The 60,557-nt window shown below is 36.2% G+C and overlaps 2 protein-coding genes across 2 annotated transcripts; one reads left to right on the top strand and one right to left on the bottom strand.

Moving 5' to 3' along the window:
• Positions 1–10,991: 10,991 nt before the first annotated feature.
• LOC131603892 (protein CASP-like) lies at positions 10,992–25,951 on the top strand. Its single transcript, XM_058876345.1, has 20 exons — positions 10,992–11,158; positions 11,207–11,324; positions 12,471–12,581; positions 12,823–13,001; positions 13,707–13,856; positions 13,965–14,053; positions 14,201–14,310; positions 14,490–14,584; positions 15,128–15,183; positions 16,416–16,581; positions 17,590–17,682; positions 17,780–17,908; positions 23,394–23,513; positions 23,643–23,729; positions 24,084–24,194; positions 24,322–24,465; positions 24,581–24,682; positions 25,363–25,442; positions 25,567–25,659; positions 25,739–25,951. Exons 2-20 carry the CDS (start codon positions 11,249–11,251, stop codon positions 25,803–25,805), a joined length of 2,058 nt encoding a protein of 685 aa, XP_058732328.1. The 5' UTR covers positions 10,992–11,158; positions 11,207–11,248; the 3' UTR covers positions 25,806–25,951.
• A 10,732-nt stretch (positions 25,952–36,683) lies between these two features.
• Positions 36,684–53,991, bottom strand: LOC131603893 (DENN domain and WD repeat-containing protein SCD1-like). The gene is made up of 31 exons (XM_058876346.1): positions 53,478–53,991; positions 53,222–53,315; positions 51,624–51,825; positions 50,391–50,532; positions 50,205–50,305; positions 49,624–49,687; positions 49,147–49,260; positions 48,229–48,449; positions 45,451–45,505; positions 45,279–45,362; positions 44,440–44,635; positions 44,217–44,346; positions 43,401–43,443; positions 43,273–43,317; positions 43,063–43,138; positions 42,865–42,938; positions 42,737–42,787; positions 41,665–41,822; positions 41,513–41,560; positions 40,710–40,767; positions 40,514–40,597; positions 39,935–40,196; positions 39,640–39,839; positions 39,495–39,559; positions 39,277–39,400; positions 39,005–39,186; positions 38,831–38,902; positions 38,395–38,555; positions 38,223–38,264; positions 37,640–37,848; positions 36,684–37,064 (listed from the first exon to the last, which is right to left on the bottom strand). Exons 1-31 carry the CDS (start codon positions 53,649–53,651, stop codon positions 36,969–36,971), a joined length of 3,627 nt encoding a protein of 1,208 aa, XP_058732329.1. The 5' UTR covers positions 53,652–53,991; the 3' UTR covers positions 36,684–36,968.
• Positions 53,992–60,557: the final 6,566 nt, after the last annotated feature.

The following is a 60,557-nucleotide window of genomic DNA, read 5'->3' on the forward strand; positions in this document are numbered from 1 at the left end:
AGATATGTTTCTCTTTCTATGTTGATTTAAAATAAATAATAAGAATCATAGAAAGAGAAACAAATCAATGTCTATTAAAATCAACAAATCTAAATTTAATGATTGTGATTCATTGTTCTCATTTCTCATAATAACCAAGCGTTCTCACTTGAGTCGTCTCCATATATAAATATATATATATATATATATATATATATATATATATATATATATATATATATATATATATATATATATATATATATATATATATATATATATATATATATTGGTTCAAGTGGTAATGGTCTTGAACTTCTTAAGTAAGTGGTCAGCGGTTCGATTTATGTCTCTAGCGTATGAAAATAATTCGGTTGAAAAAGAAAAACTCATTTTATGCGCCTCTTACAAATTCTTCGACGAAAATTAGTCATTGTTTTCGGCGTGAAAACTTCATACATATATTATAGTAATACAAAAAAAGAAAAAAAATCTTGCTCTCTAAAACGAAATTAGTAGTATTGATTTTATAGACTCTATTGACTATTGTTTGATTTTGTTTCATAATGTTATAGATATTAGTCCAAACTCCACTTCATGATGATATATTGATGATCTTGATCATAGTATATACGACATATACAAGGTGTTGTGATTAGTGTCGTTTCATATATGTACTCTTATGAATCATGCTTTGCAACTCTTGATTATTTACTTGAAAAATTATATTATTACTGTTAATTCTTGTTCCAAAAATCTCAAATTGTCTATGCTAAATTTACAATAGTTATTATATTTATTATAAATATGATTATGTATACATGTGTATTGTGTAGCTAATTTAATTATTTCTAAACAAAACTTGTTTTTAGGGAATTTGATTTGCTATTTTAATTCTTGTGCCATCCTTTGTGACAATATCATCAAATCTTCACCTACCATGTTTTTTTACTCCCACATATATATAAAAGTTTGATCTAATTTAATTATTCTAAATATTTTATGGAACACCGTATACACATTAAATAAGTTCAAGACATTTAATTCATTATTAATTATAATATTGGAAGAAATACAATTAGTAAAGTGATGAAAAGTGGGGCTTAGGGGCCCTTTTGTATAAAAAAAAAAAAGATATGAAAAGTGTTGCGATAGATATAAGAGATAGATGTTCTAACTAGTAAGAAATAATCTTTGATCTTTTCTTGGTGGGGCACAGTATATATAATTTTTAACGTTGTTCTATCTTTTATTTTTTTATTAAATAGTTTAGTGGTTAGAATTTCACTCTTAAGATGAATAAATAAAGTGTTCAGAGTTAGAACTTCAGCTCCTGCATATATATAATGCGATGTTCTGTCTTTTATATCTAATGTCGTAGTCGATGACATTTCTTCGGTATCTTTTTCTCGTGGATTTAGTTTCTTTATTTCGGGTGATTAGGCCTTTTTTTACAAGTCGGTTCATTAGGCATTGTTATAGACACAAAAAAAGTATAAAATAATTAACATGAAATAATAGTTTGGAGCTGTATAGTAAAAAATGTCAATTTTTTAAATTTGTTTATATATATATATATATATATATATATATATATATATATATATATATATATATATATATATATATATATATATATATATATATATATATATATAGGGCATATCATATGAGAATGTCATATTTATATGAGAATGTGAGAATGAATCTGAACCATTGAATTTTAAAATAAATGGTGGAGATTATGATTGAATCTTTTTTTCTCTCTCTCCTACTTCATTTATTTTAATAATGGAGGAGAGAGAAAAAAAGATTCACTTATAATCTCCACCATTTATATATATATATATATATATATATATATATATATATATATATATATATATATATATATATATAGGGGACGACTCAGGTGAGAACACTTGGTTATTATGAGAAATGAGAACAATGAATCACGACCATTAAATTTTGATTTTTTGATTTTAATGGACTGAATTGATTTCTCTTTTTATATTGATTTAAAATAAATATTAAGGATCTTAGAAAGAGAAATCAATCCAGTCCATTAAAATCAAAAAATCAAAATTTAATGGTCGTGATTCATTGTTCTCATTTCTCATAATAATCAAGTGTTCTCACCTGAGTCGTCCCCTATATATATATATATATATATATATATATATATATATATATATATATATATATATATGAGGAGGGATCAAATTACACCCGAAGAGTTACACCACGAGTTACACTCGTTCAAAAACTACATCTCGAATTAATATTTTTTAAATTCAACCGTTGGATTGAAACATAATATCATATAGATCATACCTATAAAGTTTGAGCTTAATCTATAATGATTTACTATGTCATTGAATCACATCAAAATTAACGCTATATGAAAGCTCATTTTAACGTTAATATTTGGATATCTTGATGATATAGTAAATCATTATAGATTAAGCTCAAACTTTATAGGTATGATCTATATGATATTATGTTTCAATCCAACGGTTGAATTTAAAAAATATTAATTCGAGATGTAGTTTTTGAACGAGTGTAACTCGTGGTGTAACTCTTCGGGTGTAATTTGATCCCTCCTCTATATATATATATATATATATATATATATATATATATATATATATATATATATATATATATATATATATATATATATATATATATATATATATATATATATATATATATATATATATATATATACACACGCCATATTAAACTTTCAATTTTCAAATGCTTAATAGATCCATATAGTATTTGAAGAATTTTTAATTGATTCTGCTGTGAGACTAATTTGTTAAAAGTTTTTTTTCCCTTTTAAAAGAATGTGTTATATGAGAATCAAAATGAGGCCCACACAATATTTTCACAATTTTAAATTAGATTTTTATAAGATTATTTTTTAACTGTTTAGTCACAATTAAAGTTGTGGCCCTTTTGTCCACAAATCCTATCTCAACTGGTAAAAATGTCAAAATTATTAGATTGGAGTTGGACGTCATGATCGAGGTTCAAACCCCGGCCTTTCACTTGATGTGTGCGTGAATTTCTAATGACTTATCATTTTATCTATCTAAAAAAAAAGTTGCGACCCTTTTAGAATAATGTATTTGGGTATTTATATTTTTGTTGATTGTACACCTTTTTTTTTGTTGATCACTGTATTTATTCATATACATGTGTTAGTGATTAGGATTCGAAAGTATATATCATAATTTAAGTGCTCTCTTTAAATTCTGTCTTCATCCCGATTATCTGATCAGAGTGCGCAGCGGAAGCGTGGCTGATGCCTTAAGTAGGAAAAGTGTATCGGCATATTCTGCTCAGATGGCTAGTCAACAAGAGTTTCGATGTTTCTTTTTGGAGGGTAGCCGTCACCACTTCGTGCGGGCCTAGTGGAATTGGCCATGACGAGGAGGTGGATACCTTAAGGGTTTAATTCAAGTGTGTGAGATAAATTAGATTCGGAAATGAGATTATTAAGGATGAATCGCGTGATGATTGAGGGTAGGAGGCCAATTATCACATTGATAAGTGACAATCTATACGTAGTTCAGGAGATAGTAAGTATAGATGTCGATGTGAGACGAAACTATAGGTAATCATTGGTTGGATAACAATGAATTTGGAGAGATGTTTAGGTAAGAACGAGGTGTTCATCCTTAGAAAGTGAGTTGCATATCACTGATAGGTGATACTAGATGTGTATAGTATGGAAATACCTAGAGAATTGTAGCAGTGTAAGTCAAAACTGTTAATTTGTGACAGGTAGATCCCCTAAGATTTTCTCAAGATGTTAGATTTATCTAGACTTATTGAGTAGTTTGAAGGGAGATATGTAGAGTTGTTACTCTTACCTTTAGTTTCGAGGACAAAACTTCTTTTTGGAGGGTAGTAATGTAAGACCCGTAATTTCACGGTACTTGTGGTGTGAGAAAAGTAAGCAAGGGCTACGCGTTTTAGGGTTTTTGTTGTGTTGGTTTTATGTAAAATATTATAAATACGGCTTTTTGCTGAGTTTGAGCCTGTTTCGCGCTCGTGTGCCGAAAAGGCACAAACCTTGTTTTTGTAATCCTCTTTTGTGTATAAGAAGGCTTCTGTGAAGTCAGTTTTCTGAGTTTTGGTTTTTTCTGGTTTTTGGAAAAACGAGTAGGAATTTTACCCGCAGATAGGAATTTTTACGGCTTCCGATTTCCGTGAAAATTTAGTTGGGAGTTTTATATATCGGCGCGAGTTAGAATATGCTATTAGAATATTTTTAGAGGGTCAGGTTGAGAATTTCAGTCGGAGAAAAAGTGTTAGCGATACTTTTTGAAAACGATTTTTGACGGACGTTTGTTCCGCAGTTTTTCTTTTTGGCAAATTGTGTTCATCGCGAAGCGCGAGAGCTGAGCATGAGAGTATATTCCAGAAGTTGTAGAAATATCTTAAGAGGTATGGGTTTTGTTTGATCCAAGGGCTAGGGTTTTGCCTTAGAACCTTTTTACTTTTGATCCAAGGGTGGATAGCAAGCAAGATAACTTGTATAGTAAGGAGGTGTAACTTGTGGACTTAGGAAAATCACAATTCATTCACTCTTTTCTTCTTCATTACCGTGCCATTCCCTTTCTTCCCCAAACTTCACAAAAAATTTCCATTCTTCGCCATTTTAGTTGATTTCAAGCTTGGAAGGTCTAATAGGAATTCAAGAGAATCATTTTCTAAGGTAACTAAACTCCTTCCTTTCTTTTACTAGCCAAAACTCTTGAAGTTTTGGGAGTTTGTAGTTTATGTCCTTGGGAGGGTTTTGGTAGAAAATGTTTATTGAATGCCTTAGTTCCATGGAAGTTGTCCATGAGTGAGTAGCTATCATGTTTAAGCCTTGTTATTTTCATTTCCTTGAGTTTCATGAATTTTGCTTGTTAGGGTTTTTGAGGAAAAAAATATATTGATCAAGAACATGAATTGTTGGTTTGTGTTTGTGAAAATGATGTTCGTTTTGAGTTTTTGAGCAAATTGGATTTGTGTTGTATGGTTTTGTTTTGAAAAATGATGGAAAATATATTTTGGTGTTCTTGAGAGTTTTGGAAAACTCTTAGGGTTTTTGTGAAAAACCTATGTGGTGGTAACTTGTTTTTGAAGTAAACAAGTGAGTATGAAAAGTGTTGTATTTTGTTTTGAAAAGAATGTTTTGGGGTTTTATGTGAAAAGAAAAGATTTGCAAAGTTTTGAAGAAAAATGACATTCTTGGATTCAAAATGATTTAGTGTGAGTGCTTGATCAATTTGAAAAATTAGAAATGGTTTAAGTGTTTTAAACTATGTTTGATTTTGAAAAACAATGGTTTTGGAATAATTCCAATTCTGGCAGAAAACTGGAAGGGCATTTTCGTCCATTTTAAATGTTATATTTTGTCATAGAAACTTGACCGTTCTGTCCGTCTTTTCGAGACGAAGATTTCGGCGGCGTATGGCTCGTCTCGATCGGATGAAAATTGAATGAGTTATGACTATTTTGGTTTGAAAGAAAACTTTTGTGTGTGTGAGATTTTAGTTGATTATAGAACCATGGGGATCCCTTTCATAGAACCATGGGGATAATTTTTGTAGTGGGAGTTTTGTTTCATAGAACCATGGAGATAATTTTTGTAGTGGGAGTTTTGTTTCATAGAACCATGGGGGTAATTTTTGTAGTAGGGGTTTTCTTTCATATAACCATGGGGGTAATTTTTGGTAGTAGGGGTTTTATTCATAGACCCGTGGGGGTATTTTGTTTAGTTAGAAGGGGTTCTTAGCTACTTTGTCACTTCTAATGATTTTGATAGTGACATTAATCTGAGTTTCGTTTCGATATTTTAGGAAACGTGCGTAGTAGTGTGGAACGAGTTTTTGTTGGGGAAGCTTGCCGAGGTAAGGGCACCCATATTTAAATTCAGTCTTTTCACTGAATTATGACATGCTTGGATATTTGTTGTGATGTATATTTGGAGTGATTGGCATGTCTGTTTTATGTATTCTCATGATGAGAAAAGTGTTTTAAAATACATGTGTTATTTACATATGAATGTGAGAATATATGTATGCTTGGTGATTTGGTGCATATACTTGAATGTATGTGAATGTTTGCATGAGCAGGTGACATTTATGTCAGTTGAGACTGCACGAGGTTTGTCGGGTGTGAGACAACCCTATATATGTTGAAATTGAATATTTTGCTCATGCATATCATAGTCGTGTACGTCAGTTGAGACGATCACGGGGTGTTTGCCGAGTGTGAGGCTTCACCTAATCCTACAAGATTTTACTGAGTTGGTGTTTGTCGGGTGTGAGACTTCACCTACCCTGCGGGGCTTAGTAGGGGGTGTGACCTACGACTCTCTGCTGTAGGGTTAAATTCCAGAATTCATGCATGTGGAAAAGTCCCGATTAGGGTGACCACACTTATATAGTCTGCATTTTAGGCTATGTGCGCATCATTTATAATGCTTGTTGATTTGCAATTGCTAAGTGTTTAAATTGCTTTTCATGTTTTGTACTTGGTGATATGTGGTAATTGTAAAATCTCTCGCACCGGTTATATATATACATACTTGTATTTTTGTGGTGACCCTTGCAATGATACATGAACGGGCTCCTCCCCCCCAGACGTTGGTTATCCGTCTGATACCGTAGGCCATGAGGATGGCGGTGGTTGTTCGGGCCCTCAGAGTTAGAGTGGAGCTTGAGTTTTAGTTAGTCTATGCGTCGGTGTGGTTTGTGCACCGTGCTTTTTGGTTAGGCATAGATTCTAGTTCTTTTGGAATTGTGTACTTTTGAGTACGCATATTTTGGACTGTAAATTATTCAGGTGTACAATTGCTTATGTGAAGCCCTATGATATATAGTAGTTCTTTTGTGCATTTAATACCGGCTCATCAAATCTTTACGCGCACTCTGATTGTTTTAAAACTTTGTTTTGTTTTGAAAAATAATAATAATGCCCCCTTTGTGCTTTAAGAAAAACGGGGTGTTACACAAGTCAACCTTTCATATTTGTTTGTCCTTGTTCTCTTGGATCCTGTGTACTTCTCAGAGTCTGATCTATTCCTTTAGATCAGAGTTTATTCTCCACAAGACGATCTTCAATCAGAGTGCTTCAAACTTTGTCTTCTTCAGAGTCTATCTTCAGAAGCCAGTCTTCAGAGGCAAGTCTTCAGATGTTTGACTTCCGTTGACTCTGAACATCTGATCAGAACTTTGACTTTTCTGATCCAGAGTTGACTTTCTCATAGCTTTGTCTTGATGCAGGATTTATCTTCAGATATAGATTTTAACTATTTACCTGCACACTCAGAGTACACATTAGTAATACCAATTGTTTCTTAATACTTTGTTATCATCAAAACTTAAAGAGAGATTAACAAAATCAATGTTGTTCCAACAATCTCCCCCTTTTTGATGATGACAAACATAAGTATTAAAAACAATTGTTGTTGAATTAAATATTAAATTAGCTTTAGGGACAGAGGTTTATAAGCTCCCCCTGAATCTAATAACTATAGAGAGAGGTTTGAAAGCTTCCCCTAAGTCTTATAACCCATAAGGAAAGGTTTGTAAGCTTTCCCTCAGAATCTTAATATTTAATTTACTTCTGTTAGATCAGAAATCAACTCAGAAGTAGATGAATTAAATAATCAGTTCAGCTTAAGGGTTTGAGGTTTGTAAGCTCCCCCTGAATCTAACAGTTATAAAGAGAGGTTTGTCACTTTAAACCTTTTCAAATTATTTAATTTGCTTCTGTTATAATCAGAGTTAAATTACAATAAAAACGAAGCATAACAGAGCATATGGTTCTTTTTAATCAATTGTTTTAGCTGCACAGGACTGTAATGCTTTGCAGCTTTTACTCTCCCCTTTTGGCATTATCAATTTTTTTTTTGAAAATAAACATGAAGAATCAAACAGAAATTCATTGATGAAACAGAAAAATTTTTCATTAAAAATATTTCAGAGTACAAAGTACAAACAAAAATGGTGCAAAACAACAAAGAAAGAAGTCCTAGGGTTTGGATTGGAGGAGGGAGAGGATAGTCTTCAGGTCAGACTTGGCATCTTGCATTTCAACACTCATCTTGTTCTGATTGGCCAAGAATTCATTCTGATTGTGGATTACTGTCAGCATCTGGGATTGCATTCTGAATAAGATCCCTGAAAAGAAAACATTGTGAAGTTTTATGGCCCAAAAAATTGTGGTATTTACAATAGCCTTTCTTCTTCCGTTGCTCTAACAGAGGAATTTTAACATTCGGAGGCAAAACCATTTGGCCATCTTTCACAAGCAAATCAAATATCTCGTCACATTTAGTTACATCGAATGTGTATGTTTTCTTAGGAAACTTATCGTTCTTTTCAGTTTCACTGGGATTCTTCCCGTTCGATGGAGTGATCATTTTGCAGGTATAAGGGCCTACTTCTTTTAATTCGGCTAGATATACTTCGCACCCTTCGAAACCATACTGGTCCTCGAGGGCCTCTAGGTCTTCTTCGTCTACTTCGACGTAAGTAACCCTTTCCTTTTTATAATTTTTATTCGCCCTAGCCTTTTCAGCTTTTATCCTTTCGACCTGACGAACTCTATAAGCCAATTGGACCATATCTCGTAGATATTGAGTGTCCAACTTCTTCCTGATAGAATAATCTAAACCACCAGCGGCCATTTCGACTAATTCGTGTTCAGGTACCACGGTAAAGCATCTGGCTTTTAGTAAACGGAACCTGTTCAGATAATTGTCTATGGGTTCAGTAAACTTTCTTTTAATGCTGGCTAACTCCTTGAGACTTATCTTGGTTTGACCCATATAGAATTTCTCATGGAACAATCTCTCTAAATGAGACCAAGTGTCTATAGAATTTTGTGGTAGTGTTGTGAACCATGTGAAAGCGTTTTTAGTTAAAGAACTGGGGAAATACTTCATTCTTAGATCCTCATTGTTCGCTAAATCTCCTGCTTCCGTCATATACCTGGCTATGTGCTCTGTGGTAGATTCACTAGTATCCTCTGAAAATTTAGTAAACTTAGGGACTTTGTGACCCCTAGGTAATTCAGTTTGTAGCACGTAATCTGATAAAAGGGATGTGTAATTTGGCCTTCGAAGTCTAGTATTTAGACCATTTTGGGCCATGATCCTTTCAATCAATGTAGTTAAATTTGTTTCCATATGATTAACCTGTCTCACTCCGTGAACCACTTCGTCTGCATTTTGGTTTCTATTAACCATCATTACCCTCCTAGGCTGTTCTTCAGGGATTTCCTGTTGAACTGGTCGTTGTGCTACTCCTATCCTTGGGGGTTCTGTTTCAGGTGGTGGACCTGGTGGTCGAACTTGGTTTATGGCTGGTTCACCTTCCTGAATGACTAATTGGTTTGTCCTTCGACGTGCCGAGGTCTCAAGAGCGCCTAAAAAGTTTGCTATTTGACCCATCTGTGCTGACAATTGTTGACATGTTTCAGAGTTATCTTGATTGGTTTTATTAATATTTTTTATTAAAGGGGAAAAAATGGCATTCATTTCTCTGGCTAGCAACCCTATCATATCTTGATTACTAGCGTACATCTGTTGTCGAAACGCTGCCTGACTATTTGTTGTTAGTGTGGGTAAGATATTCTGACTAGGAATACTTTGTCCTATATTGTTCAGTTTCATACCAGAACCAGAATTTTGAAATGGGGAAAAGGCTGACGTATGGGGTGTTGTGTAAACAGGTATACTACTATTTAAACCCGCCATGTAAGAATATGGCATCCCATAAGGTGGATCTCTCCACTGTCTCTGATTTCCAAACAGAGGGGGTGTTCCCTGAATACCAAATGGTGGTATCTGGCCTTCTTGTGTATTTGATAGAGGAACTACCATAGCGTCCACGAATGTCGAATTATTTCCTTGGACCGTTCCTGCAGACACGGGTATTGGGCCAATTACGGTCACTGAGTGCGTTGGCGCAGACACGACCTAGGATTGGGTATTGGGATCTGTAGTATTTGTTGCATTAGCATTGTTACTCCCTGACCCCTGTGGAGGATCTTGTTGTCCTCTATTAGTGTTGTTCACCATTATTTTAGTATATTTCCTCTTAGGTATTGGTTGGTTATTGTCGAAAATTTTACCACTCCTAAGGTTCATACAACATAGATGGCAATGAAAACACTAGATTTCCAAACTAATTGAAACGAATAAAACTTGATAAACACACTATGACACCGTACCACTGGGTGTGCCAATTTGTTCACCAGTGATTTCTGATAAACAACCGCTAGTCTTCCAAAGTGTTTAAACAATCTGGTTACTCGCAGATAAACTAGATTGATCCTAGGACATTGTCGAATAGTGTTTCAGTGTTTTGATTCATATTCAATAATCTCATTAGTTTGTAAATATATATATGACTTTCGAATGTAAATTGCAAACGAATGTAAATTGCAGTAAGTAAATGACTTTAAAACGCAATAAAGTAAATGTAAAGACAATATTACTTCAAAATGTAACTTTGCATTGAACAAAATAACATGAAATGTAAATATGATGTTCTTCACACATACATTGTTTCAGCAAAGACTCTTTTCTCTCGCGCCGGTACTTCGAGTGTTTTTGTGAATATGTGTATAATGATTCGAACATGCTAAACTAAACAATAACACTCCTATTTATACTATTCTGACCCTAACGGTCTCTACATAGATTTCTGCCACGTTCTTTGTATCAAACGTTCACTTCACTTCAGATGCTCCCACGTGTCCGCTAGGCAAAACCGCTCTTTTCGAATTTCAAATCTTCCCGCTTTAGCAGTTCGACTTTACCATCGCTTTCGTCGAAGGATACTTAGTAAAATTATAAAATTTACTCTTTGTTAAGTAGCAACTCTTCCGAAGGAACAAACCTCATAATAAAAAAAATTAAGCCTATATTTCTTTATACTTCCAATTTTTTCTTGGGATTTCATTCTTCATACGTATTTATGTGAGACAAATAAAGAAGTATTTTTAAAAAGAATTGAAGAAGAAATAAAGTAAGGAAAACAAGGGCGTATAAGTAAAATGAGAGATGCATATATGAAATCCCGGAAATTCTCCCGTGGATCCATTTCTTAACAGAGATACACACACCCGAGGCAGCGTTGCCTCCACAACACACGGTTGTTTTCACTTCGTTCGGTGAAAGAAAAGCTCGTATCGATCAACACTTGAGTTTCTTGAACAAACTTGATTTCGATATTCATCGGTGACAAAAATGGAGTCTCCGCCAAGTGGATCGGAGAGAGACAACACAAATTCTCCGATCTCCGTCGTCTCCGCCTTCTGGAAAGGTCTGATTCATTTCATCTCTCTCTGTAGAATCTACCAATTTCAATAGCATGATGTAATTTATTTTCTAGTGTTATTGTTTTGCTTTGGTTTAGCTTGGACAACGAAGAATTCAAGTTTCTAATACTCAATTGCACTGTATCTAGTTTTTCCATTTTTACTTTTTATACTTTATCTCAAACGAAGGTTTAGTTAAAATTGGATCTCTAAGCATCGTGATCGAGCTTAAATGCACCAAATGCAGTAGAAATTGTTCTTCTTATTTGGGAGAAATCCACATTATGTAGATCTTGGTAAATTTTTGAAGAAATAGAGGGAAAATGGGTGAATCAGTTCTACGCCGTGTTTAGAACACTTCAACTTGGAACCGAGGAGAGTTCCATTGGATTGAATTGAATGGAGTTAATTATCCTGTAAAAAATACTATGGATATCATAACATGAATGAATCGGAGTGGAGTGTAGTGGAATGGAGTGGAGCAGAATGAAGATACCATTCTATCGTTTGGAAATTTTAGGATGGAAGAAGGCAAATTCTTCATTCCGCCCAAATTGGAGCAGAAGAAAGGTGGTGGTAAGTGATGGAATGGAAACCACACCACTCCATTCTGCTCCGCTCTATCCGATTTTTAAATGAACCAAACAATGGAATTTCATTCCCTTCCATACCGCTCCGTTCCAACCAATTCTATCAATCCAAACAAAGTCTAAATAACAGGACTTGTTTTTTTATTTATTTATAAAATAGGTATACATGATTTGACTTTTGAGTTAATTGAAATATTGAATTCTGATTGAAACACTATTCATACAAGAATAACTTCCTTTGTTGAATGCTTGAGTGATTTCCGTTTCATGTTTTTTAATCAGAGATAGTGTTAGAAAGGCAGCAGTAGGTACCGATTATTGGGCTACATAATTTAGACGAATATTTTTCTTTGATGTCACTTTATTATCTACAACAAATGCTGTTCTTTTTTAGAATTTAAAACCATAGTAAATGCAAAAATGCTATGTCAAATTTTTGTTTATCATATTATTTTTTAGCCTAATTTGGTAAATGCTATAAGTACTTGAATAAGTTTTCTGTACTATGAAAGTCAGAAGGAAAATCTTATAAGTGTGATAATTTTATTTTCTGCTTTTCAGATTTTGACTTAGAGAAGGAGAAATCCGTGTTAGATGAACAAGGGCTTCGAATTGCAGAAAACCAGGAAAACAGTCAGAAAAATAGGCGGAAGCTTGCAGAGAGCACTAGAAGTATGCATAATTTCGTACTATTTTCAAATCATGGTTAAAATATACACCTGAGGGATACTTTGTCATTCACTCATTCCCAATTATGAACATCTATTTTAAAAATTTGGAACCAAATGGTTATCATAGCTGTGCTGTTCTTTTCCATACTCTCCATTTCTGTTACATTATTATAATATTTTAACTATTTTTTTGTTTGAGCTACTTAATATGCCTGAAAGATCACAAACTATGCTGCAAACAGATTTCAAGAAAGCTTCGGCTGAGGATAAGTCAAGTTTGTTTAATGCCTTGCTTAAGGGGTACCAGGAAGAGGTTGACAATCTTACTAAAAGAGCAAAGTTTGGGGAAAATGCTTTTCTTAACATCTATCAAAAGCTGTATGAAGCCCCCGATCCTTATCCAGCTCTTGCCTCAGTTGCTGTGAGTTCCAGCACTACATAAAATTCTCCATGAACCAAATTGCATTAAAAATATGCCTGTCAATTTTAATCCATTTTTGTTTTCATTTGTGTATGTTGGTGTTTATTATAGTAATACATTTAAAAACTTAATGTTTGTATTGGTGTATTGCCTGAATGTACATTTCACATATGTATATTATTGATGCAATTTTTTTTTAAAAAGAGGGAAATTTATTGATGGCCATTTAGATATATCACAGGTGCGACCATCAAGTTCCATATAACTATTGCAAGAATCACTGCTTAATAAGCGTGTACAGTGCCACATGTCTTACCTCAGCTTGTCACCCTAATGATGAGTGATTTCTATTCTTGCACCAACACCTTGCAGGCCAAATCTATTCAGGTCCAATAAAACTATCAGATATACCTTGTATGAAACTTGTGATCATCCTAAAAATGATATAGGGAATTTATGTTTCTCAAATCTTATGATGTCTTTCTCCTAAGCATTAACTGTCCTCTATTTGTTTATGGTTATCTACTTATCCCAGTTAATGGCTAGATGTAAGTGACTCTACAGGATTATAGACCTCTGTTTAGGTTCCTTTTATTAGTTTTCTAAAGTTTACCTCTTCACAAGCTTGACCAATTATATATGAAGTTTCTGTGCATCTGCTTACATCTACTTGCTTCCTTATGTTTCATATATTTCTTTGTATAGGAGCAAGATCTCACGCTGTCTGAGCTAGAATCTGAGAACCGGAAAATGAAAGTTGAGCTTGAGGAATTTAGAACAGAGGCAACTCACTTGAAGAATCAGCAGGCTACAATACGAAGACTTGAAGAGCGAAGCAGGCAATTAGAGCAGCAGGTTGTTAATACTTATGTTATGGGGTACACCGTTGCATAATATCATAGTCTATGATTCATTTCTGAAGATTAAGCCACTGATTTCTCTTGGAATTTAAACTCATGTCAGATGGAAGAGAAAGTAAAAGAAATTGTGGAGATTAAGCATCGTAATCTAGCAGAGGAGAACCAGAAAACATTGGAAATTTTAAAAGAACGGTATTTTCATGGTTACTGCACAAAAATATTGAATTTATGTATTACTTGTTTGCCGATCTAGTTTTATACATTGACTACAGTATTGGAACCATCCTTCTCTACCTTTTTATTGCTTACCAAGATTATTGATTCCTTTATTGTTTGCAGGGAACAACTACTACAAGACCAGCTGCAGAGTGCTAAAGAAAGTGTTTCAAATATGAAGAAATTACATGAACTTGCACAAAACCAGTTGTTTGAACTCCGTGCTCAATCTGGTAATCAAATATTTTTCAAATCTGGGCATGCACATATTGCTTGAATCTATAACATCAATTATTTATATTACAAATGCAATCTGACTTCAGCACTATGCCTTTTCTTTCTTCATTTTGAAATTATGAATCGCAAAGAATTTCCTATATTGAAAATGATCTCACGGTAATGATAATTTCAGAGGAAGAGAGGGCAGCTAAGCAAGCTGAGGCCAATCTGCTGATGGATGAAGTAGAACGAGCACAAACAATGCTTCATGGTTTGGAGAGAGAGAAGGTGTGATTCACAAACTTCTATATGATTTCAAATGTATTTCTATATTCTTGTGTGAGAGGTTTTATTCTTTGATGCTTTATCTCTTCAAGTTTTTTTGCTTGCTTCCCCATGATAGTCCCTCTGCAGCCTATGACCGTCAGTTACGTCTCATCTTGATTTGGCTATACTTGTATTCAGCCTTGATGGAATATTATTGCCCAACTGTTTTTGCTCCATATCAGCTACTATTTGAGTTACAATGATTAGGTTAAAAAGAGTGAGGTGATGAGTCCCATGATTTCAAGGTTAATTTTGAAAAATAATACAATTCTTAAAACAAATTTGATGTCACTAACTAAATTAACCATGTTTCTTAATTTTTATGAATTGGTTAAAAGGGTTCTTATATCAAGAGGCAAGGATACTAGTAATAGTAATATATAGAAAAGTTATTATCAATTGCTGTAAGAAACAATATTACATGTTGTCCCACTAATTGAGTGAAATCGATAATCCTGTCCCAAGTTGCTGATGACTTTCAATGATGCTTTGTTGTACATGCAGGGAGTACTTCGATCTCAGTTAGTAACAGCAAATGAAGATTCTGAAAATAAAAAGAGGTAAGTTAGTCCTTGTCTTTTTCCATTTTTTACATTTTGGATAAATTATAATGTTACCCAAATGAAACACAACACAAATAACTTGCAGCTATAGGCTATAGCTGCATAGCATATTGTGATTTATAAAATGAAAATGATTCGTCTTATCTTCCAAATTCTATAAAAAGAAAAGTGTTTTGAGTTTGAGTATTAAATATAGCCATACTATCCATCTCTAGCATCCAATGAAGCACGGACACGATACGAGTATCGGATACGATACGTATCCGATACGGCGATACGTTACTAATTGAAATCTATAAGATACGACACGTTTAAGATACGTTTAGTTAAATTATAATCTAACAAAACCAAACTCAATGGAATTGTAAATACATTACTATATTGCTGGAAAATATTAAAGTGATACCTATATTTTACTAGCATCCTTTTACTACGTATTCCAATATGTATTTCGTCTAAAGTTTCTTTGTCATTTTCCTACCAAAGATAATAGTTGGAAAGAATCTAAGTTTAAGTTATGGGAATGGCTTGCTGAGCAATATAACTAGCATCCTTTTATATTGCATTGAGCTATATAACTAGTATAATGGTAGAAACTAATGAGTCCTCCAAACTGCAAACCGAAATGATAAACCAACACAAGAAAAGGGAGAAATGAATAGATGAAATTAAGGAAAATATGGTGTTTTATTGATAGTAAACAATAATAGTAGTAGAGGGTTACTTTAACTTCTCTTAGAGCACTCCAACACAAAGAGTGTACTTTGACCCCGTCATATTTTCTTAAATCCTAAAACTTATTCTTTTTTCTTGGTTCTTTAAGATTGGTAATACGTCAAAAACTTGAGTTCTTGCTCCGCTCACCGCCTTCTTGATCTCTTAGCTTTCTTATAAGGAAAATATAAAAAATTAGTTTTTATAGAAGTATGTGTATTCAATACCTTGAAAATTGAAGTAGTTAACTTTTTTAAAGAATAACTTCTTTATTTAGAGTTCTTAAATTAAAGCCTCTAGGATACTCGTTGGAAAGACTTATAATTATTCTTTATATGATGAACATGCCATACATAAAATTTTCAGTGGTATAAGGGTAGTCAACTTGTTTATGTCCATCTGCCTTATTATATTATCTATATATGCATACTTTTCATTAATACCACTCAGATATATATATTTTTTTACTTCTGTATTTGGGCAATAGTCTTACATTACTGTTTATGTTTTTGCAGTGATAATTTAGACTCAAATAATGCACTTGAGAACTCTTTAATTGCCAAAGAGAAGTTAATCTCTGAATTGAACATGGAGCTACACAATATTGAAACAACCTTATCAAATGAACGGGAAGAACACATTAATGATGTGAAGAAATTTACTGCAATGCTCAATGAAAAGGTGACTTTTCTGTTTCCGAAGTATTTTTGGAGACTAAATCCTCAAACATTTCAATACATTATATTAAGTCACGCCTGTTTATTCTTTGAAAATGAATGTTATAATTTCTTATTAGAAAAATATTCAAAATTAACAGTTTCTGCTGATGTATAAACCAAAGATTGTGAATACCTGAAAATTTTGGATTATATATTTTGGGTTTTGTTTGGACCATTGCACAGTACCAAATCAGATGTAATGCTAGTCAATCCATTTTCATCAGCATCATCCAAGCTTTATCCCATGAGACTTACTAATATTGTGTAATATTGAATTTTCCCCTCTAATCTGTAATATATGTCTCTTGCTAACTTCGTATGCCTCAGTGCCACATAATCATGACCCACTTACACATATATTTGATTACTTGAACATAAGCTGCTGGAACTCTTTTCTATTGTAGAACCTTCCATAAAACACTTCTCAGGATACTTTGTGATACGTCTTTTTCAAATCAATAAAAACCATGCTTAGGTCTTGAGTTCCCAATTTCACTCCATCTGTCTTCATACCAAGTATAAAGTTTCTATGGCCGGTCTCCCCAGAGCATATAACCAATTATATAGAAAGGATATAAATACATTTACATGTGCACATAATTTCTCCTTTACCTGTTCCTGAAATTATTAAGCTTTTTTTAAGATTTCTTTTTTTAACCATCCGCTTAATATTATCTCTATTTTATTGGGCTTTTTAGTAAGGAGGGTCTTCGTGAATTTTTACTGTTGGACTGATGAGAGTTTGTTTGTTGCCCTTGCTTGAGATGCCAAATCATGACAGTGCTTTTTCTTGTGTGTTTGGTGTCTGGTGTCCTAAATCCTTATCGAAAATAAAGTCTTTCCTAACTAAAAAAAAAACAGTTTTGATGTAGTTTGCTTATTTATGACATCTAGTCTCAATACTTGTGACTGCTGTGTTTAAGACGAGTTCTACTCTAACTTTTTTCTGTTATGCTTTCTCCTGATATAGGAAGCTTCTATTGTGGCAATGAAGAAAGAGCTTCAGACAAGGCCGACAGAAAAAATTGTTGATGATTTACATAAGAAAGTGAAAATTTTGCAGGTGATTAAACTGTTCATTTCAAATGGCCTTTTATGTAACCTCTTCTTTTGGGTACCAAGCTCTGCACTATCCATCTAACTCGTGGTCATACATTCAGGCAGTGGGTTATAATTCAATTGAGGCTGAAGACTGGGAAGTGGCCACCAGTGGGGAGGAGATGAGCCAGATGGAATCTCTTCTTCTTGATAAGAACCGAAAAATGGAACACGAGCTAACACAGTTGAAGGTATGAGCATGGGTTTATAGCAACGAGGCATCTGCTGCCATCCACAATATTTTTAAGAAACTAATGATTAGTAGAATTAATCAACTCACATAATTCTGACTACATTTAGTGTAGCTTCACTAGAAGCCATGGACTGCTAGTGCGCCTGTACTTTCTGTATTTGATCATGTTATGAGATCAAAAATCCATGTTTTTTGCTTTCTATGACTATTTCCTGATATTTATTAGAAAAGTAAAAGCTAAGCATAGTAGAGATGAGAGAGTTTGTTATGAATTGTAACTGTTTTCTCTAAACCAATAGTGATTACAAGATATGGTATATATAGCAGTGGCAGTGACTGACACCTGTCACTGCCAGCTCATCTTAAGCTCTATTACTTATTTTATGAGATACAAATCAATGCCTAAGTATATAGTCTATTATCTCCCCTTCAAATAGTGCTGCCTGTTCCAGGGAGGCCTGTTGGAATAGAGCTTTTGTCAACCACTCTAAGGGAACCTTTGAGAGCAAGAAATCGGAGAGCACTAAGAGGCTTTTAGTGAGAATATCTGCATTTTGAAATTCTGCAGAGATGTGTTTAACAGAGAAGGTCTTGTTGAGGACTTTTTCTCTGAGAAAAAATATATCCAGCTCCATGTGTTTGGTCTTGGCATGGAGAACAGGATTATGAGACAGGGCCACAGTACTTAAATTGTCACAGAGTAGAGTGGGGCTAAGGGCTGGAACCTGCAACTCAGTGAGAAGTGACTGTACCCAAAGCACTTCAGAAGTAGTGCTAGCTAGACTGCGATACTCTGCTTCTGTGCTAGACCTGGCCACAAGGGTTTGTTTCTTGGACCACCAAGAAATGAGATTTGGGCCTAGATAGATACAGGACCCTGATGTGGATTTCCTGTCATCAGGGTCAGAACCCCAATCTGCATCAGAGTAGGCTGTAATGGACATAGGGTGAAGGGGATTTGCAGGCAGAAAGTGCAGACCATGATGTAAAGTACCCCTGAGATATCTTAATATTCTTTTAACAGCAACCCAGTGGCTCTGCATTGGCTGAGACAAGAATTGACAAGCCTTGTTGACTGAGTAGCTGATTTCTGGTCTGGTAATGGTGGCATACTGAAGTGCTCCAACTACTGACCTGTAGTAGGTGGGATCTGAAAGAAAGTCTGAACCTACTTTAGTAAGCTTAAGATTGGAAACCATAGGAGTGGGAAGACTCTTGGCTTCACTCATATTGGTCTTGGCCAACAGATCCTTGATATATTTAGCCTGGGAAAGAAAGGGAGTTCCATTGGCTAAATGTGAGACTTCAATACCAAGAAAATAATGGAGGGTACCTAGCTGCTTTAGAGAAAACTGAGCATGTAACTTGTCAACCAACTGTTGAATATGAATAGCAGAACTGCCTGTGACTATAATGTCATCAACATAGACAAGCATGAAGATGGTGTAGGAAGGAGTGAAGAGAGTAAACAATGAGGGATCACACTTGCTTGTGTGGAACCCAAAACCATGGAGAGCTGCAGTGAGTCTGTCAAACCATGCCCTAGGGGCCTGCTTCAAGCCATAGATAGCCTTGTTCAGTTTGCAGACAAGAGAGGAGTCTGTTGAGGTAAATCCAGGGGGCTGCTGCATGTATACTTCCTCTGTCAAAATGTCATTAAGAAAAGCATTAACATCCAATTAAATTAGAGGCCACTTCCTAGAAAGAGCAAGAGTGAGCATGACTCTAACTGTTACAGGCTTAACAACAGGTGAGAAGGTCTCCTGAAAATCAAAACCATGAACCTGATGAAAGCCCTTTGCCACTAGCCTGGCTTTGTACTTCTGGATAGTACCATCAGGGTTTTGTTTGATTCTGAACACCCACTTACACCCAATAGCTCTCCTATTTGGAGGTAAGGTAGTGAGGGTCCAGGTATGATTAGCCAATAAAGCTGTGTGTTCAGCTTTCATGGCTGCAGCCCAGTTTTGATCCTTGAGAGCTGTTTTATAGGAAGAGGGTTCCATTTCTGTTAGCAACAGAGTAGGATGCAGTCTAGGCATAACAATACCAGCTTTAGCCCTTGTAGTCATAGGATGCACATTATGAGGATTGAGAGGGATAGCTAAAGGGGCCACCTCTGAATTAGAAGAAACAGAAGTGGAAGAGGAACTAGTGCTAGGTGCTGAGGAAACAGGAGAAGAAGAAACAGGTGAGGTAGATAGCAAGGGCACCTGCACCTGTGGGGAAGGAGTAGGATTGGCTGCAGAAGGCTGTAAGGAGGATGAGGAAAGCCTGAAGGTTGCAGGAACAGGGACTGAAACAGTCGAAGGAGATGCAGCAGGAGAAGTAGATGAAGGAAACATGTCAGGATAGGGAAATCTGATCTCATTGAAGATCACATCCTTAGAAATAAAGAGCCTGCCATCAGCTGCAAGGCATTTGTAGCCTTTGTGCTGAGTAGAGTACCCTAAGAAGATACACTCCTTGGAGTGATAACTAAACTTGTTAGGTTGGTAGGGCCTGAGATGGGGGTAGCAGGCACAACCAAAGACCTTTAAGAACTTATAATCAGGTTCAGTATGATGAAGTAGCTTATAGGGTGACTCCATATTCAGAACAGAGGTTGGCATGCGGTTGATAAGATATGCTGCTGCAAGAAAAGCATGATCCCAAAACCTCAATGGCAGAGATGTATGAGCCAGCAGAGTGAGACCAGTTTCCACTACATGTCTGTGTTTTCGTTCAACAGACCCATTCTGATGGTGAGTGTGTGGACAAGTGAGTCTGTGAACAGCTCCTTGTTTAGTGAGGAAGGAAGTGAGAGGTTGAAACTCTCCACCTCCATCAGTTTGCACTATTTTAACAGTGCTTTTAAACTGAGTGTGCACAAAATTAAGAAAGTTAATGAGGATAGGAACTACCTCAGACTTCAGTTTGAGGAGAAAGATCCATGTGTATTTAGTGTGTGCATCAACACAAGTGAGCATGTATTTAAATCCAGTACTAGATGGAAAGGGAGCTGGTCCCCACACATCAGCAAACAGTAGGTCAAATGGTGCATTATAGACAGTAGTAGAGGCAGTAGAAGGCAGTCTATGAACTTTGCCAAGACAGCAAGCAACACAAAAATCAAACTTAGATTGCTGTGGAATAGGAAGGTTACACTTGGTAAGGACAGCCTTAAGAACCTCATGATGAGGATGGCCTAGTCTCTTATGCCATTGCTCATACAGAGAGGGTCCTAAACTCTGTGTACCTTGATTGCCAATAGAAGTAAAATGGGAGAGGGGAGTATTATTGCTAGTGAGTGTGTGAACAGTAGGTGCAGAATGCTTAGAGGGAGAAGAGATGGCCTGAAGAGATCCAAAGGAATATAGTCCATCTTTGCCAAGAGCTCCTTGAAGTGACACTTCAGAAGTAGCCTGTGATTTAACCAGACAAGTATCAGGATGAAACTCGAAGTAAACTTTATTGTCCCTAGCAAACTGACTAACAGAGATGAGATTCTTTGTGATTTGTGGCACTAGCAATAAGTTATGTAGTGTGAGAGTGACATTTGGATTGTGTGAAGAGTGAAAAGATGATTGGCCAATTGAGGCTATTGACAAACCTTGACCATTTCCAAGTGTCACTTGGTCAGTACCAGAGGCAGGAATGCTATCCAGAAAATGCTCTGCAGAGTTTGTTACATGATGTGTAACACCTGAGTCAGCATACCAAGGAGAGGCAGATTGACTTGCAACTGCTCCTGTACCAGCAACATACACTTGAGGCTGCTTGTCAGGTCTTGATGCTACAGCAGGAGTACGCAATTAAACAAACTGTGGTGCAATCCATTGATTTGGTGCGTGTTGTGCAGGAGCACCTTGATACCACGGAGAAGCTTGCACAGGCACCATAGGTGCACGCCACTGAGGAGCATTCGATGAAGGAACTGCAAGTCTGTAGTAGCAAACCTTGGCATCATGACCAGGCTTGGAGCAGATCTGGCACTGAACACGGTTACGTCCACCACTACGACCACCACCTCTATAGTTTGAAGCTCTACCACCACGTCCCCCACGAGAGTGCTCAAAATGTGGTGCAGAATCGTGAGAAGTAGAATCAGATACCGTAGATACAGTGGAGTTTACAGAAGGAGCAGCCGTACCTTGAGTAACATTGAGAGCAACAGGATCCTGAGATGCAGCACGAGGTGTACGCTCAAGTCTAGCCTCATGAGAGAGAAGCATCGTTTCAGCAACGACGAGAGCACACGGTTCATCACGATACTGAATGATCGAGGCTAGGGCTTGATATTCTGGTGGCAATCCGTCAACAATCGTCTCCAATTGATCACGATGCGACACCGGATCTCCGATTGACTCTAGGATATCAGCGATTTGTTGAATCCGACCTAGATATTGCGCAATCGTACGATCACCTTTCTCCATACTACGAAGTTCATAGCGAAGTTGACGAGATTTCGCGTAGATCTGAGTTCGCTCAATGACGGACCACACCTCATGAGCATGTACGCATTTGACAACACGTGGAAGAACGACATCAGAGAGCGTCGTAAGAAGCCACGTGAAGAGAAGAGAGTCTTCCTGATGCCAGAGAACATACGCTGGATTCTCGCGATCGGCGGCGCGATCTTCCGTCGTGAGAAAGCAAGGAGGAATCACCGGATTTACCAGATGACAGTGGAGTTTGTGGATGCGAATGATGCCTTCCACTTGTTGCTTCCAAGAGAGGAAGTTGTTGTTGTCCAGCTTGATGTTGATGTGCTGTGCGAACGTTTTGAACACATTCTTCAGAGTAGTTGACGCCGGTGGTTGCGTAGAAGAGTTTTCATCTAACGACGAACCAGACGACGGCGAAGGCGACGGCGTAGGTGAAGCCATGGTCACAATGGATCAGAAGCTCATGATACCATATTAGAAAAGTAAAAGCTAAGCATAGTAGAGATGAGAGAGTTTGTTATTGTTAAGAGTCCCACATCGGACAATATATGACCCGAACATGTCCTTATAAGTGGGGGCAATCCTCACCCTACAAGCCGGTTTTGTAGGGTTGAGTTAGGCCCAACCACATTTCTTAACATGGTATCAGAGCCTTGTTTAAGATCCGGTGGGCCACCCACCGTTTATTTCCACGCTCCAGTTGTCTAGTCCTGGGCGTGAGGGGGTGTGTTAAGAGTCCCACATCGGATAATATATGGCCTGAACATGTCCTTATAAGTGGGGGCAATCCTCACCCTACAAGCCGGTTTTGTAGGGTTGAGTTAGGCCCAACCGCATTTCTTAACAGTTGTGAATTGTAACTGTTTTCTCTAAACCAATAGTGATTACAAGATATGGTATATATAGCAGTGGCAGTGACTGACACCTGTCACTGCCAGCTCATCTTAAGCTCTATTACTTATTTTATGAGATACAAATCAATGCCTAAGTATATAGTCTATTAATATTATCTGTAAATATTGTATTGTTTTTCAGATGTAGTCTTGCTTTTTTCAGGTCAAACTTTCCGAAAAAAAATCTTCACTTGAAACAGCCGAGCTGAAGGTAGCAGAACTTTCAGCTAAGGTTAATGAACAACAAAAACTGATACAAAAGTTGGAAGATGATATATCAAAGGTTTGAAACAATTATTATTGAAACCCTTATTACTGTATCAATCACAAATAGAAGATGAACCTTTTTATTTTTCTCCTTAAGCATTTTATTTATTTATTTATTTATCACCTAGCTGCTCTTTTGTCACAGGGATATAGTTCCAGTTCCAAAGATCATAAAGGAACTTTTCTGGATGACTGGGATCTATCAGAGGCTAATCGGAGTGAGGTGTCTGAGGTGAATTCCATTTTCCAATATGCTTTTCTTACCATGCTTTACTTATTTGTGAAGCACATAATCTTCAGCAGAAGTCAAATACCCTAATTTCAACATCTGAAGAGATGTGGTATCCCGTTGGTGATTTATTACTGTTTTCCCCCATATAAAACCAAATTAGTTGTTTTAATGATCTTGGGAAGCATTGATAATTTTATTCTTGTACCATATAGTTTTGTTGCGAATGTTTACGCATTAAAAATTTTATTCTGCATTGTGTTGCCTTTCTTTTAAGTGTTAACTGATGCAATTATTATCCTGTGGTGAAACATTTACCTACATAATTTGATTTTTAAGATTATATTGCTTCTGCAGCATCAGAATATGGATCAAAGGCATGCCTTAGATCAAGATCAGAGCTCTATGCTTAAAGTAATATGTAGTCAGAGAGATCGATTTAGGACACGCTTGAGAGAGACAGAAGAGGTGTGTTTATAGTTATAATACTGGTTTAGGACATTCGTTTCTTATTCCTTTGTATTTTATGTTATTTCCATCAAACTTTATATTTTAATATGATGGTGGGCATGGATGAATGTTTTGCATTTAATAGGAAATAAGGCAGTTGAAGGAGAAGATTGGGGTATTAACAGCGGAACTGGAAAAGACCAAAGGAGATAATGTTAAATTATATGGAAAAATTCGTTATGTCCAAGACTATAATGTTGAGAAAGTGGTTTCTAGGGGTTCTAAAAAGGTGTTGTACATTATCTTTATTGCAACTTCATGCTATTTCTTTCTTCAATTTTTTTGTACATTATAACCTAGTTTTTATCTTGAAGTGGAGATATTGTTTGTGATTTTGTGCTCAGTATGCAGAAGATCTTGAAAGTGGTTTCGCATCAGATGTTGAATCTAAATACAAAAAGATATACGAGGAGGACATAAATCCTTTTGCTGCATTCTCAAAAAAGGTGGGCCATTTTCTTCGCACAATTACATCCCAAGTGAATCATTTTTTTTAAGCACACATCTTTGCAAGCTTGTAGTTTGTGCCACATTATTTTTTTTGTTACATATTTAGTGACACATTTGAAGTCTATATATATTGTATCAGAAAATATATTCCCAAGATAAATTAAGTCGTACATTACAATCAGAATCTTCTATTTATTTATGTTGAGAATCTTCAAGATAAATTATGTTGTTGATGGAAAGTGTGGAGAGAATAGGATCGAAAGGAAACCCAAGAAAGTGAATGAGAATGTATACCTCTCTCCTCATCCGGTGTTGTACTTGTATTCATGTCAGAGTAGTAAAAACATTAGTGCAATAATAAATAGATATATACAATAAGGAAACTATTTCTATTGAGAAAGACTGCACTTCCATTTGTCAGACGTCAATATACCTGTTAGTAGTTCATGTCAAAGCAATAGAACACTGGTACTAGGGGCTATCTCGATGAGGAGTTCTTCTGTTTAAAACTCCTCCTCTTTTTACCCACTTTACCTGACACGTAGAGAGTGGAGCAGAACAAGGAGTGAGAGAGAGCCAAATAAGAAGGCAACTGACTTGAAACACATTCTTTATTTCTATCAAACATCATTCGATCCCTGTTTTTTACTTATTTATTTGTCATACATGTAATTAGGAAAGAGATCAAAGATATAAGGAGTTGGGATTCAGGGACAGAATCACACTCAGCAGTGGCCGATTTCTTCTCGGTAACAAGTATGCTTCTGTCTTATTTCAGATATACTTTTTACATGATGTGTTAATCTGTTCGGTATTTCATTTAATTAAGAGGGTATAATATTATGTGCATAGATAATTGATAAAATATTATGTTTTGCAGGTATGCCCGAACTTTTGCATTCTTTTACACAATCGGGTTGCACATCTTGGTCTTTACATGTCTCTATCGAATGTCAGCTTTGAGTTATCTTAGGTAAGTATCTGAAGTTTTATTTCGTTGTCATAACTTCTATACATGAATTTCACTGATTTGTACTTTTTATTCTATCCAGTCATGGCTCAGATGAACCTCTGATTGGAGAAAGAATCACTGATCTTCCACTTCCACGTGGACTGTAGTGGATATGCAACTTACTTCCAGTGGTCATTTAATGTAATGAAAACAAGTTGTCAATATTCTAATATGTTGTTGTACGTACAACAAAATAGAGTTTTATCTTTTATATATTGATTCAATGAAATATAGAGGCGATTTCTAGTGTAAATGCTTTCAGTCCACAGTAGTATTCATGCATAATTTAACCATGATTTCACCAAGAACCTCTTTCAGTTTGATAACTCTTGTTTGTGTGCGGTTTTGGAAATAGAATTTGAAAATAGATAAATTAGGAGCTTGGTTATGAAATATTATATATTGTAAAAGCATTTCAGTATTAGGAAACTAAATGGTGCTTTCGTCTGAGACAAATGACAGATATGATAACCAACTGATGCGAACCAGTCACCCTCTCCTTGAAGGTGGAATTTTCATTGGTTTTTACAACATTATTAAAACAGTTCATCTCTAATGATTTTCAATAGGGAACTTCTAATATACCAAAACAATCTAAGAAAATAGCTTCTCTAAGAAGTTACAAAAATCATGGCGAATAAAAGGGGATATGCCTCAAATTCGAAACTAAAATATCTCGAAGAAGTTACAACCAATTTATGCCAGTAAGACAGTCAAAACATGAAGGGAATTTCTCACATATCTGAAAGCTAAAAATTGTTCGTGTTTTCGGAGATGTATCTTCGGATGCACCTTAAGGCTCTGTTTGGTAAAAATAGCGGTTGACTGATAAGTTAGCTGATAGCTTATGGCTGATGGTTGATGACTGATAGCTTATAGCTTAAGTTGATGACTGATGATTTATAGCTGAAAAGCTGATTGAAGTGTTTGGTAAAATTAGCGGTTCAACTAGCTGATTAATTAAAATGACATAAAGGACATTTAATATATAATTATTTTATTTTAAATTAAAACAAATTATAGAGGGTAAAAGTGGATTTTAGTTAAAATAATAAGGGTAAAAATGATAAGCTATAAGCTAAAACGCTATTTGAAATAGCGTCTGAAAAATAAGCTATAAGCTAGTAAAATAAGCTATAAGCTTGTAATGAAAAGACCATTACCCAACAGGTCTTTTATTATTATATGAGCTTATAAGCTATAAGCTATAAGACATAAGCTCAAAAAGTGGCATGCCAAACAGAGCCTAAATCTTCATCTTTTATAAATCAAGCAGCTACTTTATTTCTTCCAAAAATTGATCCGAAGATGCATCTGTAAAAATTTAATTTCTAGGGTGATTCGGAAAATGCTTATTTTAGATATGCATCTTCGAAAATTTTCCTGCATGTAAGGGTGGCAAAACGGACCACCTGCCCCGCCTTATGCCCGCAAAAAAAAAAAACGGAGCGGGGAAGCTCGCCAATCAAAATGGGCTCAAAAATCAAACTTGTCCCGCCAAGGTGGCGGACGGCGGACTTGCCCGCTTATTTTTTTATTAATTTATTTTTACATTTTTTTAATAGACTAATAGTTTTTTTTACCTTTCAATTAAATTTTTTGTTTATTTTTTTTATAAAACATCTATTTAACAAATTTTACTTAAAAAATATTGCATATATTTACAAATAAATGTATAAATTAAAGCATCAAGAATTGAAATTACTAGAATTAACTAAAAAAATGAGCGGACTTAAATAGAACGAATAGGCGAGACGGGCTTTTGCAGGCAGCAGGTTTTGGAAGGGCGAGCATTAGCGGGCTACAGGTTTTGGCGAGGCAGACTTTGATAGGCGGCAAACCTAAAATTCCAACTCAACACGTCATTTTATGGCGGGTGCGCGGGCCGGCCCGACGTTCCACTGCCGGTTTTGCCTCCCCTACCTGCATGCATCTTGGACAGAAACATTATCTAAATTTGTATTTTTTAAAATTCAAAATCATTTTAATTCGACTAATTGTGCTGTATTTTTTAAAATTCAAAATCATTTTAATTCGACTAATTGTGCCATAATTTATTTCAAACATTAATAAATATGAACATCTTAGAACAAGATAATGCATTAATTAAAAAAACATCTCATAATATTATAAACATTGTTCTCAAAGTAATACTAAAACATTCCACAATAAAAAAAATACATAACCTACTGCTTATGCCTAATTCTAACCCCCTGACTCCTCCTTTACCGCCGATAACCCAAGGAATTTCTTGCTTCGGTAAGAATAACGTGCTACGGCAGCCGCATCATCGCCACCTCTCTCAAGTTGTCCAAATTTTATGTCATCATACGTAATCCGCATTATATTTTGACAGATCAACAACACATCAATGACATTGTCATCCCTGGTCTGTTCATTCTCCAGGATCTCCTCATGAGCAGACCTAGGTGGACGTCCAGGAGTGTTTGGTGTTATGACAGGGTGTGACACTATAGAACCAAGTCATGTAACCGTCAACATAATACCACTAACTTGTGGGTGACATACTTCAATACTCTTTTGGTACTAGATGACTCTCGTAATATGCTAGTATATCATCAAGATGTCTACAAATGATGTTGTTAGGAGCAGACTTAAAGGTGGGTCTCAGAATGATCTACACATATCCAAATTGACGCATGCATCACTCCGGCAGATACTTGCACATCAGATTCCTCCCACATGCCAGTCATTCGGCGTAATATGAAATTGGGTTGAAGGCAATAATGTTTTGGTGAGTGGTGTATGGTGTCCAGTCAATGTCATCATGTTGAATCCGATCAATATATACATGAAACTGCCGCAGAACATCATTCCATCTGCGCGAGAAATACATGCAAGCACGTGGTCAATACTCGGTGTACTCTAGTACACGATCAAGCTCGTGTATGTTGTGGTGAAAGTGGGATAGGATCCATCCTTGAAAATGAATAAGAAAAAAAATTAGTAACCAATGTAAACAAGTGCTTTTAAAATTAATAATGGATATGAAAATTACTGTCAGCAGGGTGCATGAGTCTGTCATTTGCTTTGTCGTCCAAAGAGAACTTTTGCCCAACTTGGAGTATAAGTGTACCAAACAGGCGCCCCCAGTCCCACTCATGAATGGCCGAAAAGTCGATGAATTACTTAAGGTATGCCACATCGATGTAGGTTGCACTTTTGTTCATAAACATGGACATGTTAACCAAGAATATGAGGAAACACCTCAAAGCACACTCCTAGTGGTAGGTAATGTGTAGTTCTTCGCAGTCAGTATCATTGACCAACTCCAAGTTTTGTTCATATACCTCCTTAAAGTATGGAAATTTGAGATGAGCGCCTATGGTGCTCTCACACTGCATTAGGGCTTCAATTAGGTCAACTCCCAAACAAATGACCATCACCTCCTAGGCTTCATCGCGTTTGATCCTGGAATGATCAAGTATCTTCCCCCTGATGGGAAGGTGTAGAAGGTAAGCGATGTCATCTAGTGTAATCGTCATCTTGTCAATTGGGAAGTGGAAAGATGATGTTTCTGTATGCCATCTCTCAGGAAAATCCCCCTACATGTCATGACTAATGGTCTTGTACCCAAGAGAACACACGCTGACAAGACCGAAGTGTCGGATGACACTTTGGAATCAATCATCCTTTGGATCTTAAAGTTTCAAAATCTTTCTACCGTGGTTAACAGACTTCAAACAATCACGCTCCTATTAAAAAATATAACGATATCAGTCGCAGGGAATTTGTTTAAAACATATAAATAACAACCGTTAACAAACATACCTTTCTGTCCCAGACATGTCCATCAACATGATTTAAATAGTATATATGTAAAGCGATGTCAGATGGCCCTCCTGGATACGGGTCTGCAAGTGGAGGACACCATCATGTGCAGCAGGATCTTCCTCCCGATCTACGTGATCAGGGGAAACATGTCCTAGGATGAGAACCCTTGTGACAAGTGGCTCCTAGAAGTTGATGCTTCCCCGTCAAGAGGCCTAGTGACAGTTCATTGCCTAGCTCTTGCCTGCTCAATCTGATGTCTAGCCCTCTCACGTCGAACAGACGCGTGCTGGGATTCACTGCCGAATCTCATTCAATCGTCGTTGTTTGCAGCCATTTATTTTGAAAAATTGAGAAAAAGACACCAGTTTGCATCCAAGTAATTTTCAGATATGCATCTCCGAAAATCAAAAAGGGCATAATTTGGAGATGCATCTTCGAATTAGATCGTGTTTGCGTCAATGGCAGAAACGAATATCAGTCTTGCCATAACAACCTAAAATGCAACCAAATCCTAGTACATGTCTTTAACATCTACCTATTTTGAATCTGACTACTACCTAATGCATTTAACATAAACTATTTTACCTAATACATTAATTAAAACATAAAATAAGTTAAATGAGAAACTTATTCAAAAAAGTGTTGATGGGGATGAAAAATGTTGAAGGTAGTAGGTAGAGTGAGTTGAGATTGGAAAGATTGAAGTAGAGGTACTATTGTTCCTTAAAAATTCACTAGAAGAATGTTGGTCACGAGGGGTAATCTCAAAAGTTTCAGAAAATGAAGAAGGAGAAGAGGGAGGGTCTAGTGCGCATTATATATTCATTGAACGCGTTCGGAGATGCATCTCGGAAATAAAACTTAAATTTAAAAATAAGAGTTAATTTGAAGATGCATCTGCGAACAAACCCTAAAACACATACGGAGATGCATCTTCGAATAAAATTTTGACAAAGTGATGGTAGCTCAACCATTTACGTTTATTTTATGTGAAAATAGTACATCCGGAGATAAATCTCCAAAAATTAGAAACATTTTTAACTTTTTTGTTACTCTAAAAGACGTGGAAAAAAAATTCTCAAATTTGTAAATTAATTTGTAAGCTTGACTGAATTTTCCCCTTTTAACCTATTATTGGTTAATTTTTAGTTAATTGTTATTACTTACAGCTTCCTTGCCTCTATTTTTGTTAGTCAAGTTAATATCAATGTAGAATATTTTCAAAGATATAATTAAATTATTAAAACAAAATCATAATCTAATGTTAACAATAAAACTTGAAATTTCTATGAATTTTTTATTCATTAAAACTAACAGCAAAAAAAACATTTTTCTAATATTTCTGTAAGAGTAATTTTTTTTTTTTTTGAAGAAATAAGATATATTAATTCAAAAAACAATATGTACAAGGTGATCCATAGATCCAACCCCCAAACACACCAAAACTTATAACATCAAACTTGCTATATGATGCCTAATCCTTTTGGATTGCCATCCCCTATACACAATGCAATCAGTAATACTATCCACTATATTCCTATTAGCATTATTCCCAAAGACAATATCATTTCTATGTCGCCACGCTTCATATACGGTTTCAGCAAACGCAATTTTCATCACCTTCGCACGCCAACCCTTCTTCTTAGTTTCATGCAGGACCCAATTCAGCTCCTCATTCCAGCCACTAGGTTGGCGTTCGATCTCCAGCCATTGGAGTACTCCTTTCCAAATGGCCTCCATCTTCCCACACTTGAAAAACAGATGCTCAAGAGTTTCAATTTCCACATCACAGACATTACACTGATTATCAGTAATCATATTAAACCTATGCAATCTTTCCTTAGTGGGGAGCTTGCCATGGCACGCCATCCACAAAGTATGCGAGGCCCTAGGACGCGCGGCATTGTTCCTGAAGAGGTAACGCCATTCCACTTTAGGACCATCAGCTAAAGCCACAGTATACAATTTATTCATATGAAACTTTTTCTTAATCATCATCTGCTCCCAAACTATCGGGTACCGCTGCACATAGTCCCTCATGCTCAAGATCTTCCTCAGCACCCAGGAATTTGATGTGCCAACAGGTATATTCATAATATCTCTGCCTTTTAAAAAATATTGGTGAACCCACTTCACCCATAACGAATCAGCTTTAGTACTCAAGTTCCACAAGCATTTTGCCATGGCAATATCATTCCACACAGTGAGGTTATAGAGGCCAATACCTCCCTGTTCTCTAGGTTTACAAACAGAGTCCCATGCCACAGGGCTCTTTCTCGTCAGCTCAGTGCTCCCAGCCCACACATAACTTCTACAGAGAGCTTCAATTTTCTTGATGACAAACTGGGGCAGTGGCAGGCAATGCATCCAGTATTGTGTGATGGCAACTGTGATGTTTCTGACAAGTTGGATACGGCCAGCATAACTCAATAGTTTCGATGTCCAGTGTGTCATTCTCTGCACTATCCTATATATAAGGGGCATATAGTGATGTATGGTCAGCCTTTTACTAGTAATAGGGACTCCCAGATATCGCATGGGAAGCATCCCTTCATCAAAGGTAGTGAGAGCCTTTATAGCCAGCTTTTCTGCTTCATTTAACCCCCCACAGTAGAACTTACACTTTCTAGGGTTAACCTTAAGTCCAGTTGAGGAGGAGAACTTATCAGTAGTATCAAGCAATAACTTCACAGACTGAGCATCTCCCCTGCAGAAAAGTAAAACATCATCTGCAAAAGTAAGGTTAATCAGCTTGACCTTCTTGCATTTAGCATGGTAGTGGAAGTCAGGACTGGTTTGCATAGACAGAAGAAGCCTGTTGAGATACTCCATCATGATGACAAAAAGCAAGGGGGAGATGGGGTCCCCTTTCCTCAGTCCTCTCCTAGCTGGAAGCTCTTCAGAATTAGTACCATTTATGTTGAACACATAGATCACTGTGTTTAAAACAGTCATGATCCATTGAGTGAACATATCAGGAAATCCCAACTCTTTAAGAACCATTTGAAGGGCATGCCAATCCACCATGTCATAAGCTTTCTGAAGATCGAGTTGTAACATACACCTAGGTGTTCCTCCTTTCCTTGTATACCCTCTTATCAGCTCATATGCCATTAGAATATGATTGTGGATAATCTGACCAGGGATGAACGCCGCTTGACTAATCCCTATGATACTAGGAAGGATTGTGGACATCCTGTTGGTCATGACTTTAGATATGATTTTGTACACTGTATTGCAGCCAGCAATTGGTCTGAAATCTTTAACACACTTTGCATCATTACTTTTAGGTATTAAAGTCACAACAGTTTTATTCAGCTCCTTCAAAATCCTGCCATGTTCAAAAAACTCCTTTACAGCTGCAATGAGATCCTCCTTGACTATATTCCAACTTTCTTTGAAAAATTTTGCACCATAGCCATCTGCTCCTGGCGACTTCAAGTCCCCAATACCTTTGAGAGCCTCCTCAATCTCTTTAGGTGTAACTCTGTGAATTAGGTATTCTCTCTGCTCCATATTCAGATTCTTTCCCATTCTCATAGCCTCAATATTAATTTGAGTAAGCCTGGGCTCAGCTTTACCCATAAGGTTGCTATAAAACTTCATAATTTCCCTTTCAATATCTTTTTGGTCAGACAAAACAGTGCCATCCTCCTGTTGAATGAAATTCAGACTTTTAGCATTGTACTTAGCTTTGATGAAGGCATGGAAAAAAGCTGTGTTACCATCTCCCTTCGTGAGCCACTTGATTTTGGATCTTTGGCTAAGAGATTTCAGTTCCAATTCATTCCAATTAATTACCTCCTCAGTAAGTTTTTTCACTTCCTCAATAGTGGCATGGTTCAGTCTATTATTCCTCAACTCAATTTGCTTCTCTTCCAATTTTTGTCTAGCTTCAGCCTTTCTACATTGCAGATTAGATATAGGTTTATTAAGGGCCCTCAGCTTAGGCTTGAGTCTCTCCATCTTTTTCCATAGCACTTCCATAGGTCTGCCCCTGCAAGGTTTCCGCCAACTCTCCTGCACAGTCTCTTTGTACCCCTGAAGTTCAGTCCAACAGTTATTGAATCTAAAAGGTCTATGCTTAGACTTGCAGCTAAGAGTATTACACAGACTGAGGATAGCATGATCAGAAACATTAGGGGGTAGGATATTCAGTACCAGATCACTATTCTGAAGGAACCATTCGGAATTAGCAATGAGTCGATCAATTCTAGAGTAAATAGGGTTGGCACTCTGTCTATTTGACCATGTGAAGAAATCCCCTTTACTATCCATCTCACTGAAGTTAATAGCATCCATCATATTGCCATAATCCTCAAATTCAGCTTCAGTCACAATTTTTCCTCCTATTCTATCCTGAGCCTTGGCCACATTGTTGAAGTCCCCAATAGCACACCAAGCACCAGTTTGACTAGCATGAATCTTGACTAAATCCTTCCAAAGGCTCTGTCTTTGATTGAGTTGATTCATGGCATAGATACCTGTCATCCAGTACTTGAACCTGCCCAAAGTATCATATACACCACAGTGGATATATTGGCTAGTACAATGCACAAATCTGAGATCCACTTTATTCTTATCCCACTGAATCCATATTCTACTATTAGGGTGTTTAGCATAATTGTCAAAATACTCTCTACTATCATGCAAAGCATCCCTAATCTGCTTGGCCTTATTATGCTTAACTCTAGTCTCTATAATCACAGCAATCTCAGGTTGGAGCTCCTGAAGACGGAACTTGATCTCCCTAAGCTTCCCAACTTTATTAAGTCCCCTGACATTCCAAGCCACTAGCATGGCCCTCTATCAGCCTCTAAAGGGTCATTCACAACCCCTAGGGCCTCATAGCCATTGATACAAGTAACCACATTATCATTAGCAATTTGTTTACCTTTATCTCTTGTAGCCTTCCTAACTTGAGTCCAGCTTTCATCAAGTTCTTCCTCCCTGATCTGGTTATTTTGTGGTGGTGTCACGACTAATTCTTGTATTCCTTCAACAGCCTGTTGTTGTGGTGCTTCTTTAGTGGCAGGTATAGTCTTTTCCACATGCTTCTTTTCTTGCCATACTTTAACTCTTCGTGGCTCACCACACTTGTGCCCAACCTGTTGACACTTCTCACAGAATTTAGGCCGCCACTCGTACTCGATGCTCTGCTTCAGTTTCCTTCCCTGCGCATCCTTTATAGTAATTTCATCAGGAAGCTTTTGAGTTATGTCTACCTCGACCAAAATCCGTGCATAAGAGACTCTCAACTTGTGTGTAGTACACTCATCTGTCACCATCGGTGCTCCAATCGCACTGCCAATCTTATTCAAACTTGAGGCTCCCCATAACTGCAATGGAAGCTTGGGCAGCTTGATCCAGATTGGGATTGTTCTAAGCATGTCCTTCTTCAGATTGAAATCCGGATGCCACTCCTTTAGCAACACTGGCATACCACGGATCGAGTAGGGCCCCTGCATTAGCACCGCATCTTTATCATCATCAGTGTTGAATCGCAAGAGGAAGTAGCCATCATCATGGTAGTATAGATTTGGAAGTTGAATAAAATTCCACGACTTTTGCATAAAGTTCTTCACCGCGTGCATACTCACCTCTTCTCCCATCACATACAATATCAGAGCATTTCCCCAAAATTGTAGTTCCGATTCCATGTCAGCATCACTGATTTCAATTTCAATTTCTCCATTATTTACCATAGGTGCTACAAATTCCATCGCTCTACCTTTGGCTGGATTTCGGTTCTCACTGATTACATCCACCCAGAGTTTTCGTGGAGTCGTATTTGTCGCGTCTTTAATCTTCTCCATTTCTTTAGGAACCGCCATTTTTAGGGTTTCTCCTCCTATAGCTATCTCAGGATCGTCATTGCTCACTACATTGGTACCTTTACTAGTTCCTTCTGCACTTGTATGATTCGTCACCACCGGTTGTGTCAGCAGCGGTGGAGGGTTGTTCGGCGACGAGAGCACCGTAGCTTTTGGACGCCCTCGAGACCGTTTCGCCCCCATTTCTGATATCAATATTTTTATAACTTCTCCTGTAAGAGTAATTTTAATCAGTATGATAAAAAATATCCTTTAAATTTTAATTAATTCATTGCCTATTTTAAGTGTGGGGGACAAATTAATGTTCGGTGAGGTGACAAATTAAACATGTGTTTTAACTAACCTAATAATTCCATTAATGTTCCGGTGAGGTGACAAATTAAACATTAATGGTAAATTTGGGTTTTTAAAAACAGCAATTCCAACATCATCCCTTACACCTATACTGTATTTACTATTCACAAATACAATAAACAGTAACATGAATAGTGACTACTATGTATTTACTATTCACAAATACAATGAACAGTAACATGAACATGAATAGTGACTATGAACAATGTCATGATCATGAAGAGTGCAGAACAATACTTTTAATAATAATATAAAAAATGAATTAACAAAGTGATGAGGCTGATTATTAAACATTCAAATAGTAAAACAAAGTTGATTAATGAATTATAAAAAGTTAGTTAATAATCGTCTAGATATTAAAAACAATTTTTAGTACTAAAACAAAATTGATTAATGAAATATAAAATATTAATTATGAAGTGTTGAATTTGGTTAATAAACGCACATATATTAAAGATAATTTTAATAATAAAACAAAATTGATTAATAAAATATAAAATATTAATTGATAGAATTATAAAATTAATTAATCACATAATTTTATATCAGCACCCCTTATTCTAAGAAAATAAAAAATAAAAAATAAAAAATAAAAAATAAAAAATATATATTTTATTAAAATATTATTTTATTATTATAATATTAAAATAGGTATAGTATATGAATGTGGTGTAGGAATATCATTTTTCTTTTTCTATCATATGCTCAAATCTATGATTAGTGATTCCATATTTATCACCCACTAATTCGCACTGATTAATACGATTCCATATTTATCACCCACTAATTCGCACTGATTAATACTAACATGTAAAACAAGCAATATCAACAAAACACGAGTGGCGGATATGAATCAATTTGTCAAAAACCTTTGCCGTGTTTAATAAGTGGTTTGTTTAATAATTTCCAAATTTAACGCATAACAAGAATCTTGATTTGAACAAAGTAACAATAAGATTCATTGCAAAATCAATTGGGATTAATTCTTCACAATTAACTAAATTTATCCACACTAACAAAAATTGTTCTTCATCAAAGTTATGTACATTCCGGATACATGAACCTCTAACCACGGTACAAAGACAAAGACGTGAATGCGGCAGAGATTATCACAGCCAAACTTGGATTCCAAGCTTTAGATTCGTCTGAGATATCTTGCATATTCTGTACTTCGCCAGTAAATAAACAAAAAGTGGAGAAAACACCCTTCAATGGGTGCCTAGCTTTTCACTAAAACAACACTGTTACAATTACAAACATGAACATTCATATATCTATCATTCAGGTTCAAATATTTATGGTTGCATCCCATAGTCTTAGAAGCCCATTACGACCACCACTGCATATCCTTTTCCTCTCTAAGTCTGAAGCAATGCACCTTACCTGAATGTCATAAAACAGGCAAAGTCAGCCCAGAAAAATAACAAATGATGATAAAGAGAAAGAATTAAACATGCATACAATAACATTCCCCAGCCAGGCAGCCACTTATGTCTAGCAAAAATGTGTTCTCAAGTACTGATGCTAATTAAAGTAATCCGCAATAAATTTTAGTCGTATAGATTGTCACTGAAAGGAATGGTTTCATGGAGAGATTGAAATATATTTAATTTTTTTACTTAATATGTAAAGGAGTGATGTGGTTACTAAAGTAACTTCAACAATCTCAAGGATAATCATCTAGAGAAATAGCAAAAGTGGTAGTAGTAGTAGAGATAATGTGATAATAAATACAGTTACATCAGGCGTGTAGAAATTAGTGTATGAACTTGGCAAGTTAATCTTGGAGGCAAAGAATATCATAACAGAATTATATCTAAAAAAATTACCAGGGAAAAAAACTATATTTTGAACCATACCTATTTTGGGGCATGAAAAAGAAATATATATATGCATACATTTAAAATTATTTAGTCAAAAGAAATTTGAAACTATATGACAACCAAAAAACCGCATACCATAGCTACTGTTTTTTGTGGTGTTCTGTACAGCTGCCAACCAGCCATCTTTGACCCGGGGCCAGAAAAACTACCAAGTCTCTCTTGGGGCCGATGAAAGAGAGAAAGAGAATTATCAGCCGCTCCAATTCCTAACCAGTGCTCCCCGGCATTTATAGATAATATGGCAGCGTTGTGAATTGTTACATTTTTTGCACACCTTATACCTCCTGCACATTCAACTAATACAATGTTATTAGGTGATAAATTTCCTTTTGACATTGCACAGCAGAACTGTGGACATAAAATGACCTCTGGAATGTTATTGCATGTGACACAGCCTATGTATTTCTTAGAAAAATGCTTCTTTGAATTTGCAAGATCAAGTCACTATACATGTGGACTGGCAGTACTATGATAGTATTTTACAATGACAGGCGTAGTTATATGAATAACTGCAGGTTAAGCTACAACAAACGATATTATTTAACATATTGGTGTTTCTAGGTCAAATTGACATTAAATAGCCTGTATATTTGCAACAAAAACAGAAGCTAAATGCCAGGAATCAAAATAGCTTGTAACATTAACGAGGCTGCCATACCATCATCATTTTCCCAAAACCGCAACAGGCCATCGGTTGACCCTGCAATGGAAATTTAACCCTTCAGCAAGTTAAAACACAACAAAGAAATTCTCTTCGAACAACTCTCCTCAAGAGCTGAAAAAATAAGTATAATCAAATGACACTATAGCCAAAAATTGGATATACAAACCCGTTATTATTCCTCTATCTAACGAAGAATATTCAACACATAATACTGGCCCTGCATGGCATGCTAGGACAGCATCACATGTTCCTCGTGAAACAGACCATATTCTTGCTGTCCAATCATCACTACCAGTAATAACAGTGTCACCAACCATTCTTAATGACCTGCATTTTTATATAGAAATAGATATTTGTTTACATTTGTAAATAAAGAATTTTGTAAATTCAGTGTGTCTTAAGTTAGATCACATTACTTGTACTTATTTATAATAGTGTTACAATTAATACAATGAAGCTTACTGAATAAGCACTAACCTAGGAAGTTGTTAAGCCTAGGAATACTAACAAGTAACAATCACTCTCGAATATTTACACTAATAATTAATTCTATCAGCAAACACATAAAGTAGAAGAGAAGTAGAAATATAATTCTTGTTTACCTTATCCATTGTGTATGTCCTGAAAGTTTATGCATCTGCCTACTAGCACGAATGTCCCACATGTTGGCAACCCTATGGTCCAAGCACCGGATTAAACTCTAGATAATTAATGAATGACAAATATCTGAATCATAAAAAAGTATCTGAAGTTGTATTTTTTTGGGGGTAACATACACATCTCTTCCAGCCGCAGCCAAGATTCCCACATTGTCATCATATTCCATACATAAAACAGCACTAGAGCAACGACCAACAGTTGCAACACATCTATCAGTTCTTACATCCCACATCTTCACAGTGCCATCATGAGACGCAGTTAGCACACGCTCACCTGAGAGCGTGCGTACACAGCTGACCTACACAGTTGGTTTTTTAAATTAACTTTCAATTATCCAATGTTTATATTTTTAAAAGATTCACATTAATATTTTTAAAATTAAGAATACCGGTCCATCATGGCCTTTAAGCTCTTCTAAAAGTTGAGTTGTCTGCTTATCCCACACCAAAACAGACTTATCATCAGATCCTGACACCACCTTCCCCCGATCTGAACTTATGGCTCGGATAGTCCTATATTAAAAGTTAAGCAAGGTTATACATAACTACAGATTCAAAGATGTAAGCAATCGTACAAGAAACTTCAAGAGAGGGAGGGAGAGAGAACCTTGTATGCCCTTTTAAAGTAGCTCTGAGTTCAGAACCGCGAAGACTTGGGTCCCATATTTTAACCTGCATATTTGCACAAACTTTATGCACGTCACCTTGTTTTGGGCACAGAATGAGTCCATATCAAAGATAAAGACACTTACAGAGCAGTCTGTACTTCCACTAATAAAGAAACCAGCATCTTCACGGTCACCCACCAAATCCCATACTTCTCTCTTTGTAACACAGTGAAGAGCAGTAACGGCACCATTATGACCCCTAAGCATGCGGACATTAGTTTGAAGTTTCTTCTGCCCCCCAGAAGATAGATCTTGTTTGCGAGGAGTCCCATTCTCACTGGTGACTGAAATTATACGGAAGTAGGGCAAAATGATGCTGGCAGTTTATTCAATAGTCAAGGAGGCATAATTGCACTTATAGATATGTTATAACAAGTACCTGAATTGCCTCCGTCAGATGTCCATCTACGAACACGACTAAATGAGCTGGATCTAGATGTTGTATTTCGGCTGAACATACTTTGCACCCAGTTTCTACCAACACCGGTAGCCTCAGTTGGTTGCTGATCCTCATCTGTGGCATTTTTTGAATGTGGAGATGGCAATGCAAGTGATGACACAGACTGTGCTTTCATTGAGGTGAATCCCCAGTATCCATTTCGTAGTTGTTGGATATGAGACAAGAATCCTCTAATTTTTATCTGAATCAATCACACAAGGAACAGTTCTGTGATAAATCTTGCTATGTGCTCAAACTTTCAGTTGCACAAAATCAAGACAATAGTGACCATTAACAACTACTTTAGTGATTATTCACACCAATTATACAACCAAAAATGGAACAAGGGTGCAAATAGAAACATGCTGAGGTAGAACATGTTATTTCTATATATACTCATAAAAGCTCTTCACCAAATCCAAAACTACATGTCTTGCAATGTTAATGAATAGGCTTCCATTTACCATATATTTCAAACTTCATAAGATATATGCATTACACAGTGAAAAATTAACTTACAAATTGTTTGGAACCGATACTATTCCTCTCTGCAATTGTTTCGATCATGTACCAAGCATCATTGTCCGGAAGTCCTAGTCCAGCCTTAATCAATACAAACGAGTCTCAGTATTTAACACAAAATGATACAACCGACTTAAATTATATTAAAGGAGATGATGTAGAAATTCAAGCACATGAACAGCCAAAACAATACCATGTGTGAAGCCAACACAACAAGCTGTGCAGTCACCAGAGATGCGTAGTTGGCTGACCTGACAAGAAAACAAATTCATAAACAATAGTCTATAGAACAATAAAGATTATAAAATTATAGGCATGTCTAATTTTTCTAAGCTTAGTTAAAATATTTGGATGCTTGTTCAGAAAGTATAAAGAGTTGAGAAAGAGGACAAAACAAAATGAGAATGCATGGGGGAGAGAGACTGTGTGTTTTATATGTATATTGAATCATAATACAAAGATTAATGTTAAGCAATATACTATGTTTACATGATACTATCTATTAAAGTATAAGTTAAATTTATTAGAATATATGTCACCTGATAAAAGCACAAGAACAATAGTAAACACTCAAGTAAAACTATACTCTAATACAATCAAGCCATAACTACTAATTTACATTACGTCTCTAACATATACATCCACCCATTCATCCATAAGCAGTATTGAAATTACCATAAAAGCATAATTACCAGGATGAAAAACTCATTTCTGAGGTTGGAAGGATGAGGAAGGGGAGTGCAGGGTGAAAATACTGACGGGGATAGGAGAATGTATACAACAAACATTTTTTCTATCCAAATAGCATCTAACCACTCATTACCCTCAATATTAGATACATAAAAGATACAACTCGGTTTTTTAGGTAAAAGTAGATAATATTCTTGAGGGTAGAAAATATACCAGTAGAAGGTAAACAATGAGGAAACTTCTTTTGAAGGAAAACATAATAAAATTAAAAATAAATAAATGTATGCAAAAAAAGTTAATCCTTACTTGTTTGAAGACTGCTCCATCAAATAGTCAAAATATCCTTCCCAAAACCTGCAAGGGAAGTGCATGAACTACGTCAAACACTCCTTTATGACCAGCTCAATATAAATTTCTGATGATAAAACGATGTAGAGATAGTTACATGCAGGCCATACCGTAGCTCCTCCCAAATAGATAGAGAAATTAGATGACGTTGGACATAGTCTGGCACATTATTATTGTCTTTCTTATACATATCGGAAGAAACTTCAAGAGCATCTCTAATGGTCAACCAGTCACTTCGTGTTGTTGCACGGTTAATAGCTGTTTTGAGCTGGAAAAAAATGAAAAAATTTGAAAGGAGACAAGTTAACAAAATATTTGAGGAAAAATTATTCACTCAATTAGAAGGGGGAGTTACTCTAAGAATTTGGACTTAAGGCCGAACTCAACACCACAAAACTGACTTGAAAGGTGAGAACTTTCTAAGGCTTGCAAACAACTATAAGAACTTCCTAAAACATATGTTTACTTTTAGAACTACACATTTTAAGCTGGACTAATACATGTGGAATGATATGAATCTCAACTCTCAACGCATCACCTCACACTAATAGGGCTATCTATCTGAAGTGTGGACAAGTGGGGTATGAGGAATCACATTTCTTAGCATAGCCTCATTTTGAAACCACGTCAAAGAAATGCTTGTCATATCATTTCCTTAACATCAAATTGAAGATTTGAAAGACAGCATTTCTGTAACCAAAACCGGGGGAATTAAATCGAAACTTCTACAATAGTAAAGGAATACAACGCACATTTAAGCCAAATATTTTCTATTCTGAAAGCTGGACCAAGTTGCACTTGAAAATAAATTATTTATAGATTTCAATGATGAATCCCGGCGAGCCATACTGTTGGAACACCAGTTTTCAAAGACCAAATATAAAAACCAATCTCGTGATTTGTAGAGCCACTAGAAAGGTAGTCTAACTAATATCAATATTGGATAATAATCCACCCTAGTGGTTTGAATATTTTGTTGTGAGGAAGGGGAGGTCAGGAAACAGGTTTGAATAATCAAGGAAGATGTAGCTCCTAAGTTTATAAGTTGACCTCAAGTTTGCTTGGCTGCATATCAAGATAGGTAGTATCTCAATAAATTAATGTCATTCACAGATTTATAATCATTTATTCTTTGCAACACATATTGAGCATTAAAAAGCTTAACATAAAGAATTTGTTTACCAATTCTTTCACTGCAATAAACTGTTCTTCGGTGAGCTGACAGTGCCAACCCTGATAGAAAGTTCCAGCATAAGCTTTCTTACCAGGAAAAAAATAATTATCAGTGTTATCTGATTAAAGCTACTAACCGAATGCATATGCTCCCTTATACATTCAACAAATCCACTACCACCAATTCCTTCCGCATCAGATTCAATCAAAGCTGCAAAACCAACCATATAATCATATTTAGGTAATTGTTTCAGACACCTAATATAGAATAGTTTTTCTGGTAACAAACAAGAAATATGTGCTCCTCAAGTATTAGCAAGAGAGATGAGATCTACCAAGTATTGTTCCATATTCAAAAGATGAGAGAGGATCATCTGTGGATCCCAGTTTAAGAAGCCGCAGCCATAACCCCTGTGACAAAAATAAAACATAATATTAAAAGAGAGGAAGAAATTAAATGAAAAAAAAAAATACATTTCTGCAATTTTGCACACAAAAATTCACACAGAGGGAACATATTTAATTTAAGGCATCAAAGAAGCTACCTGTAGCTTAACCTTAATGTCCAGCACCATAAGTTCTCTTTCAGCCTGAAACCATAAAGTTAATAATGTTAGGGGCCATTTGCATCAATTGACACACAAGTAGCATTATCCTGGGGATGCTAACTTACAGCTCTCTCGAGTGGACTAAGATTATCTGCTAAAGGATCCTTACTGCTCAACACAGGAAAAAAAATGTTAAAGGATCCTTACTGCTCAACACAGGAAAAAAAATGTAAGATATAGACACAGAGAAAATACAAATATTCCAAGGTGATAAGACAGAAAAGATTGGGACATTAGTTAGAGACAGTAAAATTGCTCAGCTAGGTAGTTAGAGGGAATTTTTTACATAATAAATAGAAGGATGCGAGTGTAGAGGGAACATTCAAATTTATTAGCATTAACTAAACAGAGCCATGGCTCAGTCATAGGGTGAAAGAAACTCTTGGAGAAAAGATTTTTCTATATTCCTAGTCAATAAAATTGTTTAGTTCATATAATTGTTTCCATCAATTCCTCATTTCTCTTACCTTGATTCTTAATACAAATTCTTCTTCTCATCACAGATAGGGGTGGAAATAGGCCAGGCCGACTAACAGGACCCTAGCCTACACAGGCTCAGGCTCAGGCCAGGCTTGGCTTTGTTTTCTTTTTTAAATTGAAAAGGCATAGGCTTTTTTATAAGCCTATTTAGTTAAAAAGGCTATGCCCCAAGCCATAAAAAAAAATCTTTTAAGCCTATCAGGCCGCCCTATTTAAATAAATATGAATAATCTTTTTATCATAGAGAGAGAACATAAAAGCTAAGAGTAAATTATATTTACTTCTCAGGGGATGGGAGGGTAGATTTTAAGATAAGAAGTAAGGAAGTGCAATCTGGCCTCTCTTAGGGAGAAGAGTGTAATTTTCTATAAAAAAACCCTTTCTGGCAATGCTAGCATTACCTTGGAGTATGCCTTCCTGAGTACTCAAAGGCATTACTAATGGTTGCAAGAATCTGCTTCCTCTTTTCTTCTTGCTCTTCCGTTCTGATGTTTGATGGAAATCTATTATAAGTATATTTGGCTCCAGATTCTGAAGACAAGAGAAGTGAAAACTAGATCCAGTTTAGTGTAAATTCACAATTTCATTCAGCTGGAAAAATTGGAGATAAATAATTTGTTTCACCTGATATTCCAACAGCAGAATCTGTTACTGTTAAAATCTCAGGCTCTACCGAGGATGAAGGAAAAACTGACATAGGGTTTTGACCCCTTCCAATTGCATCTTGTAGCTTATCAAGAACAGTATTGTTATTTTCATCGAAACCAACCCCTCTCTCCAAATAATCCAAGAAACCATGGGAGTCAAGGAACTGAGCTATCTGCAAAAAATCAAATTTGAAATTAGTATGAAGGCAGAAAAAATTTACAATGATATGAAGAATACTTTTAGAATTTAGGGGTATAGGCCTAACTTGACTCCAAAAGCTAGACCCAGTGCAGAGAATTGTTCAAACCTTATAAGGACTACTTTGGCCATATCTCTAATCGATGTGAGATCTCAGCACACCCTATCACATTTAGAACATGATATCTGGAGAGTGGACAAATGAGGGTGGCCATTAATATCACCCTCGTGCCTATAATTTAACATCTAGAGTTTGGACAAATATGAGAAACACAATAACGGATCTAGAATAATTCCAGTATCACCTTAGAATTTGAGCTTGAGGCCAAACTCAGCCCCAAAATTTTGCATTGGGGGAGGGGGTATTGTTTAAGCCTTATAATGACCCCTTTGCCCATATATCTTGTCGTTGTGAGATCTCAACAAATACAATTAGCATTTCATTCATAAATCATCAAGCAAAGAGAATCTGACCATGAAGACGAATCTTCACTATTACTTTTATGAGACCACCACAACAGCAAATAAATATAATCATGATAAGGATCATTTGAGACATTGGTATTTGCCATCATTGCTAATTGGAGAATATAGTCCTTGTTATGACCTAAAATTACCATGGGCTCCGAGGGTTGGTTGGTAGATCGAGACCGCTTCTTTAAAAAAGCTTGGGTGTTGAAGACTTGAGTAGCACTATTTTCCTGAAGCCAAAAAAAATGGTAAGTTCATAACAAAGTGTTCAATGGAAGCTGGAAAACCAAACCATTGAAACAGAGGAAAAAATCATACAAGAAAATTGCGATAACCAGTTAAAAATGTTGCAAAGAACTTTAGGAATATCATCCTGCAAAAAACAAAATGACAATACATCAGACTAAACACAATTTATTGCGCTACCAACATCTCTGGTTTGTTAATATGAATGCAACGCACATGGAAAATTTATTTGTCCACAATTGTCGATGCCTATTTTGAGGATAGACCACAGACATACAGAGTCTAATAGAAAGAACAAATCAATCAATAAACAAACAAACCATGACTTGGTGTTCATAAAAGTTTTACCACTTAAGCTCCGTGACAATCTCGTTAGTTCATCAGTCTAGCTTATAGAATAAAAGTGATAACTTTCATTACTCGCTTTTAAATAACTACCTAGTTTTGATCCCATATTATCTTAATGTTTACTTTTTTTTAAAAGAAAAAAACACGCACTAATTTCTCCTTAATTTGAATTTGATAAATAACAAACTCAGTAAGCAAAACAATGATACAAATCAACATATATATGGAACCATCTCACTGCTAAACTTCAACTATTAACCGTCCTTTGTCTTAAGGTGACTGAAGATGACTCCATAAGACATTAATATAGAAATTTTACTATACAGATTTTCTTTTGACGAAACTAAACAGACTACCAATTTCTTAGAGGATAAGATTCAACTATCATTAAGTTAGTTGAACCCTCCTAGATAGGTTTTAATTGATTCTGATACATTGCACTTACGCTACACCTGCTGTACAGTACCCATCCCTCTGTCTAACTATTCCCTAAAACTTAGGAACTAACTAACAGAAAGTTAGTGTTAGACTTCTTACTATGGCAGTTATGGATAGTTATTTCTATTGATGTCTGTCAGTGTTAGACTTCTTATTATGGCAGTTATGGGTAGTTATTTCTATTGATGTCAGATATGTGTAGCAGTTATGGGTTATGTGTGTTTCTGTTTTAGAATAAATAGAGAAAGGAAGGGAGAAACTGATTATGGGATAGTTTTTGAATGGTTTTGGGAGAGAGAGCCAAGCTCTCGAATTATTGGAGGGAGAGACAAAGACTCTCAAATTTCTTGGATTAGTTTATGTGTGAATTATGTATTCTCTAGTGTTTGTAATTATGTGTTCGTTGTAAACATATTTTGCCCTAAATAAAAGTCACTTTCTACGGTTAATTTTATTTTGGTACTAGTTTCTATCAGTTAGTTAGAGCTTTGAGCTGTCATTTGATCTATAAATAGATCTATCACCTTGTAATTACAAGGAATTCGAATTGTCGATATATGGGACTTGGTTTTTCCAATATACCCCCTTAGGGATTGGCGCGCATATTAAATGGTGAGGGGTCCAATCGATAAGCTATTGATATCATATTAGAATTAGAGTATGGTCTAACTCAGCCCTACAAAACCGACTTGTAAGGTGAGGGGTGTCTCTCTATATAAACTCTTTAAAGACTCTATCTGTAACCAATGTGGGACTTGAGATTACAATCAAGATTATTTACTTATACTAAAAGCTTTCAATCAAGATCCTAAAAGATTACAGAAATAGGAATAAATGAAAGTAGATAAGGGAAATATCTCAACTCTTCCCCTCAAGTTGGTTCGTATACATCACATGTATCAAGCTTGGCACATACGTACGTTGTTTACAGGCCTATCAGAGACTTGGCGAAAATATCAGCCAACGGATAATTAAAGTTCACAAAGATGCAACTATTGAAAGAGAGGAAATAAAGCAATATGAGAAACATATGCAGAAACTGTGTGTCTCAATAGCATCATGGAAATTCTATTATATATGCACTATACATTAAAGAGCATTAATGTCAAAGGAATGTGCTAAGAACATTCTAGAGTATATTTACAAACTATTCCTGTAATAATAAAATATCAACACTCTCCCTCAAGCTAGAGAAAATATATCATATACACCCAGCTTGCCACATTGATACAACTCCGGTCTGAGTTATAAGCAAAAAAGACAAATTTTACGCTTATTAAGAAAGATAGTTAAGTGTATTTAATTTTCTTGATTTCATGTAAGAGAGATAACAAAATTACTAATATACCCTCAATTAAATTGTCATCCACTAAAAATATTTAGTAATTAATGCAGAGATAATATTGGAATAGAAGCATTAAATGCACATATATTTATTGATATTTGCTTATATTTAAGGCCAAAAAATTTAGAAGACTTTTGTTTATAAATAAGACCGGAGGGAGTATATAATTAATTCTAGATCCTCGCAGGAATTTGGTAGAAACATCTAACAACTGATCATTATTAGAATTGACAAAGTTAATGCCGATGTTGCCCGTCAGGCCTAATACAATTATTAGTAATAACTACAAATATAAATTATTTACAACATAAATACTCCTAGCAAAAGAAGACTCTTTATCCTAATTGCAAAAGGAAACAATGATAAATAAAGAAACATACAAATATTCATGAGAGATCGTGTGAAAGATGCATTGAAGAAATTCTAAGATACAATTATCATTGTTTGGGTTTTCTATCTGATAACTTAAGATTTAACAAGTGTCTAATCTCGACATCTCCAATTTAAAAAAAAAAATTATGCATAATAATAATAATAAGACAAATCTTTTTCATCTCTAGACTTATAAGCATTAACGACCTATTGAACTTAAACAATAATAACAGAAAATTCAAATGGTATACATCACAGCTTTCTAGTGCAATAAAACTATTAAGAGACTCTCGAATGAAAATAATAAAGCATGGAGAGTAGTGAATAAGTTAACACCCAAACATCACCTTAGCTGAAGGTCATGATCTTCTCCCCATTGCTTAGCCCTAAGTTTAGGAAAATGCTCAGATACACTATATATTCCAGCCTTCATTTCATCAATTCCAATTACATTGGGATGTAATAACTTCATAATCTCACCACGCAAAAAGCTGAGTTCTGGCTCAGGAATAGGTGGAATTTCCTCTGATGTAGTGATAGAATTATACTCAAGGTCCACAACAACTACCTACAAGAGGTTAAAAGACAATATTTTTTATCATGGCAAAACCCACCAACCATCATTTGAAACAAACAGAATTTGTCTAACCACTGATGACAGAGAAACGGTATTAAGCACACAATCAACTACAGAGAACTTAACACAAATAGAGTAATAGTATAAAAAAATAGCATTCCCCTATTTTGCATTTTTTAATTTGTAAACATGACAACAATAAATTGATATTTAAGCAGCATAAATTATCATCAAAATTTTTTCATATATGAAGTAAAACAATTTGTTTCTGACACTGCTGTTTGAAATCACCTATAGATAATTTTGTCTAAAGTCAGGGCTCATCATGGACATACATGCTACAGAATGTAGAAAGGCATTAGTCCCTGACTTAATCCTGTTAATAAAAAAAGTCAAATGAAACTTTTGAGAATAAAATACAAAGTATTATAAAGTTGTAACTCGCTGAGGAATCAATAGAAATTACTTCTAACCACTCATAAGTATCATTGTTTCCATTACAAATAGCAAATCATTAACAATGATAAGTTAATTTCGATTAAATGAAGAATAAAAGAATTTACAGCCAACTTGTATTCAATAACTATATCATATACATAACTACAAGGTGAATTACTTGGTACGAAAACTGGATATTTTAGAATAAGTGCGGCAATGGTGGAGAGGAACATGAGAAGTACTGACTTACACCGTCCATTGTTAGACCAGTCATATCAACACCTGAATGGAGTCCCATCATATATGGTGTTGGAGCATCAATATAATCTACTCCACTGTAAAACAGCAACGGAATGTATACATGCTTGAGAAAGAGAAATAAAAAGCAAACATTAGAAGCAAGTCAACAAGAGGTGCCAGCATTGTAGGAAAATAGCATGACAAAAATGTGATATGCATTTTCAAGTGGGACTGTCAAATACACAGTCAAAATTTACTGGGGTGGGTGGATATTTTATCTATTTGAGGAGGTTTGCTTAAACATTGATATAGTGATTAAAAGGAAAAATGGTTGGGGTTGTTAGTAACACAAATGTAAGTCCGCCCACAGGAATTTTAGAAACAAGACCCCGTGAGCAATTAGTCATAACATCAAAGGTGGTGCTGCGATAAAAACAGGAGGGAACTGGAACTCCAGACTGGAGCACAGATGTAAAGGATCGAGTACCTGCCATCGGAATGGGTAGATTAGATGACAAATGGCCTCTGATGCAAGAGTTAGAAGTGAATACCTGCCAGAAGAAAATACAGACTAAACAATCATTTTACAACTGAGTTGAATATAGTCAAAATGACAAATTACCATAACCAAACAACTGAGATAAAATTGAGGGAGAAGGATGATCAGCTGTAATATTTACTACATCTAGAAGCTTGTCATCCATACTAATTGACCCCAAAAATAATCATGCAAGAAATATTGAAATAACAAGTACTTCAAATCTCAATGTATCAGACACTTATATGTAAAGTAACTACCAAATTAGTGGTTAATTTAAAATAAAAGAAAAAAGAGTAGTGTATAATATAAGATGATCTAGACCACATAAATATAATGGGAGCACAAACTGTCCCATATCATCAGTATGAAGCATAGAGAAAATACATGTGAAACTTATACAATGATATTTATGATGGTGTAGATGGAAGCCAAGAAACCAGATCATTGCCTCTGGGGATATCAATGTAACCCAAATGTAACTTGGATCTATCTATTTCAATACTAATTGTCATAAGTAAGAAAGGTACTTGTTAGCCCGAAGTAAAATCCTCCTCTCAAGCAGCACTGCTGTAAAAAGTCTTATTAAGTTGTCAACATCTAAACACTGTACCAGAGGCTGGAATGATATCTGCATAGAATTTAGGACAGTTGTTAATTAATGAAGCATAAGCAAGCAGCTAATAAATCCCCAAAAGGATTCTAGGAGACCATACATCAACATGGGGAAGTCCATAGTTTGGCGGAGCCTCTACAGAAAGCAGACAATTCTCAATAGCAAACAGAACTCGCTCCTTTCCAGGAGTAGGCAAAGGTACATTGGACACCATATGTGATATAATATCCCATAGAGGCTTGCTGAAATAGTTATAGAGCTGGGAACATTAAATGCAATGGAAACACAATAAAATGGATTTTTACGATTAATCTAAGGAAGCGCATTTAGCCACATTCGTAAAGCATAAACAAAACAAAATTCAGCTATATTTTGATTTCAAAAGGGAAAAATGAAGAAACCTAGTTATGTACTGATATTCTAATGAATTGAAATGAGTATTACTTTATAAACTACTGTATAGAACATACAAAAAGGCTTTGGTTTCTGTTTGTTGGAATTTCCGCATTAATTGCGGTCCGCCCCTAGTTGCCTTAATTGCGACATTTGGCTAGCCTTCATTATAGCCCCCAACACCTTCATTGTGTCGGGTTTGAAGAGGTGGATTTAGTCCCACATTGCTAAGAGACATGGCATGTGTTGTGTTTATAAGTGGGGTCAATCCTCACCTTACAAGCCGGTTTGCTGGTTTTGTGGGGTTGAGTTAGGCCCAACCCAAATTCTGAGATGGTATCAGAGCCTATCCTAGATTCATTGTTGGGCTTCCCGTGTCGTCCACGCTTCGGGCTCATTGAGGCCCAAGCGTGAGGGGGTGTGTTGGAATTTCCGCCTTAATTGCGGTCCGCCCCTAGTCGCCTTAATAGCGGCATTTAACTTGTCTTCATTGTAAGCCTCCAATACCTTCTTTGTGTTGGGTTTGAAGATGTGCATTTAGTCTCACATTGCTAAGAGACATGGCCTGTGTTGTGTTTATAAATGGGGACGATCATCATCTTACATGCCGGTTTTGTAGGGCTGAGTTAGTGTTGTCGATGGCAGAAGGCGGTCCATGGCGGAGAGCCAAAATCCCGCCATTCCGCCGCTATAGCAGACTATGGCGGAAAAATCCGCAATATCGGATGATATTTACCATAGAAGTGAGCCTGAAAACTGTCATGAATATCCTCCATAGCGGCCATGGTGCCGCTATTTGATAACACTAGGTTGAGTTAGGCCCAACCCAAATTTTGAGACTGTTGTGCAGAACATACACAAAGGTTGTCACAATCTCAATAGCTGCGGATCCATAAGAAAGCTGGTTAAGTTTTTACCATCATGGAGAACATACACTTACCTACTTCCAGTTGGGGAGAAACATAAAACAAACAGTTCCTCTAGGGCACTCCTTAGCACACTGAAACTTGGCGAGCGTGAAACTAGACAGATGCATTTGTCAGCATAGGAATTTCCCTGTATCCTGTAGGCCTCCACAATATCTTCACAAACTGGATCGCGGAAAGAAATGCAACTAACATAGATTTTTGAACCATCGCCCTCTGTATTAAACTTTTAAGTCAATGTAATATTCAGAATACCCACACCAGAAGATATAAATTATACAAGCAACCAAATTAAATTTATTGAAAGATTAAATTATGTCTCAATAATGTTTTAAAAACATGGTAAGAAAGAACATGGGAGCGTCATCACAAAAGGAAAATGTAACTGTAAGGGTGAAATGTTAAAGTATTTCACAGATCTTAAGGTCCAACATTACTCTCTCTCAAAATATTTGTTTTGTTACAACCTCATTAGATATGTATTCATTCACTTTGGAATAGTTTCTTAGTTTACTTTTTTAAAACACAATGCCTCTATTTTAAGAACCTCTCCTTTCCCTAGGATAAAATTATTTTCACAGCATCTCCCTAGCGTTAAGCATGTGGCTTCTTTTAAGGGAGTTTCCTAATATGCAGAAATTGGAAGAACAAGATTACTTTATTCCAAACAAGCAATAACACCAACAAACTATCAGTTAATGATGCATATTAGAGTAGTTAAAGTAATTAAGAGTTGTTATAGAAATTAGTTAGTTAACTTGTTCCTCAGTTAGTTGAGTTTGTTATAGAGAGCATGTGTATAAATAAGAGAACACAGAGAGTACAGAGCATCTTTGAATATTGAATTTGAAATTGTGAAAAGAGTATTCTCTATTGTGAAGGGGAAACCCTTGAGGAGAGATTCTCTCCTATTCTATCCCATTTTTTAATAAAATTGTTATTTCATGGTAATTCAATTATCGGGTTTCGATCACTATCACTACTAGAAATTTATTTATCCTTTCATTAGCTGTATTTTACTACTTTTCCTCCAGTAAAATTCCCATCATTAACAACACACTTCACGGCTATTTACTGCTGTATATATAGATTGTGAAATCTCCCAAGCAAATGACCTGATTATTTTATCCCCGAGACAACATGTCAACTAATAATATCACAGTTCTCAGTAAAAGAATGGACCAATATACTTAAAATCTCTAATCATATAATAACCGTACAACATGGCCTTGTACCTAAGGTTCACAACCAGGTAACTAAGTTATGAATGGACTTATTTCAGCTTATTTATTGGTATAAGTACCTGTGATACTATTTAAGAGAGCTTATGAAAACTACTTAACACGGCTTATTTCCGTAAACTCTCCATGATAGTTTATGAAAGCAACTAATAGCTTATATGAAAACACCTAATAGCTTTTGACTTTATCTTATCTCTTGTTATAGAAATAGCTTATATATATAAGCGCTTAATTAAGTTGTTTATCCAAATAGTCCTAAGTTACTTAAACCATCTATGCAGGAAGCTTTAATAAACAATGTCTAACTTCCTAAGATACTTACACCAAAATCAAAAGCACTCTGAATACTAAATGCAAACACAAATGCATACCCGTCAAAACAATCGGATAACTCCTCGGAAACGTAGAAGGATCGTTCGGATCAAATCCTGAAGAATGGAACTCAACACCAGCCGGCAAAACACACTGAAATCAACAATCACTTACGTCAGTACATCATCTTGAAAATAGAAGCCAAATCAGGAACGATTTACTTACATAAACTCGAATACTTCGAAATCAGAAATTCAGTATAAAAAGTGCGAAAGCAGAGGAAGAGATTCTGTTATGTGTTGATGAATTACTTACAGTTGGAAGCTGAGGAGGTGGAGGAGGGTAGAGAGTGTGAGTAGACGGTGGATACTGATCGAGAAGAGAAGGAAGGTACATCCAACCAGGACCATGGTAGCCTTTGGTTCCGTCGATAGATCGAATCTCGGGACCGATTCCACAGACGACGAAGTACTCGAAGATTCGAGCCATTTTCCGACGACGGTGAACGGAGGAGTTGCGATCTCTTCTCCCCTTTCCACACTCTGGAACCGGGAAAGAAGAGAATGCTTCAAGATCTGGTTATCGTTCTTTCTGTATCTGCGAAATATGAATTTGAATGTGAATTTGGATGTGAATGTGAATTTGGACGGTTTTTAAGTTGAATTTTGGTGTAATTAGGAAGTTGAGGTGGTTAAGCTTTTAGCTCTGAAATGTAACTCAGGTGATGAGATTTTCTTTCCGATGAGGGATTGACTGGGAAATAGAGAAACGGGAGAAGAAAAAACGTGGAATAAAAACTTTTTATGTGTGTAAAAGGAATTGTGACAACAGAAAAGTGTGATTAGTGTAAGAAAGAATCACATTTCCTACTATGTGAGAAAAATGAATGTTTTTTTTTTTAATTATTTACCATATAAGAAATAGATTTTTTTTTTTAAATATCCAGTTTTTTAAAAAAAATTTCAAAAATAACAAAGTTTTCAAATAAATTACAAAAATGTTTTTTTTTTTTAAGATTAACACGTTGTCGCCAGGGGGGTGGCGACAACGTTTTGGGCCTAAGAGGTGTCGCCAGTGGGCCTGGCGCCTCCTTTGTATTGTTTTGGTGTTGTCGCCACCCCCCGGCGACAACACCCCCCCTTATTTTTTTTTTCTTTTTTTTTTGTTATTTTTTTTCTTGGCTATTTTTTTTTCTAATTTTTTATTTATAATTTTTCCAACTATTTTTTTCAACATTATTTGTTTATATAATTTTTTTTTAATTTATTTTCCATCCGTATTTTTTTAACTAATAATTTGATTTCATTTCATTGAAAAAATAAATTACAAAGACACATAGCACCTAAATACTATGTTGTGGAGCTAGCACCACGATTGGGACATTTGTTCCTATTATGTCCTACCTCACGACATATACTACACTTCCTCTTCATTTTTTCAGTGACATCCATCTCGGTTCTAATACGCCTGCTGTTTGGTCGACCGCTTTTATTCCTACGCATTAAATCGTTATGCCAAACTGTTTCCCCCTCGTACACAAGCCAATATGCTTCCATTGCTACCACCGGAAAGTAATTGTCGTATACGTTGAGCAACGTTGATACCTTGTAAATTTCGGATACCAAAGATAATGCATCAAAGTGAGTATGTGAACATGCTGCAAGGACATGGGAGCACGGCATGCGATATGCTTGAAATTGGCCACAGTCGCACCAACTAGGGCTGGCAATGAACCAAACTAACTCGAAAATAGTTCGAAACTCGATTCGAAAATTAAATCGTTGAACTAGGTTCATGAACCAAATGAGCTGAGTATGAGCTAAAAACTAAGTTCGTTAACTAAATGAGCTGAAGTTGAACTATACATGGTTCGACTCGTTAGGTTCATGAGTCAACTCGATTGTATATTTGCTCTAAATCTTAGTATCATATTTTATCTTAATCTAACGGTTTTAATTGATAATTTATATTCTCTAGTGAGCAAAATATTTCTACAAATAATTATACAAATAAAATTAACATCGTATAAATTCTAATCTTATAACTTTTATTTAATTTTTATATTTTTTAATTAAAAAAATATTAATTTAAAATGTCAAATATATATATATATATATATATATATATATATAAATAGACTTTAAAAAATTACTTTTAATTTCGTGAAATAAGCGAGTTGAACCTAACAGGATAAACCTAACAAGTTGAATCGAGATTTTCGTGAACTTCTAACAAGTCGAGTTTGACCTGAAAAAAAAAGTTCGAGATAAACTCGAACTCGAACTCAAACTCGGCCAATTCTTAGCGAGTCGAGTTTGAGCTGAAAAAAAAGTTCGTCATGAACTCGAGCTCGAACTCGAACTCGGCCAATTCTTAACGAGTCAAACTGAGCTGAGGCAAGTTCGACTCAACTCGACTCATTTCCAGCCCTAGCACCAACGATCTGGGATATTGACGCGATACTGTTGTCGTGGAAGTCCCTGGTTGTGGTCAATTGTTTCCTTTACACTAAAGGTGTGGCCATGACGGTCGAACTCGGTCACTCGGTGAGTGTTACCCTTGGCAGATTCTTGTTGTATATATTTCATACACACATCGCTGTAGACCTGTTGTGTTTGTAACACTGAATTCCACCGCTTACCTCTTGTGGCGAACAGAGTTGCCATCCGAAAATACGTAGCACTAACCAAGGCAGTTACAGGTAGGTTTCGAATGCCTTTGAAAACCCCGTTCATTGATTCCACAAGATTTGTAGTCATGTGACCCCACCTAGCCCCATCGTCGTATGACCTAGTCCATCTCGCTCTGTCAATGCTGTCAATCCACCTCCCTGCATCTGGATTTGTCAACGCTATTTCTCGGCGATAGTATTGAAATCCAGGTTGGTTTAAGGCATACCCCGCGTTCACCAAGTGGTTCTTCAAAAATTTATCTTTGATCTCTCTTATAAAATTTTGTGTTATATGCCTAATACAGTAGACATGCTTAGAGGGGGGGTTGTGCCAACCATTTGCCAGATTGTTGTATGCGCTGTCAATAGAAGCGTGCCTGTCTGAAATCAAATAAAAGATTAGGTTGTGGAGCAACTCTAGCTCGGAGATTCTTCAAAAAGAAACTCCAAGCAGCAGTTGTTTCTCCTTCTACCAGAGCAAAGGCTATTGGAAAAATGTTGTTGTTTCCATCCTGCGCGACCGCCATCAGCAAAGTTCCCTTGTATTTCCCATATAGCCATGTTCCATCAATTTGAATAATCGGCTTGCAAAAACCAAAACCGATGATGCATGGTCGAAACGCCCGGAACAGTCTATGGAAGATTCCATTACCTTCGAGAGGGGTTCCGTCTTGGGACTATGCCGGCAGTGTCTCCAAAATAGTAACAGTCCCAGGTGAATACAATTGCAGTGCAGCCAGGTAGCGAGGAAGTTGTTGGTATGATTCCTCCCAGTTGCCGTAGACTTTTTCAATTGCTTTCTGCTTAGCTAACCAAGCCTTTCTGTACGAAGGTCTGTATTTGAACACAGAAACGCAATGAGAAATTATTGTCTTCACCTTCAATGATGGGTCAGTTTCGACAAGAGGAATGATGGTATGACATATCATGTCATGACTGAGTTTTCGATGATCTTGCGCCATATTAGTGGTGACGCAGGTGTGGCCTTGAGATATCGAACGTATCACCCAGGCATTAAATTTCTTTCTGAATGATGCCTTCAGCATGTATCCACACTCCGGGTTTTTACACACAATAGTCACTCTCTCTGGATTTGAGCGATCAGCTTTAAAATCAACACAATTTGTTAAGTGCCAATTTTTTATAGCCAACATACAATCATCCTTCGAACGAAACGTGTCACCCTCTTTTAACTCCTCGTTTGACCGCATATATGGATTGTAGAACATATCGGACGATGGCTCGTCCTCTCCCAAATTAAGTGTTGTGAAATATGCTGGAGGTGAGTATGCATGTGTATCTGGTACTGGATCCGGTACTGGAACTTGTTCGTCATCTTCGGAGTCACGATTCACCAACTCGTCAACAACATCTTCTATTTCAGTTTCTTCGTCCATGACATGTTCGGGCTGTTGTTCGTCATCAACAACAGGATCAATAACCTGTGACTGAGTCATTTGTGAAGGAACAATTTGTTCGACCACTATGTACAGTTCCAGATAATCGTAACCAAAATACTCATGGGTAAGGAACATGTTTTGAACCTCTATGTCAGTTGTTATCTGTGATTGATAAAACTTGACCGAGTTGTTAGGTTCAACTAGGGGTTGTTGGTAAAATATTTGCGAGACTGGTTCTCTTATTTTGGATTCGATTTTCCTTTTTAGATAAGAGAAGTCCGCCTGTCTATTTAGAGCAAAACGTGTTGAGTTGGTGTTTCTAAAAAGAAAACCGTTTGTGTCGCACTGGTAAGTCTCACCGTTCATATGAACACGAACTTTGTATTGTGAGGTGGATGCCATAATTTTGATACGTGTTTGTGAGAAATAGGAGGGATGAATGTTTGTGAGGTTTAGGTGTGAAAGAAGAAATATTTGTGAAGTTTAGGTGTGAAAGAAGAAATGTGAAGTTTAGTTCTTATAATAGATGCACCACATCTTACACAAGACTAATGCATGCAAGAATACATGCAATAATTCTGCACAAGATTCAAACATGACAAGACTAAAGCATGCCACAATGGAATCTCTTACACACATCTTACACAAGACTAATGCATGCAAGAATACATGCAATAATTCTGCACAAGATTCAAACATGACAAGACTAAAGCATGCCACAATGGAATCTCGTCCCCACCTCTTACACAAGACTAATGCATGCAAGAATACATGCAATAATTCTGCACAAGATTCAAACATGACAAGACTAAAGCATGCCACAATGGAATCTCTTATACACATCTTACACAAGACTAATGCATGCAAGAATACATACAATAATTCTGCACAAGATTCAAACATGACAAGACTAAAGCATGCCACAATGGAATCTCGTCCCCACCTCTTACACAAGACTAATGCATGCAAGAATACATGCAATAATTCCTTTTTTTAGACCTTTTTTTAGACCTAATGTACACAAGACTGTACGCAACAATACCTTTTTTTAGACCCACTAATATTATAAATTAGGGGCTCCTATGGTTGAGTTTACACACAGATACACAAACTCCAAATACCAAACAATCACACAAACACAACCATGCCTCGCCGGACAACCATTAGGCCAGACGGATGTCATAGGACAACAGAGCTGCCGCCCCGGAGATCAACATGGCGTGCCGAACCTGAACCGGAGTATCGCAGAAGGAACGGACATGTCATATTCTCACCCGTCAAACCTCCCATGCCGGTTCTGTTTTGGAATATCTCTTCCGTCGAGCAACTCAAGAGGACTCTCATGACTTTTTTAGAGGGGGAGTACGAAGCCGACGAACAGATAAGAAGCATCAAGAGGCTTAAAACAAGGGCCGATGCTGTGACTGGAGCAACGATAAATTTCTGGGATAAGGTGGAATACGACATTGATGCCATTCAAATGATGCATGGACCCAATGACATTGTTTTAACCGTAGTAATTTCTTAGATGTTTTATTTTTTTTGGAATGATTTAATGTTTTCCATGTATTAATGATTTGCATGACCTTTTAATGTACCTTTTAATTAATTAATGAATTAATGTTTTCCATGACATCTTTGCTATTTTAATATATATATATATATATATATATATATATATATATATGTAGTTTAAATATGTTAAAATAAAAACAATTAAAAAAACAAAAATACATGCATGCAAGAGTACACACAATACAAAGTCTGAAAAGCAAATAACCATGACAAGAATACATGCATGCCACAATGGAATCTCTTACACACCTATGCTATTAAGGAATCTCGTCCCCACAATGGAGTACACCAAGAATACATGCATGCCACAATGGAATCTCTTACACACCTATGCTATTAAGGAATCTCGTCCCCACAATGGAGTACACCAAGAATACATGCATGCCACAATGGAATCTCTTACACACCTAGTGCATGCAAGAATACACGTTATACATAGTCTGAAACATTTAAATGTGACAAGACTAATGCATGCAGGCTAGGGAATCTCTTACACACCTATGCAATAAATGCATCTCGTCCCCACATTTTACACCAGCATGCATGCAACAATACAAAGTCTGAAACATTTAAATGTGACAAGACTAATGCATGCAGGCAGTCGCCAGAGGGGGGTGGCGACAACATTGATTTTTTATAGTTGTCGCCAACGGGGGGTGGCGACAACATTGATTTTTAAGAGTTGTCGCCAAAGGGGGGTGGCGACAACATTGATTTTTAAGAGTTGTCGTCACCGGGGGGTGGCGACTTGCTTCGTGTTAAGTGTTCAACCGTTGCATGCACTTGTCTTCTCACAATTAATTGTGGCAGACTTTTATTGCACCAAACACATTTAATTGTGTTTTGTTTTGGCTATAAATAGGTCCCCATACTTGTTCATTTTCTTCATCACCAAAGAACTATCATCAAACTTACTTTCATCAGAACAACTAGTTTTCATCATCAACAAAAATGTCTCTCCTAACAATGGGTGAAGAGCATCGAGGAACCATTGCAAACATCGCCGATTATGTAAGTTTGAGTAAATTCAATTTATTTATGTTCTAAACACTTAAATTTTCTAATAATATTTACTAATTTCAAACATTCAAATACTTATGGTTCATCGTTTTTTTATAGGATTTCACGAGATTTAGAACCCGTGCGGGATCGATAAGTCCACCGGACCCTTGGATTGTGCCTTATCTTGAGCGTGCGGGGTTTGGGAAGGTAATTAATTTAATAAGCACCTCAATCGATATGAAATTTATATTAGCATTGTGTGAGCGTTGGAGGCCTGAGACCCATACTTTTCACCTTCCAATCGGTGAATGTACCGTCACTCTAGAGGACGTGTACATGTTATTGGGTCTCAACACAAATGGAAAAGCTGTGTTTGGAAATGTCCAACAACCAAACGCTCTATGTGTAGAATTGTTGGGTGTTGATTTAATAGAGGGTGAGGGGCGACAAAGAGGTAGGGGCCAAGGTATAAAGCTTTCTGGCCTTCAACTAGCTTATCAAGGCCTGGTGTTGAATCGAGACTCTAGCGAGGAAAGTAAACTACAAAAAACTAGAATGTATATTATGTTGTTATTTGGTAGGTTTCTATTTCCCGAAGGCACGGGGAATAGTGTTAATTTTATGTACTTGTGTCTACTTGAGGACATCGATGCAATTAAGACGTATAGTTGGGGTTCGGCGGTGTTGGCGTACCTATATAGCTCTTTGTGCAAATGTGCAAAAAAGGATAGCTGCACATTTAGTGGA

Source organism: Vicia villosa, linkage group LG5 (assembly GCF_029867415.1).
Source record: "Vicia villosa cultivar HV-30 ecotype Madison, WI linkage group LG5, Vvil1.0, whole genome shotgun sequence".
NCBI classification, from domain to species: Eukaryota; Viridiplantae; Streptophyta; class Magnoliopsida; order Fabales; family Fabaceae; genus Vicia; species Vicia villosa.

What these genes read in the sequence shown, in the direction of transcription:
- LOC131603892 (XM_058876345.1), top strand. Translation starts at nt 11,249, where the DNA reads ATGGAGTCTCCGCCAAGTGGATCGGAGAGAGACAACACAAATTCTCCG. An exon ending in GCAGGCAATTAGAGCAGCAG is followed by an intron (nt 13,857 to 13,964) that starts GTTGTTAATACT and finishes AACTCATGTCAG; the next exon opens with ATGGAAGAGAAAGTAAAAGA. An exon ending in TGAACTCCGTGCTCAATCTG is followed by an intron (nt 14,311 to 14,489) that starts GTAATCAAATAT and finishes TGATAATTTCAG; the next exon opens with AGGAAGAGAGGGCAGCTAAG.
- LOC131603893 (XM_058876346.1), bottom strand. Translation starts at nt 53,651, where the DNA reads ATGGCTCGAATCTTCGAGTACTTCGTCGTCTGTGGAATCGGTCCCGAG. An exon ending in ACCAACCCTCGGAGCCCATG is followed by an intron (nt 44,636 to 45,278) that starts GTAATTTTAGGT and finishes GATTTTTTGCAG; the next exon opens with ATAGCTCAGTTCCTTGACTC. An exon ending in GTATCGGTTCCAAACAATTT is followed by an intron (nt 40,197 to 40,513) that starts GTAAGTTAATTT and finishes TGATTGATTCAG; the next exon opens with ATAAAAATTAGAGGATTCTT.